This window comes from Meriones unguiculatus, chromosome 20, assembly GCF_030254825.1.
Source record: "Meriones unguiculatus strain TT.TT164.6M chromosome 20, Bangor_MerUng_6.1, whole genome shotgun sequence".
In the NCBI taxonomy this organism is placed as follows: Eukaryota; Metazoa; Chordata; class Mammalia; order Rodentia; family Muridae; genus Meriones; species Meriones unguiculatus.
In genome coordinates this window covers 30512173-30584261 of record NC_083367.1, presented here as the reverse complement: position 1 = coordinate 30584261, position 72089 = coordinate 30512173, and the positions used below count along the sequence as shown (strand labels likewise).

General features: G+C 41.8%; 1 protein-coding gene and 1 long non-coding RNA gene across 2 annotated transcripts in view; one reads left to right on the top strand and one right to left on the bottom strand.

Annotated features, from left to right (window-relative positions):
• The window catches only part of LOC132649458 (uncharacterized), a 29604-nt gene extending 13324 nt beyond the window's left edge, over positions 1-16280 (bottom strand). The window contains exons 1-2 of the long non-coding RNA XR_009587902.1: positions 16144-16280; positions 15098-15213 (exon numbers count right to left, since the gene is read on the bottom strand). This is a non-coding gene — a long non-coding RNA (uncharacterized LOC132649458). The remainder of the gene's footprint in view (positions 1-15097; positions 15214-16143) is intronic.
• Positions 16281-54774: 38494 nt separating this feature from the next.
• On the top strand, positions 54775-64769 carry Hey2 (hes related family bHLH transcription factor with YRPW motif 2). Its single transcript, XM_021648933.2, has 5 exons — positions 54775-55333; positions 57248-57326; positions 57466-57549; positions 60112-60193; positions 62712-64769. Exons 1-5 carry the CDS (start codon positions 55251-55253, stop codon positions 63401-63403), a joined length of 1020 nt encoding a protein of 339 aa, XP_021504608.1. The 5' UTR covers positions 54775-55250; the 3' UTR covers positions 63404-64769.
• Positions 64770-72089: the final 7320 nt, after the last annotated feature.

The window sequence follows — 72089 nt, the reverse complement described above, 5'->3', positions numbered from 1 at the left end:
TCTCGAAAAAAGAATTAGTAACTTGAACTTCCACATCAAGAAACTATAGAAAGTGAAGAACAAATTAAACCCAGAAAAAAAGTATCAAAGGAATTAAATAGTAAATAACAGAACAGAAATGAAGACAACAGAAAATTTGGAGGGAAAAAAATCAATAAAATCATAATTTTGATCTGTACAAAGATGAACAAACTTCCTTAACCTCAACCAGGATAGCAAAGCAGGGAAGGGAAAGTCTCAGATTATAAGGTTAGAAAAGAACCTGGGACTTTACTCCCAATCTTAAGGAAATAAGTACAAGAAAAACTAGAATAGCCATATGCCAACAAATTAGACACCTTAAATGAAATGGACAAATTCCCGAGAAAATGCAGCTTTCTTAAACAACCCGGGGAGAAACAAAATTCAAAATAGACCTAAACCAAATCAAGAGATTAAATTAACTTTTTTAATAATTCCCATTTTCCCTAAAAATGCCCTCACTTGTGTATTCTACCAAGTTTTTAACACACAAAAATTAGCACCAACCCTCACAAATTCTTTTTATAATTTATTTATTTATTACAATTTATTCACTTTGTATTCCCTCTGCAACCCCCTCCCTTGTCTCCTAGTCCCACCCACCCTACCTCTTCTCCCCCTATGGCCTTCCCTAGTTCTCTGGATAGGGGAGACCTCCTCCCCTTCTATCTGACCCTAGCTTATCTCATAAAGACTGGCTGCATCATCTTTCTCTGTGTCCTTGCAAGGCTGCAACCCCCAGGAGAAGGTGATCAAAGAGCCAGCCACTGAGTTCATATCAGAGAGTCCCCCTTATTAGGGAACCCACTTGGAAACAGAGCAGCCTATGGGCTTCCTCTGAGAAGAGGGTCTAGGTCATCTCCATGCATGGTCCTTGGTTGGAATATCAGTCTCTGCAGGCCCCTTTGGGCCCAGGTTTTTTGGCTCTGTTATTCTCCTTGTGGAGTTCCTGTCCCCTCCAGGTTTTCCTACCTCCCTTTTCTTCCATAAGATTTCCTGCACTCTGTCCAAAGTTTGGTTATGAGTCTCAGCATCTCCTTTGATACCCAGATGGGTAGAATCTTTCAGAGGTCCCCTGTGGAAGGTTCATGTCTGTTCCTTGTCTTCTCCTACTTTTCGATGTCTATCCTGTTTGCCCTTCTGAGTGAGGTTTCAGCCTCTTCCCTAGGGTCCTCCTTGTTGTTTAACTTCTTTAGAACTATAGATTTTATTATGTTTATCCTATATTATATGGCTAATATCCACTTATAAGTGAATGTGTGTCTTTCTCCTTCTGGGTTTCGTCATTCAGAATGATCTTTTCTGGCTCCTCCCATTTGCCTGAAAATTTCATGATTTCCTTGTTTGTAATTGCTGAGTAGTATTCCATCATGTAAATGTACCACACTTTCTGTTTCATTCCTTCTTTGAGGGACATCTACATTGTTTCCAGATTCTGGCTACTACAAATAAAGTTACTATGAACATAGTTGAGCAAATGTCCTTATTGAATGGTGGGACATCTTTTGTGTATATGCCCAGGAGTGCTATAGCTGATTTTGAGGTAGCAAAAAAGAAAATACTTCACAAGTACTTTTTGAAACCAATCTAAATCTATTACCAAGAGCAGAGTAAATTATCAAAATGAAAGCGCACAATTTTTATGGAGTATAATGTGATGTTTAATACATATTCATGGAAAGATTAAGTCAGGTAAATTAACATACTCATGCCTTCGCAACTTGTTGCTCATCTTTGCGATAAGACTCCTGACAATCTACTGTTACACAAGCTCTGAAATACACAAAATATGATTATTAATATCCCCATAAAATAATTTTGATATGATTCTCAACAAAATATTTACAAACAGTTCAACAGCATAATAAAATTATGTTTGATGATGAGGTGGGATTTATCTGAGTAATATAAGTTGGTACAATGTATCAAGTGTCATTCAATGAAACGTACCATAGTAACACAAGCACAGGATTATCTTGACACAGAAGCTACTTGGAAAAATAATCCAACAATTTTCATGAAAAAAAAAATTACTTTGGATATGCCCAGAAGTAGAAAGTTAAATCGTATAGCAAAGATGCCTATCTCATATTTTCCTAAGAAACGTCTTCCACATAACATTCTCTATACAGTTCTGTCAATAGTCAATGAATGTTTGAAGTTCTGTATAGCTTCAGTAACTCTTATCATTTTTAATTGGCATCCTAGCTTGCGTGGTATTACATCACATTGTGATTATAACTTTCATTGTCTCTGTTGACTGGAAATGCGAGGCTGTTTTTTCCATTTTCTTTATTGGCTATCCATCTTTTCTCTTTTGAAAACTATTCACTCTGATACATTCCATGGGTTGTTTGAGATCTTGTTATTCGGTAGTTTGAGATCTTTATATATTTGAGAAATTAGCTCCCACCCCAGATTAATAGATAAGAAAAATGCCACACACAAACACAAATACACACACTGTAATACTATATAATCTTTAAAATGAAGGCTACTCTGTCATCTTCAAAAGCATAGTTGAACTTGGAGATCACGGTGCTAAATGATGTAAGTGAGGTCAGAAAAACAAACATCGCAAGACCTCGTTTATATGTGAAAACTAAGCATAAGCGGGGAGTAGACTAATGTTCATCAAAGGCTTGAGATGGGGGACAGTGGGATGTGGGAAAAAATGCTAGATAATTGGTGTATATTTTATTAGTCAGGAGATAGTTTCAAGGTCTATTTCACAGCGTAGTGACCACTGTTAGCAATAATAATATTTTCTGTATCTCAAAACTTCTGTGACAGTAGATTGTCATCATTTCTCACCACAAAATATGAGCAACATGCTGATAAGGTGGTAAGTATACTGATTTATTTGATATAATCTTACCATGAATATATATTAAACATCACATCATACTCCATAAATATGAGTTGCTACTTGTCAATTATTTTTGTAAAAAACAAAACAAAGTCAAAGCGTGAGACTTATGGCCAACTGTTGGGCAGTGTGCATGGAATCTTATGTAAGAAGTGGGAAATAGTAAGATCTCGAGGGGACAGGAACCCCACAAGGAGAGCAACAGAACCAGAAATTTGAACACAGGGGTCTTCCCAGAGACTCATACTCCAACCAAGTACCAGACATGGAGATAACCTAGAACCCCTGCACAGATGTAGTCTATGGCAGTTTAGTGTCCAAGTAGGTTACATAGTAATGGGAAGAAGGACTGCCTCTGACATAATCTGATTGGCCTGCTCTTTGATCACCTCCCCCTGAGGGGGGAGCAGCCTTACACAGAAGCTGGCAATGCAGCCACTCCTGATGAGATCTGATAGACTAAGATCAGAAGGAAGGAGAGGGTGACCTCCCCTATCAGTGGACTTGGGGAGGAGCATGCATGCAGAAAGGGGAGGGAGGGTGGGACCAGGAAGGGATGAGGGAGGGGCTTATGGGTGGATACAAAGTGAATAAAGTGTAATTAATAAAATTAAATTAAATTAAAAATACACCCAACAAACTAAAGTTAGAAAAGCATTTTCTCAACTTGATAAAAATATAAAAATTACAAAATATTTTGAACAAGTGTCTCAATTAGGGCTATTATCGCTGTGATATAAACCATGACCAAAGCAAACTTGGGGAGGAGAGGGTTCGTTTCACTCACGATTAACAGTTCATCATCAAAAGCAGTTGGGGCAGGAACACAGACACCCTTGCAGAGTGGCACGATACAACAATCTAAGCCACACAACTACAGCTTTTCTTGGTGGAATTTTTCAAAGCTTTAATTTCCTACTCAAAGGGCAGGGGTGTTTTGTTTTGTTTGAGATACTGGGAATCAAGCATGGGGCCAGGAGCTCTGTTGTGGGTTATCTAACCCCCTGCCCCCAGCTCTGAACTAAAGTGGGTTGACTGACACCGACTTTTTTTTTTTTTAACTATATCATGGTCAGCGTGCACAGATTCTTGTATGGAGGGGGTTGGTTTGGGTTTTTGTTTGTTTGTTTGTTTGTTTGTTTTGTTTGGTTGGTTGGTTTGGTTTTTTGTTTTGTTTTGCTTTTTTTTGAGACTGGTATTTTATGTACTCCTGGTTGTCTTGAAACTCACTCTATAGACCAGGCTGGCCTTGAACTCAGAAATCTGCCTGCCTCTGTCTCCTGAGTACTGGGACTAAAGTTGTGTGCCACCAGTACCTGGCTCAACAGATTCTATCATTAAATCTTCCCAATGTGTCTAGGAGAGAGGCTATGATAGCCCCATTTCAAAGATGACAAGACTGAAGCTGCTGCATAGTCTGAAACTTTGTCTAAGTTTGCAGATGCAGTCAGAGCCTGAGCCAGCAGTCCGTGTTGGTCAACGTCAGGAATGCACGGGAAATGAGAAAAAGATCCACAGACCCCCTTCATGAACACAGAAGACATTCCATCATGATGCCCGACCCGCCATCACAATTTTAACATTTTTTAAAGTTATTGAAATCACACGGCTTGTTAAATTTTCGTAACAGAAAGCCTGCTCCCATGTTTAATCTTTAATTCTGTAGAGGGCAAAGTAGGAAGATCAGAGCGCAGACCTCCATTTTCCACTGCAGAGCAACTGGATTTTCTTCTGGTTGATTACAATGTCCTGCCCAGAACTTTCAGTGGGGTGATGGTTGATGTCCAGAAAGGGGTGGTATTGAGACCTATTGGCTCCTTCATAAAGAAAGCTCACAGGATCCCGTTCCATAGCGGTGTTTGGATGAGAAGCTCACAATGTCATTGGCAACCACCGAGATGTTAGGAATTGGAAAAAAAAAGAAAGAGAAAGGCGTGTATTGTTTAATAGAGATCAGCTGCTTGCTAGACACTTATCAGAACCCCCTTTGTTCCCAAGGTTGGAAGAAGTGGCCAGAGATTCACCAGACAAGAGCACAAGCAGGCTCCCACAGATGAAAAACACATGAGAAACAAGCGACTCAGCACCCAGAAGGCCGGGAGGAGAGCACCTCCAGGGAAGACTGCGAAAGTGGCTGTCCAAGCAGCTCTCCAACGGTGGGAGATGCCAGACTCCTGGGATGACAAGAGCCAGAGCCTCGTGGCTGCCAAGAGACACAAAACCGTGGCAGTTTAAGTGTCACTGGAACGAAGGAGCCTTGCTGCTGCACTTTTATTGTTTTATTGTTTTGTTTTGTTTTTCTGGTTTTCTGGGGTTTGTTTGTTTGTTTGTTTGTTTTGTTTCGTTTTTTTGACGGGATTGTCAGCTGAGGCCTGGACTAGGCCAGCGCCAGTGTTTCTTGGTGACCGAGGTACCTGATGAACAGTATGACCACAGGACTCGCCCCATCCTGCCAAGAGTGAACAAATCTGTCTGTGTCTTCTGCAGACAGAGCCTGGCAAGCTCACAGCAGGTTGTGGCCTTCACAAACACATTCTCTTGTATTCCAGAGACCCTTGCTGGGACCTCTTGCTTCCTTCTTTAAGCATCTCCTTCAAACACAATGTTTGAAATAACACTGTTTAGCCAGCTTGACTGAGGAGGCCTCCATCCTTTATTATTTGACAGGGACTGTCCCCAAAGAGCATCCACCTCCCTGACAGTACTCTCCTTCCTTCCTTCCTTCTTTCCTTCCTTCCTTCCTTCCTTCCTTCCTTCCTTCCTTCCTTCCTTCCTTCTTATGGAAACAGTACATCAAAAGTAACTTCAGATTGTCTTTTACAAGGCAGTGTTGGCTTCTCCCCCTTTTTCAAACACAAAGTAAGCAGAAGGCTAGTTTTGCTATGGTTTCAGAAAATAACACACAGTGGTAGTTAAACAAAGAAAACTATTCATTCATATAAAGGCTCCTATTAAATTATGAAATAAAAAAGCACTAACTGCATGAAAGCAGTATAGTGTTATAGTTAAGAATTAGGCTCCATGTTCAGCAACCACTGCCTGTTTAAAATTCTGAAATCTACCAGGCATAACTAAAGTCAGAATTTTAGCTTCTCAGTGTATATAGTAAGGCATGTTCAATAGTCTCAGAGAAAACAGGGCCCCCATGTTTGGGATTTCTTATGAAAGCGACTCTTCTGTAATGACTTAGGGGTCCATGTGGTTATGATATTTCCAGAATGAAGGACTAAGTCAATCCTGATGAAACTTTGAAAGATGCCACCAAGTCTAAGTGTTTCAAAGTCAACACTTCAACTGCTAAATCGTTCCCTCTGTTTTAAAGGGGGGATTATTTGCCTGGAGATGGGGGAGGAGAGAAATCCTTTACCAATAATGCACATGGACACATCATCTCCATGATTACATATGAAAGAGGATGGGATCTGGGGAAAGCCTCCTGATTCATTCGGACACACAAATCATCCGAAGGAGGGGGCTCCCCCATTTTCTCTTGAACTCTAGTAGGAAATTTCCCATGCCATAATTGTATTTGTTATAGTGCAATGATCAAAGTCAATAAATTCCTCCATCTATCCCCATTCAGAGAAACCAGATGGCATCGCTAGGAGAATCACATATAATGCTGGCCTGTCGTATACATGATTAAATACCCAGGGGGAAGGGAGCGCTGGGGAGAGCAAACGTGTTTAAAAGAAGATGCTAAATGCATGAACTCCAAGAGACACGTGGATATAGTCTACTTCTGTAAGATCTTAAGTAGTGGAGCTACACAGAAAACATACTGTGGGCTGGTCATGAAAGAAAAAGCCAAAGTCCTTTAAAATCAGAAATAGAGGATTTCTCTCAGCAGCTGTACACAGAGAAGCCAGTCAGGTGTCATCAGAAGTTAGGGACAGAAAAATGCAGAAACAGCCCCTGCTAGGCTTTAGTTTAGCAGTCATTTCAACAGCTTCACTTTTAGCAAAGCATGGGTGAAATCTGAAAATTTATCCAAAGGGCTAAACAAATTAGAAGAATCTAATTGCATAAAAACATGTAACAAGTAAGAAAGAAATAAGGAAAATCCACACATTTTATTACCCCAGATTTTTTAAGTAATAAAGTCCAATTGTGTAAAACAATTAATGATGATAATAATAAGTAAAAAATTTAGTTCATTTCTGCTAAAATCCCTCTTAAATTTTGGGGTAATAAATTTATTTCAGTAGCACCCCCCCCCAATTAGAATCTGAAGACCTCTCATATCCTTCTGTTTCATTTGGCCATCTCCTTTTTAAAATAAGCATGTGCATTTGTATAATTTTTAAAAGCAAACTTCTGAAATGTCACATAATGTCAGTTTTCTCTTTCTTCTAATCAGTCTTTACTGAAAAACATTTTACAAAGGATGAAACATACCTATTTTAGTGACTAACTCTGTACATTTTGGAAAGTGCTTACAGTCGTGTGTCTACTATCAAATTCCTGATGTTTAATATTTCCATCATCACTGAATTTATTCCTACCCCTCTGCATCCAATCTCCTCCTCATTTTCCTCACTGGGCCCTGGAAACCATTCATCTGTTGCTACTGTCACTGTAGCACACTCAGAGAAGCTGGAATTCTGGGTGTTTTTAAACTCAGTGTTGTTACGACTCATCTATGTTCTTCTACATGTCAGTAGATTCTTCTTTTCATTGCTAAGTCATTGTTCACCATGAAAACACGCCACTATCACTTATTCTATTTCCAAGCATCATTCCAGTCATTAGTTATGTAAAGAAAACCACTCTGGGTTTGAATACTCTGGTTCACTTTCTATGTGCTTACATTGCTTTTTCTTTTTTTTTCTTTTTTTTCTTTTTTTTTGAGTGGATACATAGGGGTAGTATTATTGAAAATGTTTTATTTCATTCATTTTTCTCTTTCATCGACTACTGCTCTAATCTTCTTTTCCTCTGCCTACTTTGCATTTCATTTGTCTTCTTTTCCTAGTTTCCTAAGGTGGAAATACAAAACAATGCCTTAACTATTTTAATCAAGTTAACTGAAAGTAACTATTAAATTGTTTTAATTTGACAAACAAATAAAAAGAGGAATGCCTGTTGTTAGTTACTAATAACTTACTATTGACTTACCGTTTAGTTAATCAGCGGTTAATTCTAATCCAGCTGTATAACCAAATCACCACACAGAGACTGGGATTTATTTAATTAACCTAGAGCACCATTCCCGGCAATAGTTACTCCATCCTAAACCTCCACGCCTGCATAGTTGCCTATCATTCAGATTTCACCCATTATACTTGCTTTTAGTCACATCGTAGATCTGATTCATCTCTGCATGTGGTTCCAAGGCCTCTCCTGCAGATTCTTTACTCCCTTTCTCTCTCTCCCTCCTGGACCAGGATGTCCCACCCTATCCTTCCCATTCCTCAGCATTGGGGCTGGTTGTTTAATTGACAATATAGAGAATAAATGGTGGCATGTTTACACAAACTTGAAACAGGTGATGCTTAAGATAAGCATCACAATACAATGTCTGGATTGAAATCAGATAGTGGGGAAGAGAAATTAGCATTTGAATGAACAAGGGCAATTTGTATACATTCCACAAGAACATTATACCAACAAATGTCTTATATTTTTATCTTTCAATATAGCCTACATACCAAAACTCCATGTTTCCATTTTTGTTCAGTTTCAAAATAGTTCTCTCTTTCTGTGTGTGTGTGTGTGTGTGTGTGTGTGTGTGTGTGTGTGTAGGTACACATGCTTGTGGGAGTGAGAGATTGACTTTATGTGTCTTCTTCATTCATTTCCACGATGTCTCCTGAGCCACAGTGTCCCACTAAAACTTGGCATTCATGAATTTTATAGCCTGTTTAGTCAGCAAGCCTTGGGGATCTGCATGCCTCTGCTGCCTCCATCCCCACAGACTCCCAGCTTACAGACAAAGATGATGGCCACCTATTTGGTTTTTAATGTGGATACTAGAAATCCAAACTCATGTCTTCCCACTTAGGCACAATGACTTCATTGACTGAGCCTCTACAACCCCAGTTCAAAATAATTTCTAATTTTCTTTGCAATTTTTATTTGAGCCCATTTTCCTGATATTCTTATGATGTCCCACCATCTCCAATGGAACCTGATAACTCACAAGTATTTTGAGATTTTTTTTTCTCGAATAGATGTGTTCCTATTACTGGTTTTCAACTTGAAGACATTGTAATTAACTAAAAATAAATTTTGTATGGTTACAATCTTTTACTGAGATTTTATTTATGGCTCAGAATGTGATATATCTCAGTTAAGTTCTCAAAGATATTTAAAATAACATATTGTTTTTGTGCTGTTGTTGCATGAATTGTTCCATAATGTCACTCAGGAGAACTAGACTAGGTTGTTTTGTCTTCTTGATCTGACGATGTTTCTTATTCGTATTCTGTTATTCTGTCAACATACAGCTGCTTAAAAAACCAATTGTATCTGTTGATTTTGTCCATTTTTGGATGCATTAATATTTGTACTTATTAAGTACTCTTAGTGAATTTACCGCTAAATAATTATGAAATGTCCCTGGTATTTTCATTATTTCGAAATCTATTTGGATATTAATATGGCAGCTATAATTGTCTTTTAATAAAAATTTCCATAAATACCTTTTTATATCCTTTCACTATTGTCTTGGTAGTTGTTACAGTTAGTGGGCTTCTTGTAGGTAATGCATAGCTGAGCATCGAAATGTGACTGAAATGGGTTGCAGTGTGTGGTAAGTATTACGTACACATGGGGTTTTGCGGTAGCTTGAACACAAAACTCTCCTCCCTAGGTTCATGTGTTTGAATACTTGGTCTCTCTCCAACTCTTGGCACTGATTGGGAAGATTGGGGAACCTTCAGGAAGTAGAGCTTTGATGGAGAAGGTGGGTCTCTGGGAGCACGTCTTCAGATTTTATAGCCAGGCTTCGCTTTCTATTTAGTCTCTTCTTCTGGTTATAGATCTAACATGACTGGAACTCTATCATGCTGCCATGCTTTCCCTGAGATGCTGGACTATGTACCAAACTGTAAGCCAAAATAAAACTTCTTCCCTTGAATCGACTTGGTCAGGTATTTTAAATGTCACAGCAATGAGACACATAGCTAAGAGGCTGAAGAGTTGCCTGCTCTTCTAGAGGATACAGATTATATTACCAGTACCCACATGGTGGCTAAGGACCACGAGCTACTCCAGTTCCCAGGGGTAGAGTAGACTTGGGTGTGTCTGATGTCCTCTTCTGGCCTCTGTGGACACTGCACACACATGATGCACAGATGTAGGTATAAACAAAACATCTACACTTAGAAAAATCTCAAGAAAAAGAAAACTAAGATAAGTTTGAAGATGGGAACGGCAATGTTTTAGATATTTTGGATGAAGTGATATCAATTTTTAAATTAATTGCATTTTCTTTTAACCTCTGAATACTTTGAAAATTATAGAAATTGCTTGTCATATTTCTGCTTAACAGTTACTTTAAATTACTTATATTTTTCCATATAAATACCTTTTTCTAGAGCTCTTCAGCCTCTGTAGGTCCAGGTTTCTCTTTGATACAATTTTTCTTTCACCTAAATATATTCCTTTAATGTTTCTGACATGTTGCTCAGTGATTACTGGACTCTTTTAGCATGTGTTTGTTGTATGAAAGCTTTTGTGCCCTTGTACAAAAATGTCTCTTCCGTTTATTACTTTTTTCTTTCAAATAAAGATGTTCTCCTACTTTCTCTTTGTTTTCATTATTTCTGAGAGCAAATCGTCTGACATTATTACCTTTGCACTTCTAAACTTAATTTTTTTAAGTGCCCTTAGTGATTTCTTTTCACTTCTGTAAATTTGTCTTATTGCATTAAAGGAGAGGGTGAGACAAGCCAGACTAGGCTAGAATTCTTAAACCTTCTGCCTGAGTCTCTCAAGTGGTGAAAGTAAAGCACACCTCACTGTGCCTGGTTCAACTTTCCACCAAATTTTGAAAATTTTCATCAGTTACCTTAACTACATACCTGATGCCCCCTCCTTTTGGAAGCCCAATAATGATCAGGATAATGCCTTGATAATCTTTCACACTGTGATATACAGATGGCTGGTACCTTACTACTGTCAACCATTTTTCTTCCTGAATTTGTTTTTGGGTAGAATCTTTCATCCTACCTTTAAGTTCACTAATATCTTTCACCTGCAATGTCTAATTTAACATTACCTATTTTTCCTCTCATTTATCTTTTGACTCTATAATAGCCATTGCAGTGTTTTCATATTCTCTTTTTCTCCTCATTCCATTCATATTATCCTTTATCTTTTTAAAAACAGAGGGCATATTTCTAGTAATAGTTTTGCAGTATTTACCTGATAAATCTCACCTCTGGGCTATTTATTTCTGTTGTTTCTTGTTTTAGTTTGATATGGGTTTTTGTTTTCATTTTATTTATTTTTTTTATGTGTCTGAGTGTTTTCCCTGTATCTATCTGTGCACCACTACTTGTGTGCCTGTGGAAGCCAGAAGAGAACATTGGATCCCCTTAATCTGGAGCTACACATGGTTCTAAAATGCCATGTGGGTCCTGGAAACTGTACCCAGATCCTCTGAAAGAGCAATCAGTGCTCTTTACTGATGAAATAACTCTCTAGCCCCTAATTTTCTCTACCTTACATTTCCTGGTTTTCTCTTTGTTTGAATGTTGAATAACCATTTGTATAATCGTATTTGGCTGTTGCATTTTATTGTATTTTCTTGGTATCGTAATTTTTTTTTCTGGTACAGTATATCTATTATGCATCCCTCTGAGTCTAGCGATGCTTGCTTCCATATTTGGCAAGTCCAGAGCAGCCTTTATTCTACAGTCAACTGAAACCCCTCTAACAGCTTTGTCTAGAGAGGAGCTTGGATAGAGTAGGTGGTCTTTGAGCTGTGACTGATGGCAACAGGAATGCTTCCCAGCCTGCAAAAGGTCTTAGTTAGAGTTTATATTGCTGGGATGAAACACCATGACCAAAGCAACTTGAGGAGTAAGAGGCTTACTTGGCTTACCTATCTGGAGTCACAGTCCATTTAGGGAAGCCGAGGCAGAAACTCGAAATGGGAAGGAACCAGGAGGAGCAAACTGAGGCAGCAGCTGTAAAGAAGCGCTGCCTCTGGCTTGGTGTTCTCATCTTGCTCACCCTCCTTTCTTATCGAGCCTGAGACCACCAGTCCAGGGGTGTCCCCAGGCACAATGGGTTGGGCTTTCCCACTTTGATCAGTAATTAAGACACCGCTTCTTTACTTACAGCCTGACCTTCTGCAGGCATTTTCTCAGTTGAGGCTCCCTCCCCTCAGATGACTGTAGCCTGTGTTAAGCTGACATAAAACTAGCCAGCACAAGCTCCAAGGACTGTTGAATTGCTCTACTCACACGGTTCAGTGGCTCTTCAGCATGGAATAGCTCTCTCGTGCGAATGCTCTGAAAAGTAGTCAATCTGGCAGTTGAGGAAACTCCTCTGCAAATCCCTGGAGTTCTTTCGCATTCTATAACTTCTTTCTTACTGAAATTTTACTCTGGCTTTACAGAACTATAAATCGTCTTCTTTAATTCAATAAGGCACCCAGTTCCTATCTTCCCACTCTCCCAGGACTTCAGCCTGGAAACAACCAACCTGAAAACTGCCAGTCAAAGGGCTCCCTTTATTATCTATTCCTTTTCTCATGGGAAACCACTCTTCTGAGCTTCCTGATGACCATATTTGAAAACCTCTACTTCATATATTTTCTCTGGTTTTCTAGTTGTTTAAGGTTCAATTATACACAGTCCCTGTTTCTCTATAATGCCCTGTGAAAAGATTTTAAATAAGAGAAATACAATGCAGATAACATCAAAATCACATTTTATGAGACTTCCGAGTCCTAGGCTGTCTCCTGTTCTTCTTTGTAACATTGTAATGATGTGTTATAATTCTCCCATGACAGTTAACACATATAAATTAGTAAATATATATACTTTTTCTACACCGCATATCTCCCTATCATCTAGAACATCTACAGAAAACTAATACAACTCTCTTTTCAAAATTCATCAAAGTGCTGAGGATGGACCCTCAAAACTCCGATTTGTAAAGGTTTTACATTTCTTTGTTATATGTACTCTGTACACTGTCATGGTGAGTTGTGGGAGTCACTGTGAAATTAGTTCTCTTTCACCATGTGGTTCCAGGGACAGAACACGTTCTCAGTTTTAGTACCAAAATGCTCTTACCATCCTATATTCATTTTTTATTTGGGTGTGTGTGTATGTGTGTGTGTGTGTGTGTGGTATATGAGTGTATGTGCACATTCTGTGTGGGTGTTCAATTTCCTCTATTGCTCCTCATCGTATTCTTTTGAGACAGAGTCTCTCTATGTACCTGGAACTCACTTTAGGGGCTTTGTCTGCTTGGCTGTTTGAGGCTAGGTTAGCAATCAGAAAGCTCAAGAAACTTCTACTTCCAGGCCCCTGCCTGTTGGCATGACCGGTGGGTGTGTCTGTGCCTGGATCTAAACTGAGGTCCTCCTGCTCGCTCAGTAAGCATTCTAGCCCACTGGGCCATTTCTCCAGTCCTGTAATTGTGGTTTTATTTCTGATTCCTAGTTATGTTTGATCAGCAGAAGATCTTAGTAGACAATCTCAAGAGGCGGCAATGATCCCATCCCCATATTTCCTGTGCCAACCAAGGTTCTGGCAATCACAGCATCCATCTACTATAGGTGGAGCACCTACAACAGCCCAGGGGTTGCCATATTTGGCACCTTCTTACAACAATAACAACAACAACAACAACAAAAAAAAAACTCCTCCCCCTTTCTTCTCAGATCTAGGGATGTAAATAGCTTAGCTTTCCACCAGAACTATTTCCTGAGTGTATCACCATCCCTTCTTCTTGGCTTTTAAATTTTATCCCACCTCTATCCCTATAAAATGTCCCTTTATTAAGTTCTCTTTCAGTCATACTAGAATGGGTCGTTATTTCTCTGTGGGAAACTCCACAAACACAGGTCACACTATCAATCCTCCAGTGAAATCACAAATTCAACATTTCAATCCCTACAACCTTAGAGGTCTCTAATCCTATGACTCACTTAATCTGCCTGTTCCTTCTCTAGTGTTCTGGCCATCCCTCCCTGTATCACCTACTCCAACCTTTCAACAACCTGCAGTCTTTATTTTAATTCCCAATCCAGCCAAGATTCAGTTAATCATTTATGTCACCCACTCTCATATCAACCGTGTTTTTGTCGATTTCTGTCTCTGACTTCTTAGCTTGCTGTTCATTATAAAAGATGCTGGGTCTGTTAGATGGACAGGGTCACTTCTGAAAGGGAAAAGAGGGCCTATTAATTACTACACCCGGACTATTAGACAGTCCTGGGGAAATGGAATGTTGGGAGTGCCTGGCTCCAAGGTGTCTTCCAGCTCTAGAGTGCTGTCACTGTAACAAGCATGAGAATACAATATGAATCTCCGGCTGTTTCCAGTTATCACCCTGAAGCATACAACACATTCTTCTTAAGAGAAAAAGAAAAATAAGAATAACAGATCAAAAATCCCAGGGTGGGAGCTTCGAAGTGAGAGATTAGCACAAGAAGATTAGGGAATACGCGGTCTTCCAAAAGTCAGATTCCTCAGAAAATTGCAAACAAGAAAGACATTTCCCCGTCTCTAACACACAAGAAGAAAGAAGTCTCAAAACCATCTGCTCATTTAGGCGCGAATGGGAAGGCTAATGCCCTGCTGCCTTCCTGCCCCTTCACTTCCGTTTCAAGCCACAAAGAAGCTCGCTTGGCTCTGCCTTATGCATTACCTCCTAGCCCACAACAAAAAGCTTCTCCGGCTGAAAAGGCATGGTCACCATGGCAGCTGGGGGGTCATAAACTCCGGAGCTCTGGGCCTTGGCACACTTCCATGCATTATCTGCATCCTGGCGCAAATCTGTCCCTTTATCTAATTAGTCACCTTACAAATAGCCACCTGCCCCAGAGCTTAACCACTAAAGATGCAATATTGCCAGAATGGCGCAGAGAAAGGGGATGAGGATAACAGAAAACCGAAAACTGATCTGAGTGAGGCCCGGTCTCTTCTGGCTACCGACACCCGCAAACCCAGGCCCACCCACGGAGCAGAAGTTTAAAAGGAGCTTGAGAACAAACCACTTCTTTCTTCTTTCAGGACTCACCTTGGGTGTCTCTTGATCCACTGGCCTCCCAGAAGGTGGGTCTGCCCCTCCCTCAGGTGCTTCATTCACTGCTCCTGCTCAGGTGCCCAGCTGTTTCCTGCCTCATAGCTTTCTGTCTAAAAGTTAGAAGAGAGAGCCTTCTTGAACTTCACCAACTGCCTGGAGTTCTACAGCATGATCAGAATACCTCAAAGACACCTCCCGATTTACTGGAAAGACTGCATGCTTCCTTCCTCGCTTCAGTGCTAAAAATTTTCTCTTGCTGTAGTCACACTGTATCCCAGACTCATTATCTAACGACGTTTTGTGTTTGTAAAGAATTGGTGTCCAGTAAAGAATTCTAAGAACAAAAGAAAGTTTCTTTTCACTCAGCAATCATCCTATATAAGCAAATGTTTTTACTGCATTCATTGTACAGATATGATGAATTCAAGTTTTTTTTCCTACATGAACTCATGTGTAAATGTATTTGTGAGTGTGTGTCTTGTGCATGGGGAGGCTAAAGGTTGACAGTAGGTCCCTCTCTGTACTTGGTAGGCTCAGAAATGGCTTTCTATTATCATATGTAGGTGTGCACATGCCTGAGGTCAGACGGACAACTTCTGGAGAGTTGCTTCTTAATCACTCTCCAGCTTAATTTTTGAGACAGCCTCTCAGGAAGCCTAGAGCTCATCCACACTGGCCAGCAAACCCTAGCGAACCTTCTGTCTCTGTAGTTCCAGTACATCTCTGTGGCCAACATTTTTCATGAGTGTTAAGAGACCCACGGTCTCAAACTCAGGTCTCTGGCTTGCATAGCCAGCATTTTACCAGACTGAACCATGGAACCCAGCCTGAATCTAATTTGTTTAAAAGTTGAAATCAGTCCATTCTGAAAGTACACAATATGTTGAATCTGCAGGTTTTTTCACCAAACCTACTTTATTTAGGGTTCTTAAACACCTTTGCCTCCCTTCCGATGCCCTGACCTTAGGTAGCAAATTAGTAGGGAAAACTCTTTTATCTACTTCCTGCTGATTAGGGTCAATGAAACTTTAGGGGATTACCAAACCAAATCCTCAGGATACCAGCAGTCCAGTCCAAAGGCCAACACCAAGGAGCAACATGAATCAGCAGGATTCAGAAGATCAGGACAAGTCAGCAAAATCTTCAAGACTCAGTTGGATTGCCCACAAGAAGTTCTCTGGAATGATTCTCTCTACGAAATCAAGTGTGGAAGCATGAAGATCAGAGCAGTGATATCGATCCAAAAAGCAATGTCTCACTGTCTGTGGGCTTCTATGTATCTTCTCTTCTCAAAGTCCACCCACCAGCCAAAGTCACACCCCTCGCACAAGAGAGCCCACAGCAAAACAACACACGCCCTCTCACAAGCCAGTCTCCAGCAAAACATCACATGCTTTCTCACAACACTGCTTTTAGCAAAATATCACATGACTCAACTGAGTCTTCAAAGAAACCAGAAACTTCCACTTCATCTGCCTTTTTTCTTCCTGAGTTGAATTTCATGCATGTTATTAATCTCCAGTGATGGATGAAGGTAGGAGACAAGAGAAAAATCCAGTCTCAATATTACAATCATTGTTGTGGGGTTGTATTAGAGATCTCTCAGCTAAAGGCAGAAGACAAGTCTAGTGCAGTATATCTACCAACAACTTCTGGAATTAAAACATTCTGAAAACTCACCCACTACTCTCCTTTATGCTGGGAAACATTTTTTTTTTTTTAATGTGTACAGAGTAAGTTCTGAAAATTTTATTGTCACATCATGGTTTTGAAAGTTCTTGCTTTTAAGCATTATTCCAAAATCTGTAAGTATATATCTTATTAGGAGCCTGTCGAGCATGAAAACTGTGAGGACATGTAGAGTTGCTAATCTTTATGAGTATTTTTCTTCTTTTCATTAGTTGTGAAGTTAGGAATTCTGCTTGACTTGGAAATTCTTCTCTCTAGGTAGAAATGTTTGCCTTGTATTTCTCTCTCTCTCTCTCTCTCTCTCTCTCTCTCTCTCTCTCTCTCTCTTAAGAAAATATAATAGTTATATATTTGCAAATCACAAACAGAATACAAGAATTAAATTCTTTAGGGAAGAGATAATCAATGTGGATTTTTAAAATAAGATGAAGCAAAAACATTCATATCAAAGTTGGACACTGCAACCCAATGGGATGAAAAGAGTCCCAAGAGCTAGCAAAAGAGTCAGAGACCCACTTGTTCTCACAATCAGGAATCCCATAAAAATACTAAGATAATAACCATAGTTTATATGTAGAAGACCTTGTGAAGACCCATGTAGGCCCTGCCCTTGCAGCCTTAGTCCCTGTGAGCTCATATGCACCTTGCTTAGTTGATTCAGAAGGCTTTGATTTCCTAGTGTCGTCCACACCCTCTAGCTCTTAGACTCTCTGCCATGGGATTCCCTGAGCTCTGAGGGAAGCGATTTGGTGGAGACCTCCAATTTAGATTGTCTCTCCCCATAATGTTTGGCTGTGGGTCTCTGCACCCAGTCCCATATACTGTCAGAGGAAGCCTCTCTGAAGATGACTGGATAAGGCACTGATCTACAAGTATAGCAGAATATCATTAGAAATCATTAGAAATTGATTTTTCTTGAATTTTGGTTGGTTGGTTTTGGTTTTTTGTTTTGTTTAGTTGGTTGGTTGGTGGGGTTTTTTGTTGTTGTTTGGTTTTTTGTTTGTTTTTGAGACCAATCCTGTTTGGTTTTACCATAGTATCTGGACTATCTAGTCTCCAGTTCTTGGTTACACAAGAGTGTCAGGTAAGGGGTTCTTTTTATGGAGTGGGCCTTAAGTCAAATCAGACATTGGTTAGTTACTGCTACAAACTCCGTGCTACCATTTCCCTAGCATATCTTGCAAGAAGGACAGATTGTAGGTCAAAGGTTTTGTGGATGGGTTGGTGTTCACATTTCTCTTTCGGGGTCCTACAGAGCAACTTCTCACACCAGAAAGACTAGAATGGAGGGGTGAAGACTTCATATAGGCACCATATTGACTTCTCCATGTTCAGTCAGTCGTGTGGAAGTTGTCCTCAGCAATGGGGACCACAGTGCCAGTTTATAGAGAGCAATCTTTTGGCTTAGCATCACCCTGGATTGTTCAGTGATTTCCATGGGACTGCCTTGGTAAACAACAGATTGGTAGGCAGCCCAGACTTTTGGGGGTTGTCCTGGTGCTATGTATTCTAATGTTAACTACTGCCCCCCAAGAGCTTGTCCCTATTCAGAAGAACACATTCTAATGTAAACCTATCCTTGTTGTATAAACCTATCCAGCCCAAGGTAAATAAGGCAATTATAAAATCTAACAGGTATCTGTGTCTTGTTATTTGTGATAGCAGGTTAAATAATACTGCTGTGATACTCTTAGGGCTAATGATAAACATTATATAACCCAACACACATTTTTTTTAATTTACTACAACAATAGTCCTACCCCTGAACGCCTTGCCTGGCTATAAGACATGGCCAGTTAAGACTTCATATCCCCCAATTACTAGGAGTCCTCACTAGGATCACATTCATAGGTTCCAGGAAGTTTCCACTGCACTAGGTTTCCACACCAACCTTGAAGGACCCCCAATTAAAGCGATCTCTTTCTCCATACTGTCTCTCCATAGAACCTGCTTCCCAACTTTCTGAGGACTACCATATTGATTTCCATAATGGCTGCAAAAGTTTGCATTCATACTGCCAATGGAGGAGTAGTTTCCTTATTCCACATCTTTGCCACCAGGAGCTGTCACTTGTGTCATTATTCTTAGACATTCTGACAGTTGTAAGATGGAATCACAAAGTAGTTGTGATTGGCATTGTGATAGCTAAGCATGTTGAACATTTCTTTAAGTGTTTCTCAGCCATTTGAGATTCCTCTGTTGAAAATTCTCTGTTTTGATTTGTTCCCCACTTTCTTAATTTGATAATTTGGATTTTTTGATGTCTAATTTCTTGAGTTCTTTATATACTTTGTATATTAATGGAATTGGTAAAATAATTCTTTTCCCATTTTGTAGTCTTCCACTTTGTCCAATTGACAATGTCCTTTACCTTATAGCATCCTTTCAATTTCACGAGGTTTCATTATTAATTGTTGCTTTTAGTGCCTGTGCTATTGGTATTCTATTCAGAAAGTCATCTCCTGTGCCGATGAGTTCAAGGCTGTTCCCCACTTTCTCTTCTACTAGATTTAGTATATCTGGTTTTATGTTGAGGTCTTTGATATACTTGTACTTGAATTTTGTGCAGAGAGATAAATATTAACCTATTTTATTCTTCCACATACAATCATCCAGTTTGACCAGCACCATTTGTTGAAGATGCTATAGATTTTCCAGTGTGTATACTTTGCTTCTTTATCAAAAACTGACTGACCATATGTGTTTGAATTTACGTATGGGACTTGAATTAGATTCCATTGATCAACATGTGTTTTTATGCAAATACCATGTGGCTTTTATTAATATAGCTCTGTAGTACAGCTTGAAATCAGGGATGGTGGTACCTCCAGCAATTCTTTTATTATTCAGGATTGTTTTAGCTATCCTGGGGTTTTTGTTTTGTTTTGCTTTGCTTTCTGTTTTTCCATACAAAGCTGAAGATTGTCCAATCAACTTCTGGGAAGAATTGTATTGGAGTTTTGATAGGGGTTGCATTGATTGCTGTTGGTAAGTTGATTGAACACAGCTCATTAAAGATGGGGAAGTCACGCTAGTACCTGCATGGAGCCTTCACCCCTACCTTCTAGTGTCTCTGGGACTTTTATCATGAAGAGATGTATTGGATTTTGCAAAGGCCTTTTCTGCCTCTAAGGAGATGATCATGTATGTGTGTGTGTGTTTTCTCTCAGCTCTCTTTGTATGGTGGATTGCTTTCGGTAAGTTGGCCATTTTTACTATGTTAATCCTACCAATACATGAACATGGAAGATCTTTCCATATTCTGATATCTTCTTCAATTTTTTTCTTCAAAGACTTGAAGTTTTTTTCAACAAGTCTTTCACTTGTTTGGTTAGTTACCCCAGATATTTTATCTTATTTGAGGCTAGTGTAAAAGGTGTTTTTCCTGATTTATTTTTCCATATGTTTGTCTTGGTCATATACACAAAGGACACTCTATCCTACCATTTGCTCAACTATGTTCATTACAGTTTTATTCATAATAGCCAGAAACTGGAAACAACATGGATGTCCGTCAATAGAAGAATGGACAAACAAAATGTGTTTCATGTACACAGTGGAGGATTACTCAGCTGTTTAAAACAAAAACAACATCATGAAATTTGAAGGCAGATGAATGGAACTAGAAAAAAGAATCATCCTGAGTGACATAACCAAGACCCAGAAAGACAAATATGATATATATTCACTTATAAGTGGATATTATATTAGCCATTAAGTAAATACTGACCAAGCTACAATCCATTGACCCAGAGAAGCTAGGTACAGAGAAAGGGTCTAGATGGGATGTATGAATCTTCCTGGGAAGGGGAAATAGACTAGATATCTGTAGGTGGACTAGGGGCAGGGGAGGATGAGGTTAGGAAGAATCAGGTGTGAGAAGATAGGATGAAGGAAGAATTATGAGGAGAGGGAAGGAGAATTGGGGGGGCATTTGGGGTCAGTATGAAAACTTAGTGCAATGGAAACTCCCTGGAATCAATGAAGGTGATTCTAGTGAAGACTCCTTGTAATCAGGGATATGGAGTCTCAGCTGGCCATCTGTTCTAGCCACACAAGGCTTCCAGTGGTGGGACTGGGTTGCATTCAGTTGAGTTGTTGGCCAAAAATGCCTATGGAAATCCCCAAACAACCCATGCTGGTGCTAGGACAAGAAGATTGCTCTCTGCAAACTGAGCACAACATCCACACAGCTCATTGAACATGGAGAAGTCAAGCTGGTCCCTGCATGGAGCCTTTACCCCTACCTTCAATTATGTCCATGTAGCTGGTTTTAGGGTCTTTTTCTTGTTCTTCAGCTATGTTGTAATAGTCAGGACCTGGTGTGGCAAGAGAGCTGGCCTGTAGTGGAGACAGATTGCTCTGGCGATCAGCAATTGTGTCCTTACATTGGCATCTAGGCTTTTGGGTTTGGAATGATTACAGGTACAGGTACTGATTTCCTGGTTGGTCTTTGTTGGGTGGGTGTTTTGTTCCTTGGTCTCTGTTTCATCTCTTTCTGTGTTTTACCGGACTGCTCAGCTGGTGTGTTCAGAGGGAATGTCTGCTGGTGCTGGAGCCTGCAAAGCAGTGATTGAGGTGGTAGGTTAGAAGGGAATGGTTTGTGTGGGATCCACAGAAGATTTGGACAGTGGAGAAGGGAGGCTGCCGCTTGTATTCCATTGTAGCACTGGGGACCAGACTGAGAGATTGCTTTTAGGGGGACAGAAAGAGAGGGGCAGAGAATGTCTGCAAACATTCTACCTGGTTTTCTGGCAAGAGTGGCCTGTGGTTGAGCAGAAGGTGCCTGCCTGAGTGGGGATTGGGGCACAGCAACAAGGCTGGGCAAGATGGGGGAAGGGAGGTGGAGCGGTTGGAAGGCGATGGTCTGTAGGATCCACAGGAGATATGGGAAGGGGAAAAGGAAGTCTTCGGCTGGTATTCTGTTGCAGTGCCAGGGACAAGACTGAGGGATTTGGTCTAGGTGAACAGAGAGCAGAGTGGAGGTCTCAGTTTACTTTCTATTGCTCTGATTAAAAAGTGACCCAACGCAACTTAGGAAGAGAGTATTTATTTTATTCTACAATCCCAGGTAACAATCTATCACAAAGAAAAGTCTGGGCAAAGCAGGCACCTGGAGATAGGACTGAAGCAGAAGTCGTGAAAGGGAGGGGGTACCTCCCAGGACCACGTGCCCAGGTGGCCCTGCTCATAGTGGGCTAGGCCTTCCCACATCAATCATTAATTAAGAAATCCCACAGACTTGCCAACAGGCCAATCTGATGGAGACATTGTCTCAGTTGATGAGTTATCCTCTTTCTTCCCAGACAACCTTAACTGTGAAAAGTTGCAGGAAAAACAAACAAACAAAAACGCCCTAACCTTCATAGGCAGTAAGTAGCAGAATTTTCGTGGTCTCTAGAATGCAATATTCCAGAACCAGGCATGTCTAACTGGTACAGCCTTCTCAGTATTCAAAAGGAGCCTTTTTCTTGACATTTTTATTGTTTTCACAGAGTACTTTTTTTTTTTTTAAATAAAATAGCTCTGAAAAGAAGTCAATGTTTGAAGTCAGTGTTTCCTCCAACTGTTTGTTTGTATTTTCTTAGTTTTCTTTAAGGCACTTATTCATTTCCTCCAATTGTTTATTTATATTTTCCTGGATTTCTATAGGGGATTTATTCATTTCCCCTTTAAGGACCTTTATCATCTTCTAGTTAGAGGGGAAAAAAAAATCATGCCAACACTCTCTCCCTGCACACTATGACTATCCAGGCCATTCCAGGAACAGACAGATTAAGTAGGTGTGCTCTGAACCAAAGCCTAAAGGCCTTTGAGAAAGGAAGGAAAACAAAAACAATCTTTGTGTAATCTCTTGATAACACTGCCTACCAACAGTGAATGAGTAAGAAAAGGTCTTTACGCAACAATGAGAAGGATATGCTTGCCGTTCCTGTGACTTTAAAATGTGAAGAAAATAAAAACTTTTTCAGCAAGTCTTCTGTAAAAAGGAAACCTGGAATGAAACATGTTGAATATTCAGAGGAAGTTGTATGAGCCCAAAATATCACTCAGAAGCACCTATAGCTGTGACCTCTCAGGTGGGATGTCTGTGGGATGCAGATTTTTATTTAAAGATAACCTTCCCAACTTGACTGATTCATCGTTATGATTAATAAGAAAGTTTCCCACTTCTGCAAACTGTCTTGTCCTCCTCTGCTGATCTCACACAGGACACAGCAGAGTGGTCAGGAATGCAGAGGAGCTCTGTGGCTTGGAAAAAGCCCAAGCTAAACTGCATTTTTCTGGATATACACTGAATTGTCAGCACAGAAAGGCCCCACAGGCCTCTAAAGTCAACTGGTCCTGTGAGCTCCTGCAGGGACTGGGCACACAGAGATTTCTCATTGTTAAAATGTCTGTCTGCAAAACCATACACACTTTCTGATGAGTGAAGAACTCAGTTGTTTTTCTCTCTCCACCAAGACTGAATGGATTCTCTGGAGCAACTTGGCTTTGAGAGAATTAGCTGGACCTCAAGCTCCACCCCTACCACTGCTTCATGTTTATAAGGTCCCATCCACATCTTACATTAAAACCCAATAATGCAGAAACTTAACGCCTAAGATTGCAAGACATTGTGGACCGAAGCTGAGCCATGAGCATCAGTACCTCCTCAACACTGCGGTACAGAGCCAGCCTCCCAGGGGTGTGCTATTTCTGACAGAATGTGGAGAGGGAGGGAAGAAGGATGGAGGAGAGGATCACTTCCTGCTTCAGACTGGCCCTTCTCCATTGACTCTGGGAAAACAGACAAGGGCATCAAGGCCTTTGCTTCATCCACCAAAAGACTAGGTAGTAGGGAGGACCATCTACCCTCACATATCCACTGATTTTTTTAAAAAGAAATTCTCAGTGACTATAATGATTTTTTTTTATACTCTAAGAACAGGAAGTGACATTGACATAGAAAACGAAGACTGGATAGGGGACATAAAATTAAACAACAGAACTCTAATTTTATAATGTGTGTACGTGTGTCCTATTCTGTTCTCCTAAAGAATGCTGCATGATACAAATGAGGTATGTGAGTGAAGTCGGGAGAACGTTGCAGGCTGCTCAGTAATGTTCTAGAAGGAACCATAAGATGAATGTCAGTGAGAATATGCTAGTCCTTCCAGGAAAATCTAGGAAAGAGGAGGATGTTTCAAGTGTGAGATTACTTGTTGAGCGAGAGTACAGTTTTCCGAGTCATGGGTTTGTAGCCTGGGAAATGCATCTTAGGGATTTTTTAGTTTTAATTGCCTGAAGAAGAAACATGCAAAGTGAAAAACAGAAACTAAGTTCATTGGAAGCAGGAGGCCAACATGCTTTGGAAAGTATTGTGTGGACACAGACATATTTAGGAAACGACACAAGGCACCTGGAAGCTTGTGGCCAAAGGTAAGACCAGTGGTGGTGGTTAGTAGAGATGACTGGCGGAGCAAAAAAAAAAAAGTGCTGTTCATAATTTACTGCCACATATTGGCCATTGAGAAAGTATTGGAACTCTGCTGGGAAATTTGTTAATGCCTTGTCCACTTCCTAAAACCCTCCAGATGATAGTTACATTCCTCCTGAGATAGAGCACTGTCATATTCATCTTAAAACAAATCAACTAGGCCTCAAGAAGAATGACTTCTTCGAAGGCAACACGGGTCATTGCTGTTTATCCAGGAACAGGAAAAGCCGTCATTGAGGGCCATGTGTAATAATGAAGCAGTAAGGAAAGAAACGTTGTTCTAAGAATCCATTATAGACCAGGTGGAATAAGTTTCCTTGAGAAAAATTATCTTCATTATCCACTAGTTCCTTTCTTCAGTTCAGGGTAGCTGGCACCCTGTGGCAGACACAGGGATGTGTCAGGCAGATGTATAAATTAAAGGGGAGACTTCTGTTGCCTAGCTTCTTGGAAGGTGGTGAGCCCCCAGGCTCCAGCAGCATCAGGATTGGCAACAGACATGGACAGTCCATGTTTCTCGTAAGATCCTGTCTGAATCCGGTAACTGGAAAGAACCGAGGGTGTAGGCTATCAAAATATGGAGGGCAGTGAGGACCTGAAGCTCATGGGCATCTTGACTCTAAGCTCCCTTCCAAGTGGGCCAGATCTCATGAGCCCTGCTTTGCTAGCAGACTTTTCCTTTGGATAGTTCTGCTTCCATCTCCTCCTATTCACAAAGGCAGATCCCTAATAAACGCTCACACAGCACAATCCCACACGGTAACTGCTTCCAGAGAACCCAGCTGTGGCAAGCCCAAGTGTATTGAATTTGTTTGCCAGTTCCTCTGATAGGTAAAGTGCTGTGAGTTAAGGATTATTAAAATATTTTCCCCCAATTAACAGTATATACCCCTTGGCTGATGACTGAAAGTATACAAGTCAAGGTCGAGTCTTCATATTAGTACTTCTGTAAAGAGCCCTGTAATGGTTAGCTTTGATTGCAACTTGACTAGTTGAGGAATCACCTAAGATCCATAGCTCTGGATTTGTCTGTAGGTGTGTTCTCAAGGAAAATGAACTGAAGATGAAGAAACCACCTCTCAGTTGGCACTTTCCAATGGGAAACCAGGTATAAAGAGGCCGGAGGATTGATGGGAGTGGGGGGTCACATGCATGCCACTGTTCTTCCTAAGCACCCATCACTGCTGCTACTGTCCCTGCTGACATGCATTCCAGCCTCTTCGGTCTTCCCATGGGAGTGAGTTCCAGTGACTATGGTCAACTCTAGGAACTTCCAGGCCTTTGGTACTACTTGGGACTGCTGTGGTAGTCAACTTCATGGGCAGAGCAGCTGCTGGGTTCTCTACATTTCCAGCTGCAGACACCCTCTGTTAGACTCTCCAGCACCTATCATGTAAACTACTTTAATAAATCAGCTTGAGGGGGTGTTCCTCTAAAGAATCCTGGCTAAATACAATGTCTAAGTAACAGTATGTTAAATTTGCTGTGCAATCACAATCCAGTGTAAAGAGGAAGAGGAAGAAAGGATGTAATAGAGTACTGCTCAAATAGCACAAAAGCAAGATACCTGAGTTCAGTTGTGATCCCATTAGTTTCCCACATGTGATGTTGGGCAAATTGGTTGGCCTCTCTGTGCCTCGGTTTCTGCACACATAAAATGGAAACAACAACTATAGCTGCCTCTGAAGTTTTTATGAGTGCTAAATTCATTCAAAAATGAAGATATTTACATTAGCAAAAGCCATGAAAACATGTGCTTTCATGGAAATGACATTTCCATGACTAAGTCTACACATTTGCTATTGGGTAGGCCTAAGCATGACCAGATGCTAAACAGAAAATCAGAAAATATAGAAGAAAAAGTGAATAAGACAGACTGGTAGAGAAATTAAAGATAAAATCAGACTTGTACAACATTTTCCAGAGACTTTCACCACATCCACACTGGAAAGAGTTTGTATAATCGCATGCATCACTTGAGTCTACACGTTAATTTGTAATGATCTGTCTTTGTATTTAACGCCACCCTTCTCCATTTGCCTGAGATCCTTTGGGGTAAGATATTCACTTTTACTCATCCTTCTATCCCTTTCCATCCATCCACAATTCAACAGAGAGTTACCATCATGTGTCAGGCTTTATTTTGACACTGGAATAAAACAGGGAAAAAATTTTGCAATGTATGGCAGCTAACATACTGACTAAAATACAGACAATAATAAAACATATAAATATGCACTGTATCCTCCTTTGAAAAGTATTATGTTTTATTTTAGTTTTATTTTATTTTGGAAAAGTTTATGTTTGAATCCATGATGTGGTGAATGCTGGGAGGCAGTCTACCTATAGTCTATCCTCTAGCTCCAAGCGTATTATAAAAAAGTTAGATTCCAGAAAAAAGGCATCTTCATGAGATACTATATGTAAAATTCCAAGAGTATGGAACTAAGAAAAAATAGTTAAATAGCTAAGTGCTAGTTATAAAGGCAAATATATCAAAATAATGGTAGATATCTCAACAGAAACCCTAAAAACCAGGAGAATATGAACTGACTCATCTGGAACCCTATAATGAACCAACTGCCAAAGAGGATCCCTTTCCTTGGTAAGTATAAACAAAAGCAGGTCCTAACCACAAAGCCAACATTTCAGAGGAACATTAAAGGAATACTTCACACAGAAGAGGAAAAATGGTGTAGCCAAGTGATGTAGCTCAGTAAAATAAATAAATAAATAAATAAATAAATAAATATTAACATATAAATAGATGAACATAGGAAAACTAGGAAGGCATCAAACACTATGAACTCAGTAAAACAGCAAGCTCTCAAGGACAAAGAAAGAAGAAATTAGTGCATTCCTTTCAATAATAGTCATAAATGTAAATGAATGATCTTAACTATAATTAAAAGATGCAGACTGGCTGAATGTACTTAAAATAAGATCTAATTGTTTGCCATCTACAAGAAACATGTTTCAGTGACGTATTTCATGATCTGAAAGTCCAAAGATAGAAAATAATAATAGTTTAATCAAATAGAATTTGAAAGTAAATAGTCGTAGCTGTAGTCATTGGGGCAGACATCAATCCAAAATTACTAAACGGAATACAGAAGGTCATCATATTTTGATAAAAGGGACAATCTTCCAAGGATATATCATGATTATAAATACACACATACTGAAAATTGTTGCATGAAACAAACACAACAGGATGGAAAGGGCAGAGAGATACAGCTCCAATAACTGTTGGCAGCTTGAATAACTCACGCTCATCAACAGATAATATAAAATCCAAAAACAGCTACAGGGTTAAAGAAAACCATTGTTTATAGAACTTTGGATCCAACAGCTTCAGAATACACATTCTTTTCAGCGACTCATGAAACTCTGTCCGCAGGAGATCATATTTTAGACCACATGGAAAGTCATAACAAATAAAAAAAAAAATTAGACCATTGTCTTGTATCTTATTAGGGCATAATGGAAAACCCAAAGAAAAGGAGAAATAAGGCCAGCAAGCTAGTAAAGGGGACTGTTATTGTTCTCTTCTCAACTGAGAATGGGAGAGAGATGTTGTCTGTAGAAGTCTGGCACAAGGCTAGTTTCCTCTTGCTTTCTGAGGCTCATTTTTTCAGAGAGGAAAGAGAAGCCACGTTCACCAAACAGCCAGGGAAACGGGGCCTTATAAAGGTAAATATGGCTTCCTTAGTCTCAGAGTTGCTAGCACATGAATTTTCCCTCTGGCTTCCCTCACGCCTGTGACAATAGAAAGATACACGATGACAGCAGTGAAGCTGGAATTTTGCAGTGAGTCTTCCTACTAGTCGTGGTTATTTTTATCATCACTGTAACAGGCAAAAATGACTTTTTCCCCCTGGAAATTACCGCAATGCTTCTCTCGGGCTCATCGTCAGGGCTCCTTGTCCTTCTTTGCTCTTGTGTTACTACTGTGTTGTCAGTTTCAAGTATTTCCATAAGACAAAATTATATTGGGCCACCGACTGCCATATGCAAGGATTGGTAGATTCAATTTCTCCTTTGTGACCTGAACTGGGCAGGGAGTATGTTTGGCATTATCTAATTCAAGGTACTATCAATGTGTTCTCAGAAACATCTCATTATAGATGAAGCATCTGGCTTCCCCTTACATCTCCCTCCTTGAGATCTGATTATAAACATTTCAAATGTAGGAAATGTTATGTGGGAAAATTTACATGTTTTATATTAGTTTCTTATTTAAGGTCATGTTTCCTTTTTATTTGCCTACCAGGTAATATGAAGGCGAACAGTATTTCCTCGCTCATAATTCTGTTTGTGCACAAATTTTTACCCTCTAAGCTGTTTGTGTTCTTGTGGTGATAGAAATGGCCTCTCAGAGCAGCAACAAAGCTAAGGCTTTGCTGTGAATCTTTCTGCTTAGCATGAGTATTTTTATAATTTCTGTAAGAAACACAATGACCTGCTACGTGAACTTGGAAACAGGCCAAATAATTCTAAATGGTTTTCTCAAACCCCCAATGATGGTACAGTGGCAGGTGGTATTTGTTGTCCTCTGTTCATCTTCAAAATTCTGACCAGTTGTGAACTTGCCGCCACCTGGATCACACCAGCACTGCTGTGCCATTCTCAATCCATTCAATAGTTTGCTTCCCACTCTCAGTCCATTCGATCTTTGCCTCCCATTCTCTGTTACCAAGTTTTTGAAAGGGGCAGAGGGGTTAGGGGAGGTTGTCCCCTCACTGTACTTGGTCATTTAGAGTCTCTGCCTTTTTACCCTTGTTCCCACACAGTCATCACATCTCCAGTTCACCTCTGACCCCCACACCATCCCAGCCATTTCATCACTAGCTTGGCTTGAGTCAGCACAATGATTCATGGAGCCATAAAACTCAGCGGAGGAGACCTTAAAGGTCAACTAATTCACCCACCCAACTAAGTGGAAAAAACAGCTCTTATTTCCATTCTTCCTTCCTTGCTTTCTCAAATTCAACCACAAACAGGAATGGTGTTACTCACTATCTTGAAATTTCTTGCTTTGGATATGTTTTTAACCAATGTTTTAGATTTTTTTTCTCTCTCTCAATCAGATGGTGTAAGTAGGATCTGGACAACATTAGGCACTGGAATACAGATAAGGAAACTTCCAAAGAGAAAAATAAATTGTTCTTAAAATCATCGTTCTCACAATATTGAGCTGTTCACTCCACTTCGAAAGTGTCCAAAGGCCAGTGAGGTGGCTCAGTAGAAAAAGGTACCTGGCACTAAGCCTGACAACCAGAGTTTGATGCTGGGACCCACAAAGTAGAAAAAGAGAATTGACTTGCATGTTGTTCTCTGCCCTCTGTGAACATGCATGAGTACAGGCATGCATGAGCGTGTACACATTCACACACACACACACACACAAGCAGAAACACAAAATAAGCAGAATATAATAGAAACATTTTAAGCCTTCAAAGGTAAACAAATAATGTTTATTCCATTTCCTCCTTTTATTCCATAGGCAGATTACAAAGAATTATTCTGTTAAAACACTATCATCAGAAGAGAAAGTCCAAAAACAGACCAAAAAAATACTGCTTGCACACATCTATGGACTGAATTGATGGTTGAGTAGTTAAAAGCACCTCTAGAAAACCTAGGTCAAATGCCAAGAACCCACACAGTAGTTCACAACCATCTATTACTCTAGTTCCAAGGGGATCCAACACCTTCTTCTGAGCTCCCTGGACACTGAACATATGTGATACACAAATACATGTTGACAAAACACCATACACAAAAAATTTTTAATGAAAATAAAATCACTATGTACTAAAAGTACATCTTAAAACTTGGACAAATTTAGACCTAAATGTGACAACTGTCTAGCCATTAAAAAAAAAAAGTGAAAAGAAAATTTACATAAATCTATGTGTAATATAATAACAATAAATCCCAAATATATCACATATCTAAATGTAGCAAATCAAATCCTGAAATAGAATAAGGCATTACTGAGCTCCTTTCTAACCTGAGTATCAGCAAAGTCTTTTTAGCTATGTCTCAAAACTCAGACCCAGTGAAAGAGAAGATTGATAAATACAATGCTATATTTTTTAAGTAAAATAACATGGAACAAAACCCAAAACATATCCAAAAGCAAGATCAAGAGGCAATCAAAGAATTATAGCAAAATATTTGCAACATATGTTATTCATATATACATTGTCCTGGCTAGTTTTATGTCAACTTGACACAAGCTAGAGTCATCTAAAAGGAAGGAGGGAACCTCGGTAGAGAAAAATGCCTCCCTGAGACCCAGCTGTAGAGCATTTTCTTAATTAGTGATTGATGGGAAAGGGCCCAGCCCATTGTGGGTGGTGCCAACCCTGAGCTGGTGGTCCTGGAATCTATAAGAATGCAGGCTTAGGAAGTCATTAGGAGTAAGCAAGTAAGTAGCACCCCTTCCTGGCCTCTGCATCAGCTCCTGATGCTAAGTTCCAGCCCTGTCTCCCTTCAATGGTGAAATACAATGCGGGAGTGTAAGTCAAGGAAACCCTCTCCTCCACAAGTTCCTTTGGTGTTTCATTACAGCAACATTAACCCAACTAAGACAAGTTGGTACCAGAAGAGGGGTGTTTCTGTGACAGACTTGACCATGTTGTTTTTGAGAGGATTGTGGAGGCACTTTGGAACTTTGGACTACAAAAGCTAAGTGAGCTGTCCTGTTAGATTTTGGAAAACAAGAATGTTGAGAGCAGTACAGACAATAGAGGACGGGCTTGTGATGTTTCAGAGGCAACGTTGAAGACTTTATCAGGGTCATTTGTTATTTCAAATTAAAATTCTGTGGTTCTGGTTAGATGGGCCTGAAGAATCCGCTGTGATTAACATGACACCATAACTATTAAAATGAAATCTTTGTTTTTCTGGGATAATGAATGCTGGTCGGCTAGGGCTGAGCTTAAGAAGATACCAGCATTGTTGTGGAGAAATCTTCTGGGGAGTGTTTTCTGAGGGGCAGCACACCGCAGCTGTGTTCCAGAGGTGTCCACAGCTGTACATTGCTCTGCCAGCAAGACTTGGTATTGTAAGAGTCACCCAGGTGATACTGGTTTTGAAGGCATGAAAGGGTTACGGACTTGGGTCAAGGGCGGAGACTAGGCCCTGTGAGAAAGCCAGGTGAGGCCACTGTTAACGTACAGCATTGCTGGTAGTTGAAAACCCAAGATAGAAGGGGTCATGCAGAGAAGCTGAGGCTTGACACGATGAAGAGAGCCCATGAGAGGCTTTTGGTGAATGTGCAGCCTAGTTGCAGCAGAAGACTCCAGCATTTTGGAGATACCAGTACTGTGGGATGACCACCAAGGACAGCAACAGCAGTGGTTGTTCAGAGCCAGGCAGAGCTTAGAAGACAAGCTGTGTATGCTGCAGAGAGCTGATCTGGAAAAGTGACCCAAGCCCGTTGGCGGAGCCCAGAAGATCATGAGTGAATCACAGATATTGGACATTAAGTTATTTACACTGTTGGAATTTGGTTTTGTAACTATGCACTGGTCCTTCCCTCTTGAAATAAGGGAGTAGTTAACCTGGTTTTTTTTGTTTGTTTGTTTGTTTTGTTTTTTAATTTTATAAGAGCCTATAACTGAGAGCCTGGATTTTAAAGGGATTCCAGGTTTTAAAAGATACTTTGGATATTTAAAGAGACTGAATTTTTTAAGTGTTTGAATTTGTGAAGATTGTAGGACTTCTAAAGTTTGTATGTGTAATCATGGGGATGAAGAAGAAAGGAAAGTATATGATTTAACAGTGATATGCTTCTTAAGTTGACAAGGGGTCAGTTTTTCTGGCTAGTTTTATGTCAGCTTGACACAAGCTAGAATCATCTGAAAAAAAGGAACCTCTATGGAAAAAAGACAGCATCCTCAACAAATGGTGCTGGTCCAACTGGATGTCTACATGTAGAAAAATGCAAATAGATCCATACTTATCACCCTGCACAAAACTAAAGTCCAAGTGGATTAAAAACCTCCACATAAAACCAGACACATTAAATTGGTTAGAAGAAAAAGTGGGGAAGAGCCTAGATCTCATTGGCACAGGAGACAACTTCCTGAACAGAACACCAACAGCACAGGCTCTAAGAGCAACAATAAATGGGACCTCATGAAAATTAAAAGCTTCTTTAAAGCAAAGGACACTGTCATCAAAACAAAATGACTGCCTACAGATTGGGAAAGAATCTTCACCAACCCTGTATCTGACAGAGGGCTAATATCCAGAATATATAAAGAACTCAAGAAGTTAAACAGCAACAAATCAAGTAAACCAATTTAAAAATGGGGTACAGAGCTAAACAGAGAATTCTCAATAGAGGAATATCGAATGGCAGAGAAACACTTAACAACCTCCTTAGTCATCAGGGAAATGCAAATCAAAACAACCCTGAGTTTTCACCTTACAGCCATCAGAATGGCTAAGATTAAAAACTCAAGTGACAACACTTGCTGGAGAGGATGTGGAGAAAGGAGAACCCTCCTCCACTGTTGGTGGGAATGTAAACTTATACAACCACTTTGGAAATCAATCTGGTGCTTTCTCAGACAATTAGGAATAGCACTTCCTCAAGATCCAGCTATACCACTCCTAGGCATATATCCAAAAGACACTCAAGTATACAACAATGACATCTGCTCAACCATGTTTGTAGCAGTTTTATTTGTAATAGCCAGAATCTGGAAATAGCCCAGATGCCCCTCAGTTGAGGAATGGATACAGAAATTGTGGTACATCTACACAATGGAACATTACTCAGCAATAAAAAACAAGGAAATCATGAAATTTGCAGGTAAATTGTAGGAACTGGAAAAGATCATCCTGAGTGAGGTATCCCAGAAGCAGAAAGACACACAGGGTATATACTCACTCATAAGTGGATATTAAACATATAATATAGGATGAACATACTAAAATCTGTACACCTACGGAAGCTAATCAGGAAGGAGGACTCTGGCTAAGATGCTCAATCCCCATTCAGACAGGCAAAGAGGATGGATATCAGAGGAGGGAGAAAACAGGAAACAGGACAGGAGCCTACCACAGAGGGCCTCTGAAAGGCTCTACCCTGCAGGGTATTGAGGCAGATGCTGAGACTCATAACCAAACTTTGGGAAGAGTATAGGGAATCTTATGAAAGAAGTGGGAGATAGTAAGACCTGGAGAGGACAGGAGCTCCACAAGGACAGCAACAGATCCAAAAAGTCTGGGTACAGGGGTCTCTTCTGAAACTGATACTCCAGCCAAGGACCACTCATGGAGAGGGCCTGAAACCCCTGCACAGAGGTAGCCTATGGCAGTTCAGTGTCCAAGTGGCCTCCATTTTAATGGGGACAGGAACTGTCTCTTACATGAACTGATTGGCCTGCTCTTTGATCACCTCCCCTTGAGGGGGGAGCAGACTTTACAGGCCACAGGAGAAGACAATGCAGCCAATCCTGATGAGACCTGATAGACTAGGATCGGAGGGAAGAGGAGGAGGACCTCCCTCATCAGTGGACTGGGAGAGGGACACAGGTAGGGAAGAGGGAGGTGGGATTGAGAGGGGAGAAGGAAGGGAAGTACAGGGGAGATACAAAGCAAATAAACGGTAATTAATAAAAATAAAATAATTAAATTTTAAAAAAGAAAAAATGGAACCTCAATTGAGAAAATGTCTGTCTGAAATCAGCTGTAGGGCATTTTAAGTAGTGATCAATGGGGGATGGCCCAGCTCATGGTGGATGGTGCCCTCCCTGAGCTAGTGGTTCTGGGTTCTATAAGAAAGCGGGTGAGCAAGACATTGAGTAGCACCTCTCTATGGCTCCTACATCAGCTTTGGCTTCCAGTTCCTGTCCTGCTTGAGTTCCTGTCCTGGCTTTCTTCAATGACGAAATACAGTGTAAAAGTATAAGCCACAGAAACCCTTTCCTCCCCATGTTGCTTTGTTTCATGAGAGCAACGGCAACCCTAAGACATATATCTATAAACAACCACATAATCAAAGGCAAATAAGTAAAGATGGCTCCTAAATATGAACACATAACCAACATGATGTATAATAAGCTTATAATATTAATTTAAATTATTAAATAATATTTCTCACCTATTGTTTATCAAAATTTTGAAATGTACACCTTTATAAGTTGTTGTTGGATGTGTACACATATACACACATATATCTTTCATACATACAAATTTCATATATACACATATATACCATGTATATATTCCATTTTTCATATATATGTATATATAAATACATACACACATATATATACATATATGCATATATTTCACATATATGAAAGGCTTCCCCTAAAGTACAAACTCAACCAGGAACAACTGATGCTTGGCTAATGAAATAACAGATTCATGCAGGAACACACACTAAACAGGCTGTTTGCATAGGCTCAAAGTTTCTCCTACAAAATACTAGTTAAAACAGAAACAATAGAAATAACTTTTCAGTGACAAAACCTAGCGCACACCACCTCAGCCAAATGATCAGGCATTACCAGTAATGATATTTGCTCACACTGTGACTCTTCAGACATGATTCATGGGAAGGTACATCATAACTCCTATGGAATTCCCACACAGTAGCACATGTTAAGGTATTTATGCTACTTTCACTTTGTCAGCTACCAAGGGTGGCTGCAGCTATGTGTAGCAGGATAGAAATCTGGACCAATTTCAACCCTTTTATACAAGCCTTGTGCCAAGTGAACTGGCCATTCTATAGCAGAAACAGAGAGCCATGTGATCAGTCCAAAGGTTCATTGAGACCCAAAACGGTATCTATGCCATGCCATGCCATGCCACAATGTGTTGTGTGAAAGTGAGAAGACAAATTATAGGAGCTCTGTCCTTCTTCCACGTGGGTTCCAGGGATCCAACTCCGGTTGTGAGACTTGGAGGCAAGCACTCTTATCTGCTGAGCCATCTCACCCACCTCTGTCAAGTTTTACGGTCCAGTGCTGTAGATGTCAAACAAGGTGGTGAGTGACCTCCTTGAGTTATATGTTATTATGAAAGACAAAGGAGAGTGCAAGTCAATTTCAGCAGCTGGCACTAAGTTACAGACCTGAGTCAAAGCAGCCAACAAGTGTATTTAAAAGTCAACTGCCTTTGTCAGACCAAAGTCCCAAATCTCACCTGTGTTCCCCTGAGCAGCCTGAGTCTTGGAGTTGACTAGGGTACAAGGTAGGGAGCTGAACACAGTGACAGATCTCTTGTCCTCCAGCCTCCTCTCCTCCAGACTGCCTATACCTTATTTCTCTACAACACAGACTTAACACAAGGTACTTCATCTGATTAAAACTTCAGTGCTAGAAAAGATGAAAACTGCCCATGAATTAAGACATGCGTGTACATGTGTGTGTGTGTGTTGCATTTAAAATAAACGTAGTTATTTTAATTTTGGCATATAGACATAAAATCTGTGCTAAGAAGAGTTCAGAAAACACTCAGCTATTGCTCTAACATTCATGTAAGTGAAACACTAATACAATACAACTTAAACATCCCATCATAGGATGGTTATATGGTTGGTAAATTGTGATCTATTATGAAGTGTTCTTCAAAAAGAGGCGTGTTTATGCACATTACAACCCATAGACGCCTTTCAATGTGCATTACCAAATATACGTGCCATTTTATTGGCACTACAGTGATCTAACATGACTATAATATGAATCTCAATTGATAAACTCACATGTGTAAAATAATGTAATTATTCAGGGCTGGAGATGTGGCTCCGTTTGTAGAGGATATGCATATGAGAGCCTTTGGTTTGATTCCCAGGAGCAAATAAACTGGCTGTGGCGGTGCATACTTGTAACCTAGGATGTAGAGACGGGATCCTATCAGAGAGTCAATGGCTCTGACTTTCAAGGGTATCTGCAGTCATGTGCATATGCCCTCATGGGGACAAAGACACACGCACACACTACATGTATCCACACATGTACACATGCTCACACATGATTTAAAATAATCTACAAAATGGATATTTAAAGAATAATGAACCTATTCTCTGTTTAAGTCCTACTATTATACATCATTAGGAATTATTATTTCTCCCATCCAAATACTAACCTAGCCCAAGTCTGCCTAGCTCCCAAGACCGAATTCATTCAGGGCAGTATGGCCGTAGTCAAAATCTAATTTCTAATGCTGCACATAAGTTTCAGGTATGATTCTCTACAGGGCCTTTCTCAGCTGTGACATGCCTCAGCGATAGTGTCCTCAGATTCATTGATCCATTCTTTTCCTATCTGACGGTCACCTATTCGAGTCCTCACTGTGCCATCTCCTACCCAGATATGGCCTTCTCTGTTCCTCTTCCCAAGAGTCATTTCATCCATGACAGTTTGGAGGACAGTTTGGAGGACAGTTTGGAGACAGTCTGTCACAATAGGGCCAGATCTATACCACTGGCATTTCTTCTGCCACTGGGACCTTGCCAACAATCCAGATTGAAGCTTTATCAGAAAAAGCAGACACAGTCTGTTTACCATCTGGAGTCCTCACTCTCCACCACCAACTTCATCTAAGTTGGGAAGACAGGACAGAACAGATCAACTCTTGGGAATATACAAGGAAGCCTTCCTTGTATGGTCATGTGATCTGAGCAAGGCAAAAGACAATGGCGTGGAAAGTCAAGACCCTTGACAGAGTCCTCTATTTTAAAAGCCCTTCTAGCCACACCCTTGCAGGCTGAGAGTCTGCAGGGCCAAAGGATGCACTAACTCAGAGTTCCAGTCTCTTCCTCAGATACATTCTGGACATCTGCACATCCATACACTTACACATGTGTATGTAACTCTACAAAGGTCAGAGCATGTAACTCTGTAACATGCAGCTCTACAAATAAGATCATGTGACAATATGTAACATGTAACTGGACAAAAGTAAGGGAATGCAGCAGATGTTGGTTACATATGTATTTGTGTCCAGAACCTTACCGACGTCAGTCATGGGCTTGCTAGGAGTGTGGTTGGATTTTTATGCCTTGGTTTTATCTCAGAGTTTCTAAACTATTGAAGTTATAATATCTTTGGGGTTTTTTGTTATAATTTTTAATATCTTTGGGGGCTTTTTCATGATATAACCAATGCAAAGGAAATGTCTAGCTCTTCTGTTTATTGGGAGTTAGGGCCATATGAGTAGAAATAATTTATATGTCTGACATGTCACAGAGGGTCCTTCAAAATGTAAAATATGTGACAGCTACCCTATGAGTTTGCCATTGAAACAACGGGTACAAACTAGGGCAGATATTCCTGTCTCCCCACTACCAACTTCAGGATCTTCCCCACTCCCTCTCTCTCAAAATCAAATCATATCAAAACAACAACAAAAAAAAAAACCAAGCAAACCAAAAAACAAACAAACAAAAAACCAATATAATAATACAAAAAATTCCAAAACAAAACAAAAGGCACACCCACCCAAAGAAAACCCCATGGAGACAATTTTGTGTTGGCTAGCTACTCCTGGGCAAGAGCTTAGTATTTTGACTATTTTAGAAAATCAATCAGTGTTAATCAAATTGAACTGGAAGACAGAAATTCTCAAAGCACTGGTAATTAATCCAAACTCCAATGATGATTATAAAGAATGTGATTATAGATATATGTTGAGAATATGGAAACTTGGGTTAATTATCCAGTGACACTGAATATTAGGGTTTAGGCTTTCCAAGAGCCTCAGTAAATTCCATAAACGGGTCAGTCTCCTGCCTTTTACATTCATGACCTCACAACAAAGGATGAACTTGTTGCCATTTCACTAGATTATGGATTAGCTGGTTGGTTTTGTCAACTTGACACCAACTAAAGTCTCCCGGGAAGAACAGTTTTTGGTATACTGAATTGAGAGCTTCGCTGTGTGGCAGTTTCTCCACTAACGGTTAATGTGGGTGGGTCCAGCCTACAGTGGGTAGACTGGCCAGGAAGTCCTGGATTGTGTAGGACAGTCAATCTGAGCAAGCCATGGAAACCAAACCAGCCAGCAATATTCTTCCATGGTCTCTGCTTCAGTTCCTGCTTCCAGGTTGCTGACTTGAATTCCTGCCTTGGCTTCCTTAATAATGGTGTGTCACCTGTCAATTTTATATAATAAATAAACCCTTCCCTCCGCATGTAGCTCAGTTTTATAATGGCAATAGAAAGCAAACTAGAACATTAGAGAAATTATATATATTGACTTATTAATAGCAGCTAATTGATAATTATTAGTCCATTCAGACTTAGCAAGGTCTGAAGCAATAGCAGCCTATTATCAGTTAATTCCAGAGGGAAACATTCATTTTTCTTGGTGCCTATGATGTCACAGTCCAGCAGAAAGAAGACTCTGTCAAACAAAGTTGTCTTAACATGAGCAAAAGACAGATATTTCAGAAATAAGTGGAATGGCCAGGTGGATAAGCAGTGAATTTTCTCAAAAAGGAAATGAAAAGAAAAGAGAAGAAAAGAGAAGAAAAGAAAAGGCCTGTGAAAAGAGAAGATGAACTTTTTTTTTCCCTATGTAAAGAAAATCAAACTTAACTGTAGACATCTGCTTTGCCTACCATTGTTTTTCACTAGAGAGAAGGGAGGTAATTAAAAGGCCATGTCACTGCTTGCCTTGCATGCACTTTTAATCATAATTCAAACTCCTATAACCCTGCTCTCTCAAAGAAACAGCTGATTACAGAAACAGAGCAAAACCCCTCTGATCCCTCTTGTGATACAAAAAGGTCATGAGAAGCAAAATTCCCAGTGTGTTTTCAGTTTGGGATGACTCTTGCTGGACTCTTGGGTAACTTCAGAGGGAGCTGAAAGGAACAATGAGAGAAATCAAGGCACAATATTAAACAAAAGACTCTCCGGCCTGAAAAAGGCCAGCTCTTCAGGACTACCTCAATTGGCTTTTGTTGATATGGTTACTTCTTTCCAAGCTCTTTTGGAATTTGAATGCTTTTTCTTTTTTCCCTAATGAAAAGTGCTTACAGGGATTGGTGATTAATATCAGGTGTGTGTGTGTGTGTGTGTGTGTCTGTGTGTCTGTGTGTGTGTACACACCCATGCACACATGCATGGAGGGTATAGCTAGGCCAATTGGGTATGCTGTACAAAGCCCCAACACATCATGAATTGTATTTGGTGAACCAAAGCTGGTTCCCAATGCCCACATGGTGTCACGCAATAGTCCCCAACTCCAGTTATGAGGAATTGATGCTCTCTTCTGACTGCCATAGACATTAGGCATACAGATGGTATACATCAAAACATGCAGGCAAGACACTCAGACAGGTAAAATAAATCTAAAAAACATGTATACACAAATGTATCAGCTTGTGCCTTTTGTAAAAGTAAAAATAATACATGTATGTACATAAGTATGTATTAACAGCTAATGTTTTTCTCTTTTGAAAAATAAAGAATCGGAATCAAACTATCTTAAATAACAGAAAGGACTCAAGTGCTCCTGTGATAGTGAAACTCAGCGCAGATATTTAACTCTTCTTCTGTGATTTTTCAGGTTATGTGCTTTACCGTGTCACCGTATTCTCGTGGTTTCAAAAGGAGTCAATAGGGACTGGGGGTCTCATGTGTTCTAACTCCCAACTCCTCATCTGCTCGCTGTCTGAACCTCCCTGGAACCAACATTAGTGGGATGTGGCCTGCTGCCTTTATGTACATAAGCCTAGAGCTAACCAATTCACACCCTCCCCTGGAGTGGAGTCAACTCAGTGCCACCCAAATTGGTGGCTATTACTCAGTGAAAAGTGCTGGCACGTTAAGAGGAAAACACAGGAATGAGATCAGCGGCAGAGCTCATATCTCACATTACATGACCCTGGGTTTGGTTGCCAGGACTCCAAAACCATTTAAAAAAAAAAGAAAGAGAAAGAAAGAGAGAGAGAAAGAAAAAGAGAGAGAGGAAGGAAGGAAGGAAGGAAGGAAGGAAGGAAGGAAGGAAGGAAGAAAGAAAGAAAGAAAGAAAGAAAGAAGGAAGGAAAGGAAGGAAGGAAGAAAGGAAGAAAGAGAGAGTGAAAGAAAGACAGAGAGAAAGAAAGGAAGAAAGAGAGAGAAAGAAAGACAGAGAGAAAGAAAGGAAGAAAGAAACAAACAAAAAGTCCAAATGCAGCAGGGGCAAAAGGCAAAGATGTGATGCATGCTAGAAAAAGAATGTATGTCCAATTTAGGTAAAGCCATTCGAATATCATTACAACACTCATGTTTAACTGAGATTTTTTTGACATACCAAAAGAAAATTTTTTTCAGTCTAAGTTACATTTAAAAAAATAATGCACAGCACAGAAACACAGCATGAGCTTATCAGAAACAAGTCAGTTATTGAGGATACAGCTTAGTCACAAAACACAGAAAAGAAGGAGCAGGGGGAAAGAAAAAGTAGACAAGGAAAGATAGATTTTAAGATGCCTTCCAAACAACGTATCTCCTATGCTAATTTGAATAAAAATGGCCCCTAGGGAGTACCACTATTTGAAAGTGTGGCCTTGTAGGGGTAGGGGCAGTCTTGCTGGAGAAAGTGTGTCACTGGGATGGACTTTAAGGTTTCAGCAGCTCGAGCCAGACCCAGTGGCTCCCTCGCTTTTCGTGCTGCCAATCCAGATGTAGAACTGCCAGCTACCTCTCCAGCACCACGTCTGCCTGAGTGCCCCCATGACAACAATGGACTCAACCGCTAAACTGTAAGCCACCCTCTGTTAAATTTCCTTCATAAGAGTTGCTGTGATCATGCTGTCTTATCATAGCAGTAGAAGCTAACTAAGAGATGCTCCCATTCCAAATTAATCAAAGATGCACAATTTTTAAGAAATCCTAAAAGGTAAAACATGATCAGTGCCCAAGCATTAAAAATAGTATTTCTATTAATGCATCCAAGGCTATTATGACATGAACAAATACAAATATTATATATGATAATCTTTGAAAATCATTAAATACAAATGAATAATATGCATGTAATTTCTCTTCCCCTTTTAGAAATAATGGCTTTCTTTTGCCCCAAAATATTCAATACTACCTTTGTAAATCACCAGTGAGTGACTCAAGGATCTCTGATTTAGAACTATGGTCAAGAGGTACTTTCTGGAAACCCACTGGCTACGCTGGCTAGGGATATATAGTTCTACCTGCTGGGAATTAGACTGTTATAACCCATCCTCTCTGTCCATCCCTCTCCAGTCTCAGCTAACATAGATCTTCTACAGCCTTTCTCACCACCCCATCCATTGTCTCAGCCACCAAACCCTGTACTCATGCCCTGGGAAACCTGCAGCCAGCAAAGCAGGTAGGCCACACTCCCCACCCCACCCCCACCCCCAACTCCTCCAAATCCAATACCCCAGTCTCATCCCCAGCTCTGCAGCAAACCACCTGCTGTGGCCTCTCCCTTCACTTTGTCCCCATTCCCAGGGGGCAGTATAGATTCTGATGGCACACCCTGCTTTCCTCCCTCCTGTGGACCCACTCAACATCCCTCTAATTCTAGCCCATCTCCACCCCCAAGTGTCAGCTCCAAACCAAGACACAGCTTCTGACCTGAGACCCTGAGTGGTGATACCTGGCAGGATCTCAGAACCATTACCAAGCAGGCAACCCACAGCCAGCATACTCTGGGGAAAAGAAAAAAAAGGGGGGGGGGGCAACAGAAATGAAGAATGGACACCCACCCACCAGAGACAGGAACAGATATCAACAACTAGAATTGAAATCATCTTAGACCCAGATGCTTAGACACCAGCCCCAAAACACAATAACAACCAGGACAATGTGTCTTCACTAAAGCCCAGCAACCTTACTGTAGCAGGACCTGAGAACTGCAACACAGCTGAAGCACCAGGCAAGGACTTCCGAAAGCCTTTCTGTATATGTTAGGGGCCACTAAAGAGGAAATGAATAAATCTGCTTTAAAAATCTGTGAAAACACAAACAAACAGAGGGAAATAATGAAGAAAGAGTTCAAGACTACCAAGTGGAAATAAAGTCAATTAAGAAAACTCAAACTGAGAGAAAACTGAAAATAAAAAATAAAAATAAGGAACTTGAACAGGAACCTCAGAAGGAAGCGTCACCAACAGAACACAAGAGATGGAAGAGGGGATCTTGGGCATTGATAACAAGATAGAAGAAATGGATACCTCAGCCAAAGAAAATATTAAATCTTAAAAAAAAAAAAACTGGGACACAATGAAAAAAACAAATCTACAAACAATAGCAATCGAGGAAGGAGAAGAAACCCAGGTCAGACACATTGAAAATGTTTTCAACAAAATCATCAAAGAAAATTTCCCCAACCTAAAAAGAAAGCATCTAGCAATGTAGAAGAAAAACACATAACACAAAATAGACTGGGCCAGAAAAAAAAATTCCTCTGACAAATGAGAATCTGTACAAAATAAAGAAAGAATATTAAAAGCTGGAAGGTGGAAAAGCCCAATAACATATAATGGAAGACCTATTAGAATAACACCTGACATTTCAAAGGAGATTGTAAGCAAGGATGAATGTTTCACAAACTCTAAGAGACCACAGATGATAGCCCAGACTTCGATAGCCAGCAAAACTTTCACTTATAGTAGATGGAGAACAAACCATTCCATGATGAAACCAAATTTAAGCAGTATGTATCTACAAATCCAGTCTTACAAAAAGCACTATAAGAAAAACTTCAACCTGAAGAGGCTAACCAAATCCAAGAAAACACAGGAATAAATCATATCAGATCAGCAAATCAAAGGAAGAGAGGGGAAAACCCACACCACAGAAACAAAATAATGGGGGGAAATGCTTATTGATATTTTTCAACATCAATGGTCTTGATTTCCCAACAAAAAGACAGACTAACACAGTGCCCTCACAAACAGGATCCATAGCACTAAGTACCTACATTAAATAAAAAAAAAAAAAACTGAAAGATCTCATATAAAAAACTTTAATAACACATCTGGTAACTCTAACTCTATAACAAAAAGAAGAAATCCACACCCAAAAGGTATAGGTGGCAAGATCTCATCAAACTCTGGGCTGCAATCAATAAAATAGAAACAAACAAAAACAACAAAAAAATCAATAAAACAAGAGTTGGTCCTATGAGAAAAATCAATAAAATTGACAAACCCTTAGCCAAATTAACTAAAAAGCAAAGAGAGAAGATCCAAATTTACAAAATTAGAAATGAAAGAAAGAGTATAACAATACTTCCAGAGAAATCCAGAAAATCAGAAAGACATACTTTAAAAACCTGTTATCAATGCATGGAGATAACCTAGAACCCCTGCACAGATGTAGGCCGTGGCAGCTCGGGGTCCAAGTGGGTTCCCTAGTAAGGGGAACAGGGGCTGTGTCTGACATGAACTCAGTGGCTGGCTCTTTGATCACCTCCCCCTAATGAGGGAGCAGCTTTACCAGGCCACAGAAGAAGACAATACAGACAGTCCTGATGAGACCTGATGGGCTAGGTCAGGAGGAATGGGAGGAGAACCTCCCCTATCAGTGGACTACGGAAGGGGCATAGGAGGAGAAGAGGGAGGGAGGGTAGGATTGAGAGGGGATGAGGAAGGGGGCTACAGCTGGGATACAAAGTGAATAATTTGTAATTAAATAATTTTTGAAATCCTGTTATCTCCCAAATTAGAAAATCTAAAAGTAATAGATAAATTTCTTGATATATATCATATATACCATATATACCATGAGAAATTTAAACAGACCTATAACTAACTCCTAGTGAACGAGAAGCAGTCATTAAAATCTACCAACCAAAACAACTAACCAAACAAACAAAAGCCCAGGTCTAGACAGTTTTAGCACAGAATTCTACCAGATTAAAAAAAAAAATTAACCCCAATACACCTCAAATTATTACACACAATGGAAACAGAAAATTGCCCAAGTGACCTCCTTCCAAGATGAGCTGGTGCTCTAGTGGCACAAAACCTGTGGGAGTAACCAGCCAAGCTCTGATTGGATTTAAGGCCCACTCCGTGAGATGTAACTTATTCCTGACACTGCTGGGCTTCCAAGGTCCTAACACTAGATAGTCCAGAGACCTAGAGGAATACTGCAATAAAATGACTCCTAAAGGCATTCTGCTATACCCGTAGATCCGTGATTTCCTCAGCCACCATCAGAGAAGCTCCCTCCCGCAGCAGATGGAATATGGAGACCCACAGACACTCTGTATGCAGGGAGTGAGAGACTTTGGAACACTGTCCCAAGCACGGATACTCTGTCAAATTCTGACCTTGTGACAAAGGGCACTCTGAAGAAGAGGGAGCAGAAAGAGTTTAAGAGGGGATAGAAGACAGCAAGAAAATAGGGTCGTGTTGATTCCATCCTGTTGGGTACTTTGTGCTAAGAAAGTTCAAGGTACTAAGCAAACACTATAACTTGGTGAAACATAAAATAAAAGCCATACATAGAAATCTAAAAGCATTGTGAAAAACTAGGGTTAGCTTTATAAATCCATTAGCCTAGAAAGAAAAGACGTCCACTGTCACAAGCCTTCTCTGAACAGACAACTTTTGGTGTCACTTAGAAATGAAAGGAAAAGAAAACTGATACTGAATTGTGTAATACTAGTAGTTTCACATTTAACTTAATTGATCTTTAAATCCAATCAGTGAGCTACGTTTTTCGGATAGAAAACTAAAAGAAAAATTAAGATGGCTTAAATAACATAGGCTACTGACAGAGGGAAGAATTTAACCCAGCTCCGCATGATTCCAAAGTCAATGCTTGTCCCAGGACACATACAAAGTGGAAGAACAAAGGCCACCATTCTAGTAATAGTTTCTTTCGTCTAGAATTTTATCCTTATCTTTGCAGGGAACAGAAGAAAAACAGATTTTCCAAATGAATCATTCTTGGCATACCCTCATACCATACCAGCCTCCCCCCACCACCACCATTGCACATTTTAATTGTGCACATAGACTTCACATTTGGCCATTCACAAGAAGTGTCCATTATAAGACAGTAAGTGAGTCACACCTATCCATTCCTGCTAATCACATAACACATACCAACTACCCTTTTCCCATCACGGGTGCCACAACCACCATTATCATGAGAAGAATCCTAAAAATAAAGAAAATCTGTAGCATCATCAGTGAAAATAGGGATCAAGGGACAGGCACAGCTTTGGAAACAGCCAACACAAAACCTAACCCTAAACTCAAAAAATATGTCCACCAATGTGCAGACTAATATTGTTAAAGATTTGATAGTCTGTATAATTCCAGTGTGCTGAGCCAGGCATGTTAGCACACACTTGCAATCTCAGCATCTTAAAGTATGAGTAATGAAGTTCTCTTTGCCTTACTATCGTTTATTAAAGTGCATTGCTGCAAAATTAGAACAAATTGACAAATTGTTGGGGTTCTGAGAGATGTAAAAGAACAAATTGATGGAACCTAAAAAAAAAAAATCATGCAATGTACATGACAAAGTAAGCACTCAGTTCCCTGAGAACCACACTTGGTCATCAGCAGTCAGTCCGAGGCCAGCCCAGAACCATTTGAAAACTCAGTGGCTTCTTGAAGGCCTAAATTCTGATAGTGTCATTTATCAATCGCCCACCCAGGAGTGTTTTATCTTGGACACTGTAGGCATCTAGATAATGTTTTTGTGGGCGAAAGCACTAACATTCTCTCCTACATATAAAATCCGGCACAATAAATTCCAAGTTGAATAAAGTTTTTAAAATAGGAAAAATAAAAACATAGTACAGGGCAAATGGAAGTGATCATGATCCTTGTTACTATAATCTCAGAATAGCAAATTCCCCAGGGGCGAGAATCACAGGCTGTGTTGCTTTCAAATGTCCAAAAAAAGCTCACTAGATGGCTCATTAGCAAAGCAAAACTCAGAATAGAGTAATTTCTGAAGAAAACACATCCATGCTGCAAACGCACTTCTCTGTTTTGACAAGCACTAGCTTGCTGGAAAGCTCTGTCTCTTAACAGGGAGATTGTCCTTATTTATCTGCTGTCAGGTGACAAGAAGAAAACTTTAGGTCTGCCTTCCACCTTATTGAGCATCATGGCTGCTTTCCAACTCCATCGTCAATAGTTAAGCACAAGTAGCATCCATTTTAGCAAGGCCTTTGGGTAGAAGGATGGAAGGGAATGTTGTTTAAAAGTGGCTGGATGACAACTGAATTATAAGATCCTTCAGTGTTTGCTAAGGAATGTCTTGCGTAGCAGGGTGACTGTAACCCAGTGATTCTAAACTTGCGGGTTGGTACTCTTTTCACAGGGGTCACCTAAGACTATCCAAAAAAAAAAAAAAAAAATCAGATGTTTACATTGTGATTCACAACATTAGCAAGAATCACAGTTATGAAGCAGCAATGCACCACAACATGAGAAACTGTTGCAGCTTTAGGAGGGTTGAGAGCCACTGCTGTAATCTCTCAGCAAGAAGTAGCAAGAAAAATTCATAGCTAAGCATTTCACTGAGAGTATTCAAGCTGGACAAATCCAGGGGTAGCTAGCTGAGTTCCTGTGCTTCTTGTTACTTTAAAGTCAACAAAGTTTAAACTCTCACGTTAAAAAGTTCTCTTACTCATTGAGGGTATAACCACATTCTAGTATTCATTAGGGCATGATGGATTTCTGAACAAAACTATCAATACTCATATGTGAGTCCTCACATAGTTCTGTGAGTATAACACAGAGCCAGTAGTGAAATTGAGCCTGGTGTGTGTGTGTGTTGTTTGTTTGTGTGTGTGTGTGTGTGTGTGTGTGTGTGTGTAATTATTCTATATTAAGGAAAGCCAAAGAACTCAATTAAAAGCAATGTTTCCCAAGAGCAGTGTTCTTCCTGACAGTACTTGTCTATGTTAGTTTTGCATTGTAACAAATACCTGACATAGACAGTTCATAAGTAGAAAATGTATATTGTAGATCACAGGCTTAGTGGTTTAAACCCATGATCACTTGGCGTGTTGCTTCAGATCGATGGTGGCCTGGTGGTGGCACATGATAGAGGAGATCTATCCACCTGATGGAGGCCAGGAATCAGAGTCAGGAAGAAGTTGGGTGTCAATATCCCATTCAAAGACATAAGCACCTATGATGTAACTTCCTTAAAAAGCCTCTATTTCTTAAATATCTAAACACCTTTCAATTGTGCCACAGCCTGAAGACCAAGCTTTCAACTCATGGGACTTTGGAGACATTTAAAACTCACACCATTGAAACCTCTATAGTAAAATGCACTCAGGAACAGTCACCATCAATTCATCAGAACTGGAGCAAGAGCTCAAGGGTTGAGTGTCTGCTGTTCTTGCAGGTGACACAGCGTTCAGTCTCCTCACCCACTTGTAGCTCACAACCTCTGAAACCACAGTTCCAGGGGTTCTGATGCCCTCTTCTGGCTTCTGCAGGCACTGCACACACGTGGTGCATACACATGCAGGTAACATTTAAAATAAAAATAAAAATAAAAACTAAAAAAGAAAAAAAAAACAGGTCTTCATTTTCAATCCATTTCTGAGGCTGCAGAGATGGTGCTGTGGGAAAAAGCAATTTGCTGTGTAAGCATAAAGACCTGAGTTTAATTAACCCCCAGTACCCATCAGAAGAGCCAAACAAGCCACCAGAGGTCTCTGACCCCAACTTTGTGGCAGAGACATGGGAACTCAGTGGCTGGCCAGTGTTCTCTCTGGTTCCTTCTGGCCTCCCGTGCACATAATTGGTCACAAGCGCCCATAAATATACTCACATGCTTACAACACATACACATACACACACACACACACACATACCATTTCCCAAGACAAATTTAAGGGCAATGTAAGAACACCCCAATAAGTTAGCTAAGTAAGAGCAATGTGTTTATTATTTCAATGGAACTTGAAGACAAAAGTTCTTAAGGACATCTCTAACCTTAAAGGTCTCCTCCCACACACACCTCTGGATTGAAGCCACTGCTACTTAAACACCCCCACCCCCTTTTTAAAAGAATCTTTTCTGTCTTCATGCACATAGCCTGCAGTTTTCTGGAATCATGCTCTGGCCTTGACTTCGTCTCACTTGATTTAACAATTGTTTGTGCAGAGCTCCCTATTATTTTTTTCTAGTACTTCCAGAGAGGAAGAACTGAATCTAGCTCTCCATCCCTCACTCATATTGCTCAGTGGAACATTGCTTGGAGTAGCTATTCAATATCTTAGTGGCCAGGAAATGAAGAGGAGGGCTGTCTAAAAAAAACCCTGCGCTGATTAACAAAGGTTAGCTGTCTACTTTCAGCAGGAAAACTGCAGTTCTACTCGTAATCTGATCCACAGCTCTTTAGTTTCCTTTTTAGATTAGACCTCACTACCACCAGCTAGCCACACACCTGCAGCTCCAGCCCCTAGCCCTCACTCTGCTGTGCTCAACCCACACTTTAAAATAGGAGAAAAAAGCATTTCGTGGCTGAAATGAAAGTGTTGATGTTCTTTCCCTAACTGATTCTTCCAAAATGAATCTATGGTTAGAACTTTTAAATTTATGGTCAAAACTCCATTGTCCCAACCAAAGTCAATGCATAATTATTGTTGCCAGTGATTTTTCCAGGAGCACCATTTGAACACCAGGAAAATCCATTTTCCTCTCCTAGCCCTCTAGCATAATGATTTTATTGCCGTTCCATTGAGAGATACGAAGTACTAGGACCTGTTTTCCTAAAGTTCTGCATTTGAAAACTGCATAAAGCAACCGCCTTAAAACGTAGGTGACTGAATAGACAAAAACTAAGAAATTACAGTTTCTAAAATATAATGAATGAGGTTTAAAAAAAAAAGAAAACCTTATCCTACCAAATATATAAACCCTTTAAATTCCACTGTGCAAATGGTAGTCAACTATAAAGCATTCTCTCTCAGATTTGAGCTACTGGTTTGCACTAGTATTACCATAGCCTTTCAAATGCTAACAACCAAATCATGGCAGTTTTAGAGCTTTTAATTTTGTGCCACATGCCTATACAGTTACTTGTATTTGTAGACTCGTACATATACACCCACATAAGTCATATATATATATAATGTATATGTATGTATATATATGTACACATATTCGTAACAATTTGTCTTCTGTTGTCAGGTTTTCAAATCTCCCTGTTCTAGTCTATTTAGCCATCCTGGACCAGTAACTCCTGAGCGCTGGGTGTTTTGATTCATAAATGAATAATGTTGTTAATTAAAAGTGCCGTGGAAACACACAGTGTACCTTCCTTGCATATGGAAGGCACAGTGCGTCACTCCTGCCTTGCCACAGCTGACCTTAGCTGTCTTTGAAGTAACATGGCGTGTTGTTGCCAAAGGGTTGTTGCCCCAGGAAACACTTCAGTCCCTCAACAAACCACTATTTTCTATACTTCTAGACATGCAATGGCCTATTACCAGATCTATCTCTTAAAAATGTTTAGTCTAGAATTCCCAATATATTAGCAAGCTTTTAAATGACTTTGATGCCTCATACCAGGAGACACAAACTACCATGCTCTGTATTTAACAGATACAGAGAACTGGTCAAAGTTATCTGGTAGAACAAATTTAGGTTTGTCTAGAGTGAAACAAACAAACAAAAAAAAGTGTGCTTTTTCTAAGTTTCTCAGACAGTCCATATTTCAATAGGTTTATAAAACATCAAGGCTTCAAAAGGAAAACAAGCTTGTCCTCTTTCCCCCACCCCACGTTAAATCTAAAGCGAGTGAGTTATTTTCAGTCTACGTGGGTTTTCTTTTCAGAGCCTCCTACCAAGCTAATATGATGAGCATATAAATGTGAACACAGCTACTGGAAATGCTCCGATAGCCACACTAAGAAAATGTACATATTCATTTGTATTCTGTGGGCAAATTATTTTACTATTTCCAAGGCACTTGATATTTCAAAATGTTCTACTATCATCTGGTCATGCCAATCTAGGAGATTCAAGAATCCTTGGCTTGCATGGTTTGCTTTCATAAAGAGAAAGCAAGCACTTTTGTTATGGAGAATCCCCACGTTTTGGAGAACTGTGAGACCCCGGTTCTGTGGATGTCGATTAATTAATCCTGGCAGCTTACTGGATAGTTTGTTCAGCCATTTGGAGCTATTGTTTTCATGTATACATCCTGTCAGTGTTATTTTTCCTGCTATAACTAATAGAGATACTTAGGAAAGAATTTTAGACAAGGAAAATAATTGTTTCAAATAATTCCACGTTTCAAGTCTGTAACCTAGGCAGCCAGGCAATTTGATTAGAATACAGTTGCTGAATAAAGTTTTTTTTTTTTTAATGTTAAGTGTGCTCACTTTTGTGATTATTAAAATCAGAAAGTTCATTATGGCTCTCTTCTGCCTTGGCCACAAGGATGCCTCAGACTAGAAGGGCCCATTCACAGTGAGTGTTTTCCTGCTGGGGTTTAAATAGCCGCTTCATATTTTAAGAGTGTTTTCATGTTGTTTATTTTATTATTCCGCTGTATCTAAACTCTGTGTTTATGGGACGAGTCAGAGAGTTCATTACTTTTAATAAGAAATAATATGTACCCACCATATATCAGGCATCGTTTCAGAGGATGGGAATGTAGCTAAGAATTATTTTCATGGGGGAAGTGTCTATAAAAGGGAGGAGAAGATTTGCTAGTAAAACCACCACCAAGGACAGAGAAATTCATAGACATTCCTTCACAGAAAAACCTGTCAACATCAATTTGGCCCCCGGGAAGAATTTAGTTAATACAGTGAGTGCTGACGTCTCCTGATAATTGCTTACTTGGGTACCCAGAACTAGTTCCCTGCCTTATAACCCTCTTCTCGAGGGTCCTACAATAAAACTAATCTTTATCCCCGGGCCTGTGCTGAGTGTTAGCTAAGCCCTCATGAAGGAAAAGCTTTTAAATAGATTGCCCCTTTGTGGCAGATCCAGCTTCCAGGAAAGGGAGTTCGGGGTCTTGGCTTTCCTCCCTTGCAGTCTCTGAAACTGCAACAAGCAAGAGCACCAACAAGATCCAGCCATAAATATGGCCCCCACTGTGCAGCTAACCCGGCAGGACTGCTTCCTAAAGGCAAGCACAGTGGAGGAGATGGTTTCAAGGTTGGTGGGCCTAGATTCTCCCCTCCTTTCAGCGTTGTTTTACGGGCTTGCATATCCCTGTCACACAATGACCCTAGACTGGCCTGCTTGCTGCCTGCCTGAGGATGGAAAAAAAAAAAAAAAGGTATTGAAATTTACAAGGATCTTGCCCTTGGCCTCGGCTCCCAGGGAGCAGCATTCTCACACAGTCTAAGATGGCGGCTTCTCACAAAAGCCCTGTAGTCAGGCAAAACAGCTCAACAAGGCTGCCTACAGACCAGCACGTGCTTATCACCTGCCTGGAAGTTGCAAATAAAAGAGCCCTCTCTGGCCCCTCTCTGAAAAAGGAGACTTGGAGGTACTTATACATCACAAGGGAGCAAAGTCCCGGGCTTCCCAGTGAACTGTGTGCCTTTAGACTTCTCAGACTAACATAAAAGCCTCTAAATAATAGAATTGCCCTTACTTCACAGAGAAAGGAAGTTAAAATATTTTTTTGAGCGGTACCTTGCTGACTCTGAGACAAGAAAATGCCCCAGTAGCTGATTTTCTTTTTTTAAAGAAATTTTAAGAGGCATCTCAAACGCAAATAAAGAAAACAGTACAGGACTCCAGTGAGAGGAGAAGGCAATCCAAGAATTATATATATCCGATTCACTCCCAAAATTCTTCAAGGGAATTTTTAGAAGAGGGGCAAAGAAATCACTTCATTAGCTGTACGCTAACATTTCAAATTTATGGGGCAGTGTGAGACTCGGTCACAACCGCCAATTTTAATGTAAGTAGAAAAACTCACAATGTAATAAACGGGTAGGTCGTCGGGAAGAATGTGAAAACCACCGAGTCTGGTCCCTGAAAATCACGGCTTTCCTCGTGTTCTTCTCTCTACTCAGTGAGCTAAATCACTTAAGCACCAGCGAACAGACGACCGACTTCGGGCGGCGCGGCTGGGTCAACACCTCCTTTTCCCTTTAGATTTGTCGGCCTGTCTTTCTTTTCCTAATGGCATTTCGTTTCTAGGACAGTCCCTCCTCCCCGTATCTATCGGTCTAATTATCCCATTGTTCAAGTCTTTCAAAAGGAAAGAAAGGCAGATTGCCCCGAGAGGGGACGTCTTTTCTTCTGCGCTGGTTCTTAGTAAGCTTTCCAGCAACTCTCCCTGAAACCGATGTCGCAGGGGGCAGATGGGGCTTAAAGTCCCGAGATTCTCTTTCTTTCTCTCAGCTTAGACACCCCAGTTCCTCCCCCAGTACCCACCTTTCTCTCTCTCTCTCCCAGCTGGCTGAAGCACTCGAAAGAGTTTGCTATTTCTACCTCTGACCCAGAGGCAGGACACAGAAAAGGCGCCTAAGCAGGCGACAGGCCCAGAGGATGCTTAAGAATAACAGATATAATGGGAAAAACCTCTCTAATTGGGATTAAGCATGTTCTTTGGAGAGTTTTTAATTCTCTCTCTCTCTTCATATGTCTCTTTGTGTGTATCCCTGGCTCTATTCTAAACGTTTTCAATATATGACCCTCGTCGATTAAAAAATATGCTAACCAACGTTAAATCCGTGCTTGCTTTTCTAACGTCCCCAACATATTCTTTCACGACACAGCGCGGAGTCTTCAAAGACAAAATGGAAAAAGTTTAACCAGTTGCTACTTCATTACAAGCAAACCATTTCCCGCTGCATTTTTTTTTTGCAATCATTATAATTAAATACACTAGCATAGTGTATTTAATTATAAAATTAAAAAAAAAATCTCTTAGGGAAGCCCCTGTATACACACCCCTTTGTTGATTTTAGGTTTTGCTTCGGGCGTTTGGAAGCTCCCACTAATTTGCTCGTGTGCTCGCGTGGCAAACCTTAATTTCAGGAGGTGGGGGAGTGACGCGCTGGGAATTCTCCCCCCTGACCGCCCCCCCCCCCCCGACTCTAGCTGGGAAAGCAAGGCTTGGAGGGCTCTCACTCAGCTGGATACTCAGGGCGGAAGCCTGAGCAGCACAGGGTGGAGGCCTGGATTGCCCAGGGCCAGCAGACTCAGGCCGCCTGCTCCGCGGCGGGGCTAAGGCCCTGCCGCCCCCGAGCACCCAGGCGCCCTCCCAGAGACTGAGCGCCGAGCTGGGGAGTCAGCCACCCACGGCGCTGCGGTCCAGCCGCGCTGACCCCATCCTGCCTCGCCAGGCCCCGCCCGGTCCCCGATGACCCTGCGATTTGCCTGGAGTTAAGTTTCAGAACGGAAAGTTTCAGATTTCGGTTCACACGGTTATTGAAGGCACCGCGGCGGGGACCGGACTCGGTCCTGTGAGGGAGAGGTTTTGTGTTTTAATGACACGCTGGCCGCAGGTCCTCGGCGTTGCCCTGGCTCCTTCCCACTCACCCTCCATCCACCCAACCCGGGCTCTTGTTCTTTCCCGCCCCACCGGACTAGTGTGCCCAGGGAACGGAATGTCGAAGGGGTGCCTTGGTCAGATTTCCAGAAAGACGGGTCTACGTGCAAGGCAAGGTGGAGGGTCTTGGTGACCGATGGACGCCTCTTTCTCAAGGGCTTTTTTTTTCCCTCCGCCAAGCACAAAGCTGGCAGGGTGGAGTCTCTGGCTGGAGCCCCACTAACCCAGCCTGCGGGGCACCGGCTGAAGGTCCAGCGTGCCCGGGGCTCCGAGGTACGGGTCTCGCTCACTTGCTGAGCTCCGGGAGACCCGTCACAAGTCCCACAGCGCGCTGAGAGGCAGCGGCTCGGAAACAGGAGTCTGAAAGCGCAGCACCTACGAGGGCAAACAACCCGCGCCTGCCCGTGCACCAAGAACGACGAAGGGTGGGCAAACTTTACAAAATAAAATAAAATAAACCCTCTGTGGTCGCACACCTCTGAAAAGCTGCGGGGAGGGCCGGGGCGTTCAACTTGGAACCTCCAAACCCGATGTTCCTGAACTCGAAAGCGAGCTCAAGACTGTGTCCTGGAAGCCCCGCTTTCCCCCAAAGCAGGGAAGCCTCCAGCGGAGCCCACCGCCTGCTGGGTCCACAAAGCACCCCCCTCCGGGTTCTGTGGCCACAGACACAAAGGAAATGGCCGTGGCCGAGGGATGACAAACCCACCCCTGCCCTGCGCCAACCTCCTGCGGTTGGGCACCTGGACCGGTAAGCGCGTCACTCTCGGCCCACGGCCCCGAGGCTGCCGAGTTGGCAGGCTGAAAAGCAACTTTGATTTAAAGCTTTCAAAAGATCCCCCGGGGGTCAACGTGACCGCGCCGGTCAGCCAGTCAGCTGCTTGGGTCAAGAGGAGGGACAGCCCCGGAGGGGTGGGTCGCACAGCCTTCCCGCCCTCCCCCCTGTCCCCCTTCCCCTCGGCCTCCTCCTCCCCCGACGTCACACACGCTCACTCGCGCTCAGCCACGCGCTGGAGGTTATTCTTTAAACCCAGGGTAGAAACTCGGCGGGAGAGATCCTGGCGTGCGGAGGAGGCCACCAAACCCCGGGAGCCCGCGCCCGCCCGCGCCCGCCGCACCGAGTCTCCGCCAGCGCTCGCCTCGGGACTCCCAGGTGCGCCGCCGCGTTCCCACGCCTCTGCCGACGCCTCTCGGCGCCCATTGGTCGCTGCGGGCCCGCCCCTCCATATCAGCCAATAGGAAGCCACGCCGTCTCGGGGAGGCGGGGCCTGGCGGGGGGCCAGGGCGGGCACGCGAAAACGAGGAGGGGCCCCGCCCGCGCGGGGGGCGTGGCCGGCGCCGGCTCTTGCGCCCGGGCTGGGCTGCGGCGTGGGAAAGAGCCGGGAGGAGCAGACAGCGGCGCTCCGGGAGTCGCGCCTGAAGAAGCCGGGCAGGGAGGGTGGGAGGGAGGAGGCCTCGGGGAGCGGGCTGCGAAAGGATCTGCGTCGTTGGGTGCTCCTCCGTCGCCGCCGCGATGAAGCGCCCTTGCGAGGAGACGACCTCCGAGAGCGACATGGACGAGACCATCGACGTGGGGAGCGAGAACAATTACTCCGGGTGAGCGCCGCGGAGCGGGAGAGTGTCCGGGAAGCTTCGGGTTCCTTGGAAACTCTTGGGGCTCCTCTTTGTGGAGAAAGTTATCCCCCCTCCAGACCCCCCCAGAAGTGGGTGCTCGCGGAGCTAGAGTCGGGGTGGGGTGGAGAGATGGGGTCTTGTTAGAGGGGAGCTTGCAGGAGGCGGAGAGGGAGGGTCCCGGGCTGTCGGGCTGTCAGCGCCGGGCACGCGTACTGGCACGTCCGGGCGACGCCCCCGCCACTAAAACTGTATTTAGGGACAATTCCAAAATAGGTCGGGAGAAAAGAAAAACAACTGGATTTCTGTTTTGAGAGAAACTGGGATCGCGGCGGAGTTTCTTTTTTTTTTTTTTTTAGAGAAACTAAAGCACCGGTGCTGTAAAAGCTAAACAAGCTTTGCTGCACAAGTTGACAGAGGGTGATCTGGCCCACCCGCCCGTGAGTGACAGATGTAAGGAGCGGACGAGGCAGCCTTGCTTTGGCTGCTTGTCCTTTGGTCTCCCCAGAAGATTGTGATCACAGGAGGCACACCTCCCGTTTCCTGTGACTGCGAGATGACCCAGGCATTTTGGAGCCTAGGCTGGTCAAATGATAATGGCTTCTAATTGGCATGCCCAGAAGCACCTTAATTATTTATCTGCAGCTGTCACTCAAAGAGCGAGATCCCTCCTCCATGCAGAGAGCTGGTTTTCTTTCACAGGCTTATTTTAAGCCTTAGAAACCAAAACCTGAAAAGAGCAAGAGCAAAAAAAGATGCACAAGACTCAGTTTACAAAAGTATCTCGTTGCTGAAGTGTACCCTCTTTTATAAAAATGAAAACGGAGGCTGTCACGTGAAGAGGTGAAACCGGTAGAGAAGGGACGAGGAAAAATGGGGTCAGTTGATTCCGAATTAAAATTCAGAAGTGAGAAGATTAAGTAACAGAACTTCTAAAACGACAGAGAACACAGAACAGGGCCTGGGGATTTTAAGACCTTAAAGAAATTTAGTGTCTGTGAATTTCAAAGTGACATTAAGTCGCAGGAGTATAAAAATACTTTTTAGTAAACTTGAGGTGGATTGCAGCTTCTTGAGATTCAAGTTTAGTTTAAAGGCTGGTGACATTTTCATTTTTAAAGTAAAACGTGCAAAGTAAGAACCCAAAATTTGACTTCCCTACCATTCATATAGTTAGGCTACTCTTTTAAAAGATTACTATGCAAAACTTAAAATCTGTCTTTTTTATGTTATGTTATTAAGTATGAATTGTTGAGATTTTTGGAATGGTACAAGTATTTGGTTTTGTTTTAAAAGTTGCATCCAGAGACAAATTTGACCTGTGGGGACTATTTTATAGAGGAGTTCATGTGATGCCTGGCAGGAGAGAATAGGAGGGACACATTCACATGGTTTTTTGACCTTTAGGAAATATACGAGGATAGATAGGACATTAGTCTCTGACCTCTCACTCTAACTGGCCATTATTTCATTGGAGAACTCAAAAGCTAGGGTTCGTTTTTATCATTTGAATTGGGAGCTGGATTACCCAGAGCAGTGTAAAAGCATGTTTATTTATAATTTTTTGTATGTGTGCAGCGATGTGCATGTCACCATCACCCTCTGTTTGTGGAGGTCTTGAGTGGTTCTCCGTTTGCGTCCTGTGGGCCCAAGGGATGGAACTCAGGCCAGATGATCAAACTTTGTGGCCATTGCCTTTACTCACTAAGCTATCCCAAAGCCTCACTAACATTTTTTTAAATGCGTAATTACTACCTGAAATCCAAAAATAACATAGACATGAAAAAAACAACATAACGTGTAGTCAACCTGAATATTAGTGGGTGCCGCGAAGCATGGGGGGTGCAGCGGTGTGACTATGCATATACCATCTGACATGTGTTCCTCCCTCCATCACAGGCACAGTACAAGCTCGGTGATGAGATCCAATTCACCAACAACCACCTCTCAGATCATGGCAAGGAAGAAAAGAAGAGGGGTAGGTGATTCCAACCACCTCCCCCGCCCTTTTTCATGTCATGTAATCTAGCCTGTGTATCAACCTTGCTGTTTTCCTGTCTGGGATAATCTTGCTATATATGTATCCTTAGGTTTTTGTTTTGCTTTCTTTGGGTTAGATCATAGAAAAAAGGCGTCGGGATCGAATAAATAACAGTTTGTCTGAACTGAGAAGACTAGTGCCAACAGCTTTTGAAAAACAAGTAAGTTATTCCCCTTCTCTCCCACCCCGTAAAAAAAGCTCAAAGTGTCTGATTTTTCTTGTCTGGTAATGTGGATTCCTCTTGAAGCTCATTAAAGTAATGGTGTGTGTGCCCTGATCCCGCATAGAACAGCTATTTCAATAAAATGCTTTGTTGTGGCAGAACTATTAAAAACATAATCCATCATGAAGTTGAAAACATTTCCATTCTTTAGCCTATTTTCCCCTTAAGGGTAACAGTGTTCGTGCTTTCTCTGTTCTTTCTATGAATCCAGCAGGGTTTCGTTTAAAATCGTGCTGTATGTAGTATTCTTGGGGGGGGGGTACCAAATGTGAAAAATCATTTTTTCCCTCAAACTTTGAAAATACTTTTTTTTTAAAAAAAAAAAAAATCAAAGTTAAGGAAGTAAGATTTTTATTTTGGTTTCCTAAATTATACTAATACAGTTTGTTTAGTGAGCTACTTTCATTTTTAATTCTTGGGTTAATAGGAAGTTGTTTGGTTTGAGACACAGTTTGGACGTTTGGTAACAATCAACTTAGTCATAAATGCTGCTTTTCAAAGTTTAAATATTCTTTTACATAAAAAAATAATAAAATAAAAAGCACATTTGGGAAAGCAGAAAACAAACGCTTGCACTTTCTTTTGTGGCTCTGGGTGTCTCCTTTCTGGTCCTGCTTGCTTGGCTGGTGCATGGGTTTCTAAGAGCATCTCTCCAAGTGTGTAGCAGTTTCTGTGCTGAAAGTGTTTTCAGTCGAGTTCCAAATTGGGTGCAAAACATCAGCTGATTGTTTATGCCGTTTGTGTTGATTTGTTTACTCCGTGATTCTGCAAACCTTGTAAAGCAAGCCTCACAGAGAGCCTCTGGAGGGCATCCAGGGTGGCACTGTGCCACTCTCACTGCAGCCGCTCATAGGTCTTCATAGACTTGGTGAACAATGAGAAGCACAGGGTATGTTATACTGTTGGTTCTAAATATATAAGACAAAAAAAAAAAAAAAAAAAAGCCCATGAAGCTGATATGCCGAGGCCATCTTTGATAGCTTATGTATACCATACATTAGACTTCCAGTTAGTCGTCTTTGGATGGAAATGGCAATGACCTATGATTTTGTTTTGTTCGTACTGCTTTGAGTACCGAACTATCTACACTGTGACACTGAGAAACAGTCACTTTGGTGATCTTTTCTTCTCAGCCGTGGTTTGTTAGGCTCTTTTCTTAAATATTGACTTAAACCTTACGAGCCAGCCTCAGTTGTTTGGCAGTTAGTTACCATAAACACAAGCTTTCCCATACACAGTCTGGCTGCCAACCCCAGTGAGCTGGCCCTGTCACAATTAGTGGGGAGGAATATTCTTTAGAGCAGCTGAAGAACAAACACTCCTGCTATTTACTGGGTGCTGATAATCTAAAAAATTTAATTTAATTTAATGAAAAAGCCCAAGTATAGGAATATGGAGTAAACCTCAGGATCCTTTTCACACACCAAGTGGAAAAACAACAACAACAAAAACCCCCAAACCACACATTGGTTTAATTATTCAGCTTCTCTAGGAAGTTAGTTAGAAGCTACCAGAGCCCTGGAGACACTGTAAATGGTGGTGACTTTGTTTCATTAGATTTCCAAAGGTTGCTTTATTTTAAGAATGGGAGCAATCAATGACAATGCATTTACAAGACTGTTTTTGTTTGTTTGTTTGTTTGTTTTGTTTTGTTTTGTTTTGGAGAATAGTTCTGAATGATTGGAAAATCCTTAGGTCCATATGATGCTCCTTAAGTAAACTACCAATTAGGCCTGTTGGCCTGTGATCTTAGAATTCACAGTGACACCTGCTGGTAACCTTGAAAGTCCTTTCCTATTTTGTTTCCTTTACTGCTGGTCATCTTAAAGACTTACTGGAATTTTTCTATTTTTCAAATGCTCTACTTCCATAGCCTCCAGAATTAACATTCAAATATTTAACTGCTGTAGACTTCAATAGTAATGACAATTAAATGTCCCTTAAGGAAATATACCATTAATCAAGGTAGAGCTTTGCAATTGGCATATTGTTTAAGGGATGACATGAGGAATGTAATTGTTTTTACTATTTAATGAATCATTTCTTTGATGCCCTGTTCTGGTCTTTAGAAGTTACAAGTCAATGACGTCTACTATGCTGTAGTAATTGGTGCTTTTCTGTTAAGTATAGAAAGAATGCAGAGGCTGTCCAGATGGCTGGGAGATTAAGAGAATGAACTGTTCTTCCGAGGGACACAAACTTGGGGATAGATTCACACTGGGTGGCTCACAGACACCTTTAAGACCAGCTCCAGCAGGGTCTGGTGCCTCTGACCTGCACAGGTGTCTGCCTCTGCAGAGACGCACACAGACTCACACACAGAGACATCGGCGAGCACAATTAAAATGTTTTACTTCAAGTTTTTTTTTTTTCCTGTGAGGCAATTAAACATGGAATTTTATGAGACGCAAAATTGGAACTATAGTACTAAGTTCAGTATATAACGTTCCAAGTTAGTTTCTGTAGGACTCATGAGACTTTATCATTTGATAATGAAAGGGATCTGCCAAGTTGGAAAAGGCTGAAATATTGCAAATGACAGTGGACCATTTGAAGATGCTTCAGGCAACCGGGGGTAAAGGTAAGAGTTGGCACCATCCTTCACCCCCTTCCTACCTTTCTCTTTTCATCTTTTTCCCTCTAATATTATAAGGACATCCCAGTTGAACAGCTCTCTAACAAGCTGAGGTAGGCAAAGCCCTGGATTAAAGCTGTAGAAATCAATGCTAATGGCAGGATTGAACTCGTGGGAAAGAACTGGAACAAAAGAAGCACTTGACCCCAGGCTTGTGTTTGCTCTTATAATACTGTGGGAGTGAAGCTTCCTTCAGAGCAGCCTGCTCAGACGTTTGTTTGGGATTTGAGAAGTGCATTGCTGGAATTTGTACAGAAAAAAAAGCAAAGCAAACACACAAACATCCAAATATAAACAAGGCTGGCTGGGGGCATGCTCGCCCTCTTTTTCTCTCACTTTCATTAAATCAAGGCTGGGATGCAAACAATTCAGCTATTTAAAGGAAATGACTCTAGAATTATTTTTGTCCTCGTTTCCCAGACCATTTTGGCCTGTCTTAACACTACAGCAATCACAACATTTGAAGTTCAGGTACCAGAAACATCAAAGTAACAGGCTCTTCCTGAGAATAACACACAGGAGTAGAGATCCAGGCCTGGCCCCACGCAATACAGAGAATGTCCTCTGTACTGGACAGTATATTATGGAAGAATTTTGGTGTTAAGAGTCAGTTATCCCACCCAGCTTGGCTACGACCTTTGACCTGAGTCAGAAGTAACCTGCTGGTCTTCAAGGGTTAAACTGGCAGTGTGTGCTCCTCAGGCCCTAAATAGTGAGTATTTCCACACCTACCACCCTGAGATTTCAGGAGAGTGGGGGAGTTAGATGGTACGAGGAAAGCTATAGGATTGCTCTGCCCCTTCCCTCGAATCGCCGCTAGAGCCTCCAATACTTGGCATGAGCTCTCGGAAATGTCAGGTTGTCCTTCCATTTTATGACAAGTTTTATCTCAGTTCTTACTCGTGACTGCTTGAGCGTAGGACAACTTCATCCACAGATTAGTAGGTAAGCAGACATTCCCGACCGGGTGCCTTAAAAGTCGCCTGCCTGCTGTGTCACTTGAGAGTCCATTGCACAGGAGAACGTGTAGGCCTTGAACAAGAGGGGCTGCTGGTCTTTGGTTGCAAGCCCAGACTCCCAGGGGCCGCTATCATAGCAGCCAAGGGCATGGACGCTAGAGAAGGCACTCTAGCTATGGCTTCACGTCCTCCCTGTCGATGGCAATACGTTAACTCATCTTTCTGGGGCTCCCGTTGTTTTGTCCCTTGTAACACAGAGGTAACAGTGAAAGACTCCTCCCAGGTGGTGGTAAATTAATTCACTCTTAGCCCAGAGAGCCGTGCTGGCATGGTGGAAGTGCTGATGGGCATGTGCTATTGCCGGCTCAAGACCCACTTTGGAGAGACAGCTGCTTGTCATCAGGTCCCTCTGCTTCCAACCATAGAATGGGAATTACATAATTCATGTTCCTTAGGACGCCCAGCCGTATACAGCCACATAGCTAGCAAACCTCACAACGTGACTGTCTTTACAACCACCAGTGAAAATTCAAAGAAGCTGGTATGTTCTTTTCAGTCGGTCGTAGGAATATAATAGTCTCCTCAAGAAAAAAAAAATCTTAAATTTTTCGCCAACTCTGCACTCTAATCATGACCTCTCTCCCTCTTTGGTGACAGTCAGAAGCTCAAGGCAGAGGGGGACCCTTAAGACTGTCCTGTGGAATCCTGCCTTGGAGGCACACTGTGGAGGAGCAGCTCCTTCTCCTCATCTCAGGGACTTTGATCAGTGACTGCCCCCGGGTGGGGATGAAAATGAGGTTTACTGCTGATACCCCACCCTTCGTGGCAGTCTCTTGTCAACTAGAGCCATTTCTGCTCTCCCAGTGGTTATAGTTGCCCCCAAAACCTTTTCTCCCTTTCAGACTACTCAGGAAATGTAACTACGGTTACATTGATGCTTCCATGATAAAGGATATAGGCAAGTTTTGCTCTGTAAGAGCATAGAGTCGTGCAAACGCTTTTGATGAAGAGAACCTAAATTGCATTGGGGAGGTAGTTCAGAGGCAGAGTGGGTGCTGAGCATGCACAGGTCCTGATTCCAGTCCTGGAAACGCCCTGTAAATGACCAACTCTGTGATGCTTTTTCCATTTCCAATAAAAGTGTCCTTGAGGACAGTTCTAGCCCACAGTTCGGAAGCTAAGACATCCCCTCCCACTCCAGGAGGTATTCGAAATACGAATGTCCCTATTTTATTTTTCCTTTTGTGACATTTAGATCCTAGATTAACTGGAGCATTGCTAAAGTTGTCCTGCGTGCCATTTGCACAGTGTCCGTTCTTTAATCCTGGAAAGAAAAAAAACACCAACAAGAAAAACATAGTAGCCACTAAGTTTTCAGCGTCATCCTATTTCTTCGTAGGCCATAGCGGAACCTAAGTGGGTGGCTTCAAAGCTGTATCATTTCCCCTCCTTAGCTCCCACCCCACCCCAACCAACACCTCTGACTCTCCTCAACCCTTCTTTAGGCTACTTTGACGCTCATGCTCTCGCCATGGACTTCATGAGCATTGGCTTCCGGGAGTGCCTTACGGAAGTGGCTAGGTACCTGAGCTCGGTGGAAGGCCTCGACTCTTCGGATCCCCTGCGCGTGCGCCTGGTCTCTCACCTCAGCACCTGCGCCTCGCAGCGGGAGGCAGCAGTGATGACGTCCTCCATGGCCCACCACCATCACCCACTGCTCCCACACCACTGGGCAGCGGCTTTCCACCATCTGCCCACAGCCCTGCTCCAACCCAACGGACTCCACACGCCGGAGTCCACCCCGTGTCGCCTGTCCACATCTTCAGAAGTGCCTCCTGCCCACGGCTCTGCCCTCCTCACCGCGACCTTTGCCCACGCAGATTCCGCCCTTCGGATGCCATCGACAGGCACGGTTGCGCCCTGCGTGCCACCTCTCTCCACCTCTCTGCTGTCCCTTTCAGCCACCGTGCACGCCGCAGCCGCAGCCGCCACCGCAGCGGCACACAGCTTCCCTCTGTCCTTCGCAGGGGCCTTCCCCATGCTCCCCTCCAACGCGGCGGCAGCAGCTGCGGTTGCTGCTGCAACAGCCATCAGCCCGCCCTTGTCGGTGTCCACAGCCTCCAGTCCTCAGCAGACAAGCGGTGGAACAAACAGTAAACCTTACCGACCTTGGGGGACGGAAGTTGGAGCCTTCTAAGTTATTCTTGAATTCCTTGGCAATAGTAACTGATGTCCTCCATTTCAGAATCAGCTTCAAACCTCTGCACCCTGAAGGTAGCCATAAAAATACCTGCAGATCCACACAGCAGCAATAAAGCGACTTGAGAAGCAAACCACAAATATATTTCCCATTTTTTAAGGCAGCTCGGCAACAGCAACTTTAAATCATCGCAACTATTTCCATTTAAACTTTACTGGAAACTACTTGGATGTCAGCGTCCGGCGGTGCAGTAGCACATCTGACTTGGAAAAGAAAGACGCCATAACTAGTTCTCCTGGAACGAGAAGGGAGAGGAGAAAATACCGTATTTCCTAAGTGCCTGAGCTAAGGGGATGAAGTGCAGTGCACAAGGAGAAGGGCAGGGCTTGGATTGAGAAAGGGGGGGGGGGGGTGGGAAGGGGGAGGAGACAGGCAACCTGTGTTGGGCTGCAGACACACAGTGTTCTTTTGAAACCAACAGGTTTTATTGGCCAGAAAGATTAATGAAAATTAAGTCAAAAAAGCCTGGTTATATCTGTTTTCTTTATACAGACTCGCCAAGCAGTAACATTTAGCAATGCACTGAAGTAAACAATCCCACCAGTGCCCACATTAACAAGCATTTCTGCTCTGCCTTCAAGCTCTGGTGAACCAAGGTTTAGAACACAATGTATTTCCTTATGTAAACTTACAGCTATACAATGCACCGAGGAGCAGTTACATACATTGTACCTTCCAGGTGCTCATTCACATCAACTCAACAACTCTTCCGTTTGCCAGAGTTTGGATTAATTTATTCAGTTTCATTTGGACTATATTTATGTACTTAACTTCTTCGGTTTTCCCCTGACAACATGCAATGTCTGTTCTTGTCCCTTTCCGTGGGATGTTGCATTTCTGGAAATAAAGGAGAAGAGGAGAAATGATTCGGGAGAGAAAAGCTACATGATTTAAATGCCCTTGGTCAAGTTAGCGATTGCATTTGATCCCGAATCACAATGAATGTATGCAATTATGTGTACATAAATTATTTTTGTCCATGCCTAGACTAGTGCTACATAATGGTGTTTTGGTTTTGATTTTTTATCTTGTTTAATGACAAAATAATCTTTTAATATGTTGAAATTGAGCACATGAGATTTTATATTTGAAAGGTAAGGACACAGCATGTATTCTTATGCACTTCAATTCTCTGCTGTGTGGAGAAAGCAATAAACCAGAGAATGTTAAACATTATGCAAAGTTATACTCATAAGTATTTGTTTTAAAATTACTGTACCTAGTCTTTTCTGCGTTGCTTTGTAACCTTTTTCTATGCAAAAAAGTCTACATATCACTAATTAAATAGAGTCCTTTTTGACTATTTCATGTGGATGAGTTGCTTTTGAGAACGGCAATTTGGCGTGTCTTTCATGTGATGCCTTCTTTTACTAACTCTTTAAGCCATAGCTTTGTGTCATATATTTCAAAATCATTGATTGATGGAATTTACATCTTATTTTAAAATAAAGTTCATGGAGCTTATAGATTTAAAACATAGGTAAGAATTACAAAGGCAAAAGGTGATCATTTTCTTCTGCCTTGTGTTGCTTCATTTATTTATTTATTTATCGGCAGGGTCTCACTGCGTAGCCCACACTGGCGTGTAGTTTGCTTCATAGCTTAGCCCAACCTAAAAATCAAGATCCTGCTGCCCCAGACTCTCAACAAGTAGCACCTTTTGATCCTAACTACAGCTCTTGGAAAGGTATAAATGTAAGACTTACAAATAAGGGAATAACAAAGACAGAGAAAGAGCTAGAACGTGTCAGATTGTGTAGCTCAAAAACAAGGCATAGTCGAGGGACATCAGTGGATATACGATAGTCATGAGCCTGCATCTTGATGGTGGGTTTGCTGTGTGTTTGAAAGTTTCGTTGATAAGATGGAAATGTAGTTGTGGCCCCCTCTTTGGAGAAGGTTAAGGTCAAGGGGAGCTCCTAAATCCATTGGCCGACAAACACCAAAACAATAAAAAGAAATCTTTGTATCATTCATATCAAAAAATGCTCAAATGAGAAGCTTGGGATGGAGGACCATTCCTGGTATTTTGGTTTTGGAAAATTAAGTATATGGTATTGGGGTAGTTTCTGTCTTGTGAAGCTGTGTACAACTTTTTAGCTTGATCATTTTCACATTTATTAAAGGATTTAAAGCTTTTAAAACTGTGTTAAGGGAAAGGAAAGAACTTCTAGGAATGGATCTGCTGGTGGGTTTTATGTAACAGTTAGTCCCAAAATTAACTCAAAGACATAAAATAGAATAAAAGGGGGAAAGGAGCAATTTGAGTTTTACCCAAAATCGAAAGCTGTCTGGAACATAGTTTTGTGTTTCACATCAGCGAGTGTGTGCACAGCCTTGAACTGTACTCCACAGGTTTGGGGTGCTTTATAGGAATTGACATCCTAGTTATTCATAGAGACTTTGAAAGGAAGGGGCATGCTAAGATACTGAGAATAAAGACAAATTTTCTGGCAGCGGTGAGGGAGGGGTATTGGTCTTCTTGAGATTATTGCTAAATATGATCTTTCCTATTTATTTGAAGAAATGTGGAGAATTTTAATAATATCAAAACAACAGAAGTCCTAGAACAGTGCCTACTATTTCCACAGATTGTAACCTGAAGGAAGCCTCTGTTCTTGTTTGTCTTCTACAGGTGACTTTCTCATTTTGCCCATCACAAGTTGTCTCAAAGCAAGGGTAATTATCTGAGCAGCAGCATCACAAAGAGTTATGATTTCAGAATTCCATGTTCCCATAGGACTGAGTCTCTATCAGTTTCTGTTGAGTTAAGATCAGTTTTTAAGGAATAAGGACTTCTACAATATAAACTTGACAGATTATAAAAGACCTTAATTAAATATAAAAAGAGAATCTTGAGTTTGAGCCAACACACTAACACTGTTACTAATGAATGCAATCTTAGAAGTCCAGCTACTTCAGCTTTTCTTTAAATGACTCTGCACGCGTGTTGATCTGAAGATACAAAGGTTTTGTATTTGTTTCCCTGTTTTAGCTGCCCAGCCACACTGCTGCGACTTCACTTCCTGGAGAAAAGTGTCAGACTTGATCCTGTGAGTCTTCTGAGGTCTAAGCAATGCCTGAGATTGTGAATATTCCAACAGCTGCAGCAAAGCATAATAGCAAACATGGCAAACATGGCACCATAGTTCACAATCCTTCAAAGGATACATCTTCAAACATCAGTGGAAGCTATTGAAAAGTGCCTGGGCTCACACAGGCAACCTGGTATGAGGGCAGATCCTATGGAAAGTGGTTCTCTTGGCGTGAGGTAGTGTTTTCTCTGGTGCCCTCATTCTGATTTTAAAGGAAAGGAAACCAATAGGGTCAGTTAGGAAATCAGGTCTTTGGCTATGTAACTGTTGGAATTGGAACCACCTTCAGATACAGGACTAGAAAGAAACTCAAGTGTAGTTCTAATTAACAACTAAGCCATGTTCTTGAAATCTGTTTCCTCGTTCAAGCCCTATAGAAGTCACTTCCTATAGAAGTCACAGATCTATATTGACATCACAGGAACTGGAAAATGATATTATCTGTCTGGTTTCATACCTAGCAGGTTGACTATGAGTGTGACTCTTTCAGCCCATACTTTTGGTCTCTAAGCTATGGCTTTAGTGTTGTTTTCTTTTTGAACATATACCCATTTAGAACCCTCCATAATACCAATCTACCAGGGATGACTGAATTAATATAAAAAAAAAGTAAGTCCACCTGTAGATTTGGCATAGAACTACCAGCTCTCCTTAACAGGTGAGAAGATAGAAAAAGAAGTAATTCACATTTACTCTGTAATACCATTTAAAATATAAACTTTTTGACTGGCGTCCAGTCTGCCCTTTCAGGCAAGTGACTTTACCTTCTGTACACAATACAAAAGAGTATGTTACAGTCTTTGTAAGAGGACTGATAAAGGACAAGAAAAATGGTGGAGAATTAAGAAAACATTCGGAACAAATTTATTATAAAAGAGGGGCGTGTGGGGGGGGAGAATACTGAATTAATCAGATTATGAATACATTCTAGGTTTATTTTCTCATTAATCAAGCCTTCGTTTGGCCTTTGGTAACTCATCCATTATAATAAGTGTCATTACTAGGAAGGGCTTCAGCTGTGTTGCTGTAAGTGGATATCAGACTCTCAAGGGCTTCTCTACCCCAGCTACTTCCCAAATAATCAAGTCAGAGACCTCTTGGATTTATAAATGCTTTAGAGCACAGGAGCTGGGCAGGCATCAACCCTCTAAGCTATTTTGCTATTTCCCAGCTGCACACCCCATGTTACCTGCTTTAATCATTCCTGTCCAGGTTGTTTCTGTTCTATCAAGCCAGCCCTCATGGCCATGTTCCATGGTTCATAATGTCCCGTGGTGTCTTCCTTTACTCCAGCTTCCTCTCCTCCTGCAACATCTTCTGCTTCCCCTCTTCTCTCCTCTCAGACTCCAAGCCTGGGAACCTACGCCCGACCCCACCTACCTCTTTTCTGCCCAGTTATAGGCTTCAGCAACTTTATTAATCAATCTGCTTTAAATTAGATAGAGCAAGGTGTACACCACAAAGACCAGTACACATGAGAATGTGCGCATCTGGGTGGCAAACAGATTTTTGGGGGTGGTAATTAGCATTAGAATACATAGCAGCAGACCAGTTCCAAACACAACTGTCCTGAGTTCTTTACCCTAGAGTGAGGGATGGTTTCTGTAGCAGCTACAATTAATATGTATACATGATGTTTCAAAAATCTTTATTCCCAGAGATGTTTTTATGTTTCTCAGTTCTCAGCCTTCCATGAACTGTTTGGCTTTCTTGAGCCCTGTTGTCATTTCTTTTTCAGCCTGTGGTAGTGACAAAAATGGCATATGCCTTTCATGAAAGGCATTACAAATTCTTTTAAGGGAAGAAAAAAGATTTAATACCTTTACTGGAGTAAATCTGCACGTTCTTACATTCGCTTTGAGTTGAAACCATTTTGTGTTTTTATTATAGTGAAAACGAAATGACATTTTTATCAGCTGGGAAAATATTTAACAGATAATGACTATTATTCACAATGTCCCCCTTGTTAAAAGTGGTGACAGATTTTAAATTGCTCATAGACTTCTGAAGCCATGGGGTATCTTTAGTTAACTTCTTCTTTCCTGGTGATAACCTATTGAACTGTCTATTATTTACCTTATTGCGAAACTCTGCTTCCTAGATCTTTCAGCACCTCTTTAAACTTTTGTCTCCCATTAGAAAACACCGTAATGCCTCTAAAAACTCCCAAACAATATGATGAATGGGGACTTTGTGTGGCTATTGCGCAGATTCTGTACTCAGCCAGGATCCTGGCATCAACCTCATCCTGGCCTGTCTTTCCCAGCCGGGTGCCGTGAACAGGCTTCTGTGGCACGGGAGGGTAATCTGACAAGATGAGAGAAATATGTTTCAGTCTAAAGAGCAAAGCACAGACCATATTTTGCTCTCATTATAACACTACTGTCAAGCTACAAGCCACTTCTAATGTGAATGAAGCTAGTCACTGTCCATCTCACAAACCACCATTATATTTTATTTTATTATTTTTACATCTTTCTGCTGGCAGAATGATGAGCATAGAGCAGTACAGATGTCTAAGTGTGATAAAGTATCAGAACTCAAGTGCGGGATATCGACCGCCAGATGAAGATCCGACAAGTTCATGGGCAAGAGTTTTCTATGGTATACATTCATCTTCTGCTGCTACTGGAGTGGGGCTGGGAGAGCCAGCCTGTAGCACGAGTGAGGTCGAGGGATATCCACATCCAGAAATCTTGTCCTGAGAGCCGCAGGAAGGAGACTCTTCCCTCCCTGCCCCGGGCCTGCACATAGCCTTTCGGCTCTCACCCCTGCCACCCTTGAGTCACGAGGCCTGGTGGACAGGTTATAGGTTAAACTTCCCTTCTCCTTGTAAGGTCACGTCCAGCAAGCTCTGGCATTCCTCTTCATACAAATAAGGCATTCTCAGCACCTTAGCCCTGGCCAACGATGTATGCTCACCCCGAAAGCTTTTACCCGCTCCCCAAAGGTTTAAATGAGCTGCTCATTGACGCCTGCCTTCCGACAAATCCATTTCTCAACCAGCTCACTCGCTGCCTGAGGTGTCCATCACCCCCAGCCATTTGTGCCTCACTCTCCCTCTCAGGCCGCCGGTCATGATAGTGGCGACCACACCGCTAAGGGAGGGGGAGCAGAGTGGGAATGACACTCCTGTGCCCATCAAAAGAGGACGATGGAGTCACTCCCGCTGCACCAGGGTGTGCCTAAGTCCTGTGTAGTGTGGCAAGGGACAGACTTGAAACACCCAGTGTCTCCTGTGCACGACTCGGTGGAACAGATCCCGTAGCCAAACCCATGAGTTAGGTGGTTCACACAGATCTCTCAACCTCAGTCATCAATGATGGGACCATCAGACTCTAAGGATACCCAAGAGGGGGAGCCACAGACATGGCTCCATAGAAAGGGATGTGGCCTCTTTCCAGAACACCAAGTTCCCGTGGATAGTCACCGTCCAGGCGTGTAGAATGGGAGACAAGAGGAGAAGCCAAGCTCACAAGTTGTCCTCAAGATAAGATGAAGTGAGAGGGCGGTGAAAGTCGGCTGTCTCATTGTTCTTTTGAAATAGGTGGCTCCAGAGTGAAGTCCTTGGTGAGACCTCTGTTGCAACAGGAAGTACACCGTAACAAGTAGGCTGTGCGCTCAGGGGAAGAACACCTTCACAGCTGCATCTGGGAGAACTCATGTTTATTATTTTAGTCAAGTCTATTCATCACTTTTAAGATGTGAGAGTGCAGCAAAACTCCCCACACTTATGCAACAGCCCACTTGAATTCCATACTTATAATTCCAGTGAAGTCACCTCTGCTTCCTTCAATACTCGTATCACTTTTTAAAAAGTCTCAGCTCCTAGGCGCTGGGGAGGTGACTAAGCGAATAAAGTGTTTGCTGTTGGGGCTGCAGAGATGATTAGCTGTTAAAAGCATTGGCTGTTCTCCTAGAGGCCCCAGGTTCAATTCCCAGAACCCACATGGTAGCTTACGAGTGACTATAATTCCAGTCCCAGGAGATCTGGTGCCTTTTCTGACCTTCACAGACACTACACACACACAATATATAGACATACGTGCAAGCAAAAATACCCATAAAACGAAAGTAAAAATGCCTGGGTGTGTTGTGTGCTTCTACAAGCAGACTGCTGGGGATTTGGGACAGGTGGCTCCCGGCAGCTCACTGGCAGCCAGTTTAGGCAACCCGTGAGTTCCAAGTTCAGTGAAAGACCCTGTCTCAAAAATGAAGGTGGGGAATGACTGAACTATGCGACTTTTAACAAGCTTTTGAATCTGTGAAAGCTTTGTTGGAGTCTACCTCACAAGGGATTCCTGAAGATTAAACAACAGCGTCAAGACCTCGTGCTATGCCTGGTGGATTATCAATAGCAGGAGTGCAGCTTATTCCGATGTAGCTCTGGGATTCAGAATGAGTTATATGCAAAACGTCCACGTCTCACTCACACATCTGCATTTAGTGCATACCAAGGCATTCTGCGACATCAATCCCACTTACATTAAATCACTAACATGCACATATTGCTTTCTGTGAGTAAATGCAATGATTCACAGACTCAGGAGAACACAAACGAGGCCAGTGCTTCATCTTACACATGAAAACAGCTGAGGCCCCAAGCCAGACAAACATTTGTGCAGTCACATACACAGGCCCGGCTGCTAAGATGTGGCTCTTTTAGAGGCAATGTGACCACAGAGTAAACATTTTCGTTCATATCTTTCCTATTTTTGTGGGTTGTGTTTTGTTGTGGATGAGATAACTAGATCCATTTGTTTGTTAAGAGGGCGTATCTTACGCGTCCTGTCTTCAAGAACGATGACTTTTGGTGCAATTCAAAATAAACACACGAGGGAGGTCGAGGATCTTTAAAAGGAAATCTTAGTCTTGATTAATATTGCCGAGTGATGGCCTATTGTGCAGCCAAGTTCGTAATGCCCAGGTGAGTGGGGTTCGGCGCTAGCTTCCAGCCCCCGAAGCAGAATTAGCAGCTTATTCCTTCGCCACACGTGGGTGTGGCTTCTACAGCGCGCACCGGCAGCATCCTCTCAGGCCGTCAATGTGAAGACAAAATCTTTAAGCTCGGACTACAAAGCTGTGGGCGCTCCGTCACCTGTCGCTGTCCACTGCTGTCCGCTGGCCCTCTCTCACTTGCCACTTCCTAGCTTCGTCTCGCCTTGCTGCCAGGCCTTGCCCACGTTCCTTTCAATCACAAGGTTCTTGTCTCCCCTTTACGTTAACTCCTCTTCGTGTTTCAGATCAAATGCGTCATTCTGCTGGTATCACTAACCCTGAAGAACCTCCGTGAGCTATCACGTGGCCACATTCTTCTCCTTCGCCGAACGGGGTGACTGAAAGTTGTCTGTGATTATGTGATTACACGGTTACTGCCCTGAAGGCAAATAGTGGTGAGATGTCTGTGCCCCACTGGGTCTCTAGGGCCTTTTTGTTCTCTGTCTAGTGCCGAGGAACAGCTCAACATATAGTTGTGTAGATTGGTGAAGTGAACAAGTCCCTAAATGCGGGACTGAATGAGGAATGAA

Coding starts and splice junctions, on each gene's coding strand:
- Hey2 (XM_021648933.2), top strand. CDS start 55,251: ATGAAGCGCCCTTGCGAGGAGACGACCTCCGAGAGCGACATGGACGAG. Junction 55,334..57,247: donor AGCGAGAACAATTACTCCGG/GTGAGCGCCGCG, acceptor CCTCCATCACAG/GCACAGTACAAGCTCGGTGA. Junction 57,327..57,465: donor CAAGGAAGAAAAGAAGAGGG/GTAGGTGATTCC, acceptor TCTTTGGGTTAG/ATCATAGAAAAAAGGCGTCG.